Source organism: Thermobia domestica, chromosome 17, assembly GCF_964235325.1.
Source record: "Thermobia domestica chromosome 17, izTheDome1.hap1.1, whole genome shotgun sequence".
Classification (NCBI taxonomy): Eukaryota; Metazoa; Arthropoda; class Insecta; order Zygentoma; family Lepismatidae; genus Thermobia; species Thermobia domestica.
This window is the reverse complement of record NC_137470.1, coordinates 19,351,296-19,423,384: the sequence shown is the minus strand read 5'-3', so window position 1 is coordinate 19,423,384 and position 72,089 is coordinate 19,351,296. Positions and strand designations below refer to the sequence as shown.

Sequence of the window (72,089 nt, the reverse complement as noted above, 5' to 3'; positions counted from 1 at the left end):
GCGTTAGCAGAACGTTTTATAGTACATTAAAAGAAAGATTGTATCGTTATTTTACTGCAAAGAATACTTATCGTTATATTAATGTATTAGATCAAATTGTAAAAAATTATAATCATTCATACCATTCAAGTATTAAAATAGCACCTACACAAGTAAATGATTCCAATGTGAATCAAGTGTGGGAAACATTATACGGGAATAAAAAGAATAAAAAGAATATAACATGTAAATTTAATCCGGGTGATTATGTACGTGTTAGTAAGTATAAACATATATTAGAAAAAGGATATTTACCTAAATGGTCATAAGAAATATTTATTGTTGACAAATGTATTAAGTCAGATCCTGTCACTTACAAATTAAAAGATTGGAACGGTGAAGAAATTAAAGGAATATTTTATGCACAAGAATTACAAAAAGTAATTATAAATTCAAAGAAAACATATCTCATTGAAAAAGTATTAAAACGTAAAAAAGGGTGGATGTATGTAAAATGGTTAGGATATCCATCAAGTATGAATTCGTGGATTAGATCAGATTGTATTCAGTCTGCAAAATGAATTCGAACTTTATACACGACTTTTACGTTACTCTTCCTTCAAATGCAAGTAGCAATCTTTTTGATAATAATACAACATCATCATTTCGAGTTAAATTGGCACAACCTATTGATTTAAGTGATGGGGAATGGGCTGTTGCATTAACACAAATTAATATTCCGTGGAGTTTTTACAATGTTGGTGAAAATGAAGAAATTATAATTACCAGTGTTATCGATGATAAAGTTGAACGCCACCATGTTCCAATAACACCTGGATATTATTCATCAATTGAATCGATTCTACAATTAAATCCTGAAAATGTTCGTATGTTACACTATTTACAAAATAAAAATCAAGTTGTTATTAAACATTCTTTAAAATTAGAAGATCAATGTATGATTGGTGTTACACCAGGATTACAACAGATTTTTGGATTTATTAATGAAAATACACTTGATGTTAAAAATGTTATATACACAAAAGTTAAAAATGTTGATTTAATATTAGCACGTGGAAAATTTCCATGTGATTTAGATTAAAATATTCCCAATACAATTAATGTTTGCATTGATATTGTAAAACAACAACAAAATATAGGTCCCTTAGTTCGAAAACTTAGTGTATATAATGTACAACACGGTCATGTAAAATCTTTTGTGTTTCACACACCACATTATGTTAAAGTTGAAAAGAAATATTTTGATACAATAAAAGTAAACTTAAAAGATGAACACGGATTAAAATTACCATTTCGTTTTGGAACTTCAAACCTAACACTTCACTTTAAACGAAAATGATTTCTGAAAGTATTGATGATAGTTTTTACATTACATTAGTTTCAAATGCTAGTGCAGATGTATATCCTACAAATAGTCCAACACATTTTATTAATCAATTAAAAAATAATATTCGTTTATCAGACTCCGATTGGCATGTAGGATTAAGTGAAGTACATATTCCATTAACATGTTATAATGTTACCGCGGGTAAAAACGTTATATGGTACAAATTTAAAAATGCAGAACCTATGAAAAGTAAAATTCTTGTTGGATATTATCCATCCATTCATCATTTACTAGAAGAATTAAACGCAATATCGAGTTTTATAAGATTTAGTTTTTCAAATGTCGTACATGTTGAATGTGATGAACATGTAGAATCAGTTACATTGTCGCATACATTAGCTTTACAATTAGGATTTTCTGAAAAGTCAGATCTTGTAAAAGAATCTCACGGATTCAAACAACCATACATAGATATCGGATATCCACATCAAATTTTTATTTATACAGATATTATACAATATCAATTTTTAGGTGATCCAAAAGCACCATTATTACGTATAGCAACAATCTCTGATATTAAATACGGAAAAGTTCAAACAATTACATTTGAAGATATTCATTATATGCCACTTGCAAAATTTTGTTTTAACACTATTGAAATACTATTAAAAGATCATGCAGGGCGAAATTTGCCATTTCGTTCTGGGACACTGACCGTAACACTACATTTTAAACGCTCTCCGGCATCTTCTAAATAATAATAATAATAATAATAATAAATGAGACCAAGACGTGTTACTTATCATCGTGGGCGCGGAATACCATATTTTTCAGGACCTGTATATCAAAGGGGACATGGTATAGGTAGTTTCTTTAAAGGATTATTTCGTTTTGCTTTACCATTTCTTAAACAAGGTGCAAAAACTGTAGGACGTCAAGCATTACAAACCGGTATGCAAGTTGCGGGTGATGTATTAGAAAATCGACCATTTAAAGAATCGGTTCGTGCACGTGTAAAAGAAGCTGGTAATAGTTTAAAGACAAAAGCAATTAATAAAGTTGGACAGTTGCTAACTGGTAACGGCAAGAGGCGGTCATGCAAGAGGAAAGCTCCTGCAATTATAAAGTTCGGACCACCAACAAAACGTAAACATATACAGGACATCTTTTCATAATGGCGTTCCTAAATTCAAACAGTTTTGAATGTACCAATGAATTTGATTTCTTTTCTATACCAACGACACAAACAGCTATTGAAGCAACTACAAATGCTGAATATCGTCCTATTTCCACATTAACCTCAGAAGGACCTATTGAATTTGTTATTCCGGGAGAAACAGGTGAATTTATTCATCCTGCATATCTATATCTTTATGTACGTTGTAAAATTACTAAAGCTGATGGTACAACTTTAGCTAATGATGATGTTGTCGCACCCGTAAACAATTTCTTACATTCTTTATTTAGTGAAATTGATATTTCGTTAAATGATAAATTAATTAGTTCTTCATCAGGATCTTATCGTGCATACATTGAAACATTATTAAATTATCCTTATGATGCTTCTCAAACACATTTAGCATGTGCCATGTGGCATAAAGATACTGCAAAAAATTTTAATAAATTAGATAATACAAATGCTGGTTTTCAAAAACGTGCTAATATGGTGAAAAATAGTAAATATTTTGAAATGTATGGACGTATTCATGCTGATATTGTAAGTTTAGATCGTATGCTTCCTAACAAAGTAAGTTTGCGTGTAAAACTACATCGTAGTAAAGATAATTTTTGCTTAATGTCTGCTGAAAATACAAGTTATAAAGTTGCACTTGAGGAAATTATTCTTCATGTACGACGTATTGATGTAGCTGCAGATTTAACTATGCAATTAAATACACGAATGGGTTCGGAAACAGCCAAGTTACCTCTGACGAGAGTGGAAACAAGATCTTATACTATACCTGCACAAGCAAAGTCTTACAACATTGTTAATCTTTTCCTGGGTAATGTTCCTAAAGGCCTGATTATTGGTTTCATCTCCAACAGAGCCTTCAATGGGAAATCACATCTTAATCCCTTTGAATTTCGAAACTTTAACGTTAACAACCTGCAATTACAAGTCGGTTCAAAATCATTTCCTCCCAACCCCCTCACTCCTGATTTTAATAATAATTTATACCTTCTAAGTTACTATACTTTGATTTCAGGTACTGGTATATATTATCAAAATTATTCACATACTGTTACTCTTGATGAGTATCCAAACGGATATGCTCTGTATGCTTTTATTCTATCTCCAACAGGAATTTTAGATGATAACACGTGGGATGTAGTACGCGATTCCCCTGTAAATTTAAAAGTATCATTTTCAGAAACTTTAACTGAGCCTGTTACATGCATTGTGTACGCGCAATTCGATTTTTTAGCACAAGTAGACAAAGACAGAAATATTTATACTGATAACACCTTCTAATTTATTTAGTGTAGTACAATGCGGGTTGTTGTTCACTTCTCGGCGTATCATGATAACGAAGATGACTTTATTATAAAAGAGCTAGCCATTGTAAATCCTGATGTTCCCTTTTTTCAAAATTGGGTTTTTAAACCACCATTTCCTTTAAATAAGTTATCTGAGCCAATCGTAAGTACAAACAAATATCTAGGTGAGAATATGTATGGCATTACCTGGCACGAAGAGGATGTAGAATATTCACATCTTAAGGAAATACTTCAAACATATTGTTCAAATACTACAACCATATACACATACGGAATAAATAGAAAGTGTTTTCTTCAAGAAATTCTTCAAAGAGAAGTTACAAATTTGGAAGAAATAAACTGTCCAAAGTATACTTCATTAAGTTTTCACGTTCATCGGTGTGCACATAAGCATCGTTTCGGACAATATAGATGTACTGTTCATGAAGCATTACTGTATAGTGAATATGTGAAAGTGTATGATTATGTGTTACATGTGAATAACAGTGATAATTACATACCTACTACAATTAAAAATAATAATAATAATCTTCATCATGTATAGTGACGAATTATTAAAAGTGTTACTAAGTGATAAAGTGACTGGTGCAAGTGTCACTGGAATTTACCCTATTGACAAACTTCCTGTAACGGTAAAACCTCCTGCAGCACTTGTGATTAATCTTGATACATCTGATTCTGCTGGTTCTCACTGGTTTGCAGTGTACATCAATAAGAAAAAACATGAGTACTACTTTGATAGTCTTGCTATGGACATTCCCAAGGAAATAAAAAACTTTTTGTTGAAAAATACTAAAATGTACTTTACAAATATTCCACAATATCAACATGATAATTCTGTGTTATGTGGCTATTTTGTCTTATATTTTCTGCATCATATTATTCGCACTCAATCATTTGAAAAGTGTTTAAAATTGTTTAACAAGAAAAATTTGAAAAAGAATGATGATATCGTTTATAAACATGTAAACAAATTTTTAAAAAGAAAACACAAATATTTTTTTTATTTTTTTATTTTTATTATATTTTTTAATTTATATTTTTAATTTACAATAATTTTTTTAGAACTTACACCCATGCATTTTATTTACAATTCCTCATTACAATCTTGATAATGCATTAGTTAATGCTGTTGATCTTTCATATTTCCACCAATAATTCAACTGTTGTGCATTACGATATGCGCATCCTGATTTCTTTACAATAGTTGTGTGAAAAGAACAATATTCATTAAATTTATTTCCACATAATTCATTTAATGAAGGACAATGTTTTGTTTCTAAATCAATGACATTATCTAATGCAAATATTCTTTTAATCCAAGGAGATTTCTCTAAACCTTTACAATAAAAGTTTGAATTCTTTGCGTATAATTGATATACAATGGTTCGTATGCATGATACAGTATATCCAGTTTTGCTATTCCATTTCAATCCATGCAAATTTAATGTTAACCAGTCAATTTGTTTTTGACATCCTAGTGATAATAAATTATATTCTACTGGTGATTTTACCAAGCAATGGAAATTTACTGTATCATCGCATGCAGTTAAACAAAACTCACGAATAATAAATTGTTATCAGACATTTTAAAACCTTGAATATCGATAATATACTGATTTACACATGGTGAAATTTCATTTGTATGAGAAATAAAAAACGAAATTATCTGTCCAAGAAATTCTGTATTTTGTAAAAGATCACAAGATTTATGCTTAAAGCATAGAAATGAGATTTCACTATGTTCTTGTTTAAACACTTCAAAGAGTTCACTAAGAGTTTTATCAAGAGATAAATACTTCACTGCAAATGATCCAGTATTATGAAAATGTTTACATTCATGAGGAAGATGTAACTTGCATTCCACGCATTCCATTGGATTATTATTTTGTAAGTATACTTTTATAGTTTTTAATACACAGTTCACATTAATGTTTTCACCAGTACATAGCACACATGAAACAATAGTACTATTCGAATACATTTTTTCAATCTGAAATATTCGCTTTCCGTTTGTCTTTTCTTATGAAAATCTCTAGTAATTCCGGTAAATAGTCTGTATCACTTAATAATTCCACGTAGGCATCATAATTTTTTTCTCTTGTTAATAGTCCAATAATATGCGTGTTTGGGTACAAATAAAACACATCATCTTCAACACTAGGACTTGCTTTAATACTCCAAGCGCGGATTTCCAATAATTCTGGACGCATAGTCTTACAATCATGAGCAAAATCATGATTAGATCCTGTCGTACATCGCTCACATATTAGTGTTTCATTAAAATTCAATTTTTCACTAGCCTTCTTTATACATTCACGATCCACTTTTTCACTATTACAACAACAATCTAAAGCCCAAAATCGTGATGTTCTTGATAATACAACTGGAGATGGTGGTGTTGGTGAAACTGTTAGCGCTGGTGAATCTATTGCATCAAAGTCAAATTCTTCATCTGACGATGATTCGTATATTTCTGTTTCAGCATTAGATATTGCTTCAATATTGCTATTGCAAAGATCCTTTTTCTCATACGACTGCATGATGTATCTTTATATATTTTGTCTCTTATAACCTGTATTTAAAGTAATTTTCATAACCGCAAGGTAATCACGTGTTCAGCATTCCCAACATTAAAGTTCTTTTCTATTCTTAAATACCATATGGACATGTTTCAACATGCTCACCTACCACGTCCCCAATCTTTCTTTTGTTCACCTACCGCGGCGCCAAAGTTATTTCTATTAGTCTGGCGGAATTCTGTGATGTTTACCAAACGTGTCAACGGTCTTCCTTTGTATTTCAATTCAAGTTTTAGCAACCCCCAGCAAGCACACATCATCACTTCTACCCAACCGGTTTTCCAAAAGCGCGCGAAAAGTTCAGTTCATGTCTTGAGTTCAACAGCAAAAGACGTACGGAAACCACGCTCTGTATATGTACCAGCATAGTGTATCGTACCGTAGTATACGTATTCCGTACACGAGCTTTTTACCACGCTCACCGAGTATGCTATGCACACGATCCATCAAATTAAAAAGTCCCGCATGAATAAATATTTCCCTTCCATCATACAGCGTTCACCTCCGGAGCTTGGGGTCCTGGGTTCATTCTCAGTACGTATCACATAAACTTTTACACACTGTAAGTGTTCTGAGCTTGCTTAGCAAGCGATTAAATTAAAGTTAACAACGAGTTTGCACAGCAAACGATTTATTTTGCAAGTTCGCAATTTTTAAAATATTTTCGAAACAAGTTTCTCTTTATGAGATTTCATAGAAATCGATCCGTAAAATAAGTTGCTCCAACTAATTTATTAGGAGAATATCTTTTATTCTCTCACATATTGTTCTTTACACACTGTAAGTATTCTCAGCTTGCTTAGCAAGCGATCAAATTAAAGTTAACAACGAGTTTGCACAGCAAACAAAATTTATTAGGAGAATATCTTTTATTCTCTCACATATTGTTCGAACATCTTACTTTTAAAATATTTTCGAAACATTTTTACAACTAGTATGCTCTGGCATACGAACCAATAAAAAATAGAAATCGATCCGTAAAATAAGTTGATCCGACTAATTTATTAGGAGAATATCTTTTATTCTCTCACATATTGTTCGAACATCTTATTTTTAACAACGAGTTTGTAAAACAAACGAACAAATAAAATAATCACCATCTCCTTTAGCCTAACAGGCATAATGGAGGGACTCAAATATTTCATTTTTCCAAATTATATATGTATATATATATTTCTCAATGTGAGTTTCTATTAGTCAAACCCATTTGTATAATACAAGATTCAAACACCAGTATTCATCTCATTGTCAATAATGTAAATATATTCAATATTATTATTATTAATTTAATCACTGATACGCAAGTAAGTGATACAGAATAACGTTTCATCATATCAACAGATTTAATTCAAATTCAAATTCAAATTTCCATTATTATTTTAAAAAATATTCAGTATAGAGTCTGTACAGACACGTATACAGACTCGAAAAAGAGGACACGACCTTTCCAACAATACACACATATCATCACAGCTAAAAAAAGAAACATAGGAACTTTCCAAACCCACGTAATCATGTTATCAACCCCTTAATGACCTACACGACCGTCTGCCAACACACCCATTAAAGGATACCGAGTTTCTAAATTAATTATAGTACATAACGGTACTGGGGGAAAAGTAGCGGCGGTTCTACTCTAGACAATCGTGTTTTACGATTGTAGAAAACGACCGTGAATTATGTTCAAACACAATTATTATTATATTTATTTCTCTGACTATTGGATCTTTACATTACAGTGTTAAACAAAAGAGAATAATTGTTTGTATAATAGTATTCAAGAGTTTTCTCATCATGATTAGTTTTGTAAACAATTCAATTACACTTATTTGGTGTTTATTTCTAAATAATAAGTCCTTATACAATTTCATAAAGTTGTAATTCTTCTTTAGTTTGTATCACTTTACACAATGACAAATCCAAAAAGTGTGTTGTATCGGTGCAGTACCAGTTTTTCACGTTTTTCAAAATTTTCCAAAACCCAAAGAATAATCTTCAATTTCAGATATTTTAGTCGTCACAAATTACAATTTTATAATGTACTCAATGTTTATAATTACTGAGCAGTTGGGCGTTTAAACTAATGACATCATAATAAAGTCAAAACCATAATTTTGAGTTGAATTGATTCTGAGTTTAACGTCCCGTTCAGCAGCGAGGCTATGTGAGACGTGGACCTACTGATTAACGTGGAATCCGAACCACATGAACTCCCACCGGGAATCAAGCCCAGGTTTCCCACGCCAAAGGTAAGTATGCTAACCGTTAGGCACGAAGGAGCTCCACCATAATTTTAGATAAGAAATATCTCGTCAGTGCTTTTACAATAAATAAAATTTTATAAGTATTAAAGAATAGTAGTAAGGGATTTTATAATAGCTCTTTTATTTATGAGATATGAGTATTTTGAAAAAAAAAAGAAACCAAAGAATAGGTTGGCGGAACCACAAAAGACTCGTAAAATAAACTTTCTTATAAATACATACGCAACTTACTCACCTTTTATAATTGCTATGCTTACGTTCTCCATAAAAACAGGAATTCTCTTTTAGTGATACTTTATACAAGATCACGAAGTGGATTCCAATTTAATTAAAGGCAAAATACAATACAATAATCCACAAATATTGCCTCAAGTGAGTTTAAAGATTTCTAAACATTAGTGCGAAACCGGGCTCTGCCGTTTCGATCGATTTGCCGGTCTTGAGACGAAAGTAAGAAGGGACCTACGCACATAGTAAGTAAAAACAATAATATGCCTGTAACTTTCCCCCAAATGGGTGTATCTTAAAACTAACCTCATCATTGTTTTCCTAATTAAATTCTAGCCCGAAATTATGTATCATATTACCCTATTCCCATTTTGAAAACTTGACCTTAATTCAAAATGGCGGATTTCAAGATGGCTGCCGTCAAGGTCATACCTACCATACGACTTCCCCCCAGGACTTCTATGTATCCACAAGGTTGTTCTTCACTTTTCTTCATTAACGCTCCGTTTACAAAGGGTAGTAAGGGACTTCTGTAGTAATCTCTAATAGCCACATCACAACTCTTAAAAGTTATTAAAAAAAAGAAATAGAAAACATGCACCATGGCAAAAAAATTGTCATCACAAGTAATGCATACATGCCTTCTATCAGCAAAAAAAAGTTTCATTGAAATTGGAGCCGGACATTTGAGTGATGTCCCTTGTGGGATGTGATTGAACGTAACGTCAGAACGCATCGTCCCCCTTCCCGGAATTTACGGGAATTAGGTGACCTGAGTGTGCACATGTGGTGTCAGCTCTCTCCAGCGACCTATCAAGGATCATTGCGTGTATGCGAAGACGTGTCGCCGTTTTTATCCATGCCAAAAGTCGACATCCTGACAATTAGGTAGGTAGTCATAATGGTCTGGCTGATATGTGCGTATATTTTAACTCGTACATTTTGTCTCGACTCGAATTTCGAGACGTCTCGACTCGAATTCGAGTCGAGTCGAGACAGAGACTGTCGAGTCGAGACACGAGTCGAGACCGAAATATATTCTCGAGTCGAGTCGAGACAGGCTTAAATCTCGACTCGACTCGACTCGTGCGCATCCCTAGTTTTTAGTCGACATTTAATTTCTTCGTGAATAGAATTTTTGTCTGTTAATATTGGTCCTAGATAATTAAAAGTATCCACTCTATCAAAAGTATTATTTAATATTTTAACGCATTCATAATTTGCCGTATTACGTTCCCGACGCACTTCCATGTATATAGTTTTCTCTGCATTTACTTCTAAACCCTTATCCCTACAAGCGTTTAATAGGACATCTGCATTTCTTTCTATTGTTCTCCTATCTTCTATTAAATATACATCATCTGCGTACGCATAACCTGGTGAACACCGTTCAGCTCTAGGCCCTGGTTGCTATCTTTGATTATCCTTAGAGCGTATTCCAGGACAAAGTTGAATAATAATGGCGACAACGCATCTCCTTGTTTCAGGCCATTCTCGAAGTGAAAGCTGGTGGCCACAAATTTTCCTACCCGGACTTTACTTTGGGATTCATTTAAACATACCTTAATTCATCTAGTTAACTTTTTCGGTATTCCAAATTCTGTAAGAACGCTGTACAGTGTTTCTCTCCTAACCGAGTCGTACGGCTTTCTAAAATCAATAAATAGTTGATGTACCGGGGTATTGTATTCCCATTTCTTTTCGAGTATTTGGCGAATGGTAAATATTTGGTCGGTAGTTGATCGATTTCGTCTAAATCCACACTGATAATCTCCAATAATTTCATCTGCGTATGGGGTCAATCTTCCTAATAGAATGTTTGAAAGGATTTTATAGGATGTTGACAGAAGAGAAATGCCTCGATATTACAGTCAGTTTTGTCGCCTTTCTTGTGAATTAGAACAATGATTGATTCTTTCCACTCTTGTGGCAATTCTGCCTTGTTGTAGATAAGGAGAATGAGTTTATGTATTATGTTCCACAATTTTTCGCTTCCAGCTAAAATTAACTCAGGCTGAATTTCGTTTACACTCGGAGATTTGTTTTTCTTTAATTTCTTTATAGCGATTTCTACTTTTATTCGGTTGGGTTCTGGAATATACGGTTCTGCGATGTGTATCTTCCTTTCTCCACGCACATTAGTTTTTCACTGCGTGTTAAGCAAATCGTCAAAGAAATTTTTCCATCTATTTAAAATGCTATCTGTATCAGTGAAAACTGTTCCATCAGCTTTCTTTAATATAAGCACGAGGTTGATAGCCTTCCTTAAATTCGTTGATCCCTTTATATATGTCCCGAATGTTTTTATTTTTACTATTATCTTCAAGTTCCTAAATTTTAGCTTTATCTCGTTTGTTTGTTCTAAAAGTTTGGAAGTTTCCCGCCTGATGTCTACGAAATTGTGTGTAGTTATTTCATTTGGATTTTGTAGCCAACGTAATTCTGCCTGTTTTCTCTTCTCTGCTAGTTCGAACCATGGTTTCCTCTGACTTATTTCTGCGTGTCCCTTTTTTTTTTTTCTTGAGGGGATGCTTCGTAAGCAAAGAAAAGAATTCAATTGCTGGAATATTTTTCTCCATAATCTTAAGATTACATCTGTTATCTAAAGAGTATGTGACATGCGTCAGATTCTGTAACGATTCCTGTAATGTTATCGAGACTATCATCATTTTGCTCAAAAAGTATTGTTACGTCATACATAATTGATATTCTTTCTTCATAGTTTTGGGGAAGTCATTATTTATATTATTATATTATTATAAAACAATTTTAACGTGGATGTTTGTGGATGTCTAATTAGAAACGTACCAATTATAAATATGCATGTATTCAGATTTCAGAATGTGTTCACAGCAGTGATTTGTAATACTGATATGTACTACTACTTCATCTACATCGCCTAATATATAATATACCCTACAACAGTTGATCAGATTCATCTACCGTAATATGAGTTTCATCTCCCTTGTCTAGAATAAGGCGTATTTAGGATTTTGTTTCGAGGGGCTATGCCCAACACAAGGAAGAAAGTGGGCAATTGTCCATCTGTGTTTGAGAATTAAAATATTTTAATTTATGCATGAATTGAAGTTATAATGGCAAGAATTGTAGATCGATAAATCCTATATGATATGATACAAAAATTTAGGAGTGAATCTAACCCTTTATTCTATTCATACAAGAAAAAGGAAGCATCCTCTTGGCCTTCCTAATTTCCTGGGCTAATTATTCCCCCGTTTTGATTTTCTTTAATTCAAATATTTCCTTCTTTCAAAAATAACGAAACAATATAATTTTTCCTTTGTTATAATAACTAAAGTCCTGTCATGTTGATATCCGCAAGTTGGTGTGGAACACCGGTTTCTCTTATCAACTCCTCTTAGTTTTGGTGTTACTGATAACGGCCGACTTGAATCACAACTGACAACGGTTGATCAAGTATGATAGGCGAAATGAAAGAAAGTAACGTCAAGAAAAAGAAACAGAAAAGTAGAAAGGACGAAAGAAAGAAAAAGGACGCAGTTCTTACATGGGATGAAATTTGACAAATACAGTATTATTTCTGAACAAAAAGCATAAAAAAATGGAAAGTCAGTGACACTCTTAGAAATGGTAGGAAGGATTATTGTTGTACGTGGAATGCGAAAAACTAACAATTTTTTTTTCGAGGAAGGGGGGCTTGAGCCCGATAATCTCCTAAATACGCCACTGAAGACAATTCTGCTCCCCTGATCCTTCACAGCATTGCTTTTGAACATCGCTTATATATATATATATATATATATATATATATATATATATATATATATATATATATATATATATATATATATATATTCACTTTCATTATATAGACCTATATATATATATACAGGGTGGTTCAGTAATGTTGGACAGCCCTGAATAAATCGGAAACAAAAAGAGATATTAGCAAGAATGTGGTGGATCCAGATACTTGTGGAAGAGTGACGTCTTTTGAGGTACAACACAATGTTACCAGGTCAACAGTGTTGCCAGCACAGTATAAAGTTGTATTTTTTAAAATGAAACATATAGGAGTTTATGCCATCAAAAGAATTAGTACAGAATGTGAATACCAACAAGCGAAACCGCACCTGTCAGTGTTGCTAAATAAGGAAGTTATAAAGCTTCAAAGATCAAGAAATTAAAGTGTCCGTAGAGCAAAACTAGCAAAAAGGCAAGAAAAATAATACTACGGAATGAAAAGAAGTAACCGAAAGAGTAAACCAGAGAACGCACAGCATCCAGTGAGTAACAGGGTTGCCACAGCAAAGGGGAAAAAAATTGAAAATTTTGCAGTTGCCATAGGAGGAAAAGTGTCTATATGACGTAATGTTGGAAACACCATAGAAAGTCTATGTATGGTTCAAGAATCCTAATAGCGTTTGTTCGAAAGCGATATCTCTAACCGTTCCCGAGATACACCAAAGGTGTGCGGGGTTGGCAACACTGCATAATATTTCCCTCGCCGTCCAAACTACAGGAACAAGTAAGAAAATGACACGCCCAACAAAATGCAAGAACTACACGGGTCTAATCGTCAAATAGAAGGCAATGATACCTTTATGTTTACAAGAACATATGATGAATGTGGGATTTTCCCCGTAACTCGTATGGGACACGGAGACATCATTGTCACGCAACGTCCATGACAATATACACATTATGGTACACTAATACTGTACTCTCTCCTTTAGATCCCCTAAAAATTAAAAATATTCAGTTTTGGCAGTTTTTCTGTCGGTTAGTCCCGAAAAGCTACAATCATGTAAAACTTAATCATTGTAACCCTACAGGAAGTGCCCAATAATTTGGGGGTATAAAAGGTGTTCCGTATAAATAATATTGGAAAGATTTTTCAGTTCCCTATAAAACGATTCTAAAGTTGGATTTTTTTTATTTTTATTAAAAATATTCACTTTTGGCAAAAATAAAAAATCCAACTTTAGAATGGTTTTATAGGGAACTGAAAAATCTTTCCAATGTTATTTATATGGAAGACCTTTTATACCCCATAATTATTGGGCACTTCCTGTAGGGTTACAATGATTAAATTTTACATGATTGTAGCTTTTCGGGACTAACTGACAGAAAAATTGCCAAAAGTGAATATTTTTAATTTTTAGGGGATCTAAAGGAGGGATGAAGAAATTCCCCATGTTATTTAAATGGACCTTTTTGGACCTATAACACTGGGTAACAAATTTTGACCAACTTTATGTTTATCTGATTTCTTTTCTTTTTTAAATATCGTTGGGTGGTACTAATAACGTGCATAACATTAGTTTTCTCGAAATGTCAAAAGTTGCCTTAAAATTCGTCTTTAACCCTTAGAAATCGGGTAATTTGTCGAATTTTTCCTCCATTTTTCGTTAAAGCGTAATAACTAAGAAACCATTTGCCCTAACACAGCCGGTTATGCCTTGCTTTTTAAGCAAAGGAACAGGCTTTTAAATTGTATAAGTTTATTTGCAATATTGCATCGAAAGAAAATTTATTCAACAAATTTTGAGAAAATTCTTAATTTTTCCTCAAAATTAAGTACTTTTTATTTCTGGAGTTGGCAACATTGTACAGTTAGTCAAATAAAATCAGATATTTTTTGATCAGAAAACGATTCTGTAAGTTTTAAATTGGTATTCACGACAGGACACAAAATGTTGGGGACAAAATTAGAAATTTGGATATGAAATCAACTGGAACTTGACAAAGAAAAATAAAAAAAGTCAAGTTTTTATTTGCGTGTAATAGTTCCTAACCTCTAATTTCAACTAAAATATATTACATTTCTAACACTTTTTGTACGCAGAAGAAGTGAATATTAAATGGCTAGTCTATATAAGCCGAAGTTTTGGCCCGGTTTTGATTTTTATCGAGAAATTTAGAGCTAATTGCTATCTTACAATATGCTTCACTGAAGAAATTATACAGAATTAACTTAGTCACTATGGAGTTCGAACACAACGTAGAAAATAAAAGAAACTTAGCAAAAATATATCCACTTTCACTACAATCACATAATGCAGAACATTTTTAAAATGAATACGCTTGCTTTTTTTGCTTGTGCGAAGCTGATTTGTCATCAGAAATCAATGTCCAAATGTAATCTCCCATCATCGCGGTGTCGCAGCGCCCTTGGTATCTTCTTTCCATTTGTTCAATGTCTTGATGAAAGCGTTCACCATGTTCTTCACTCACATCTGCTAAATTTGGACGGAAAAAATCAGATGGGGAAACAAACAAAAAAAAATTGCAATTTTAACGACATTCTACAACCCAAATTGCAATATAGGTCAATCAAAGAATATATTAACTCCCTATAATTTTCACTCCTATTTTTACCAAGAAAACCTTGCACTACCGCCCTAAAAGCTTCCCAAGCACTTCTTTCCTCTCGAATCATTCTATTCTGAAGTTCTTCAGACTGAAGCATCACACGTATCTGTGGCCCAGGAAATACGCCAGCTATGATTTTAGCGTCAGTTAACTGTGGAAACATTTGTCTTATGTAAGAAAGAGTTGCATAATGTGGATCTAATGCTCTAACAAACTGTTTTACAAGTCCTAATTTTATGTGGAGTGGTGGCAGTAAGAGTTTTTCTCTTTCAACAAAAGGTTCATGTGTGACATTGTGAGTACCAGGAAGTAAATGTTCCCTTTCTGGCCACACCGTGAGTGTATAATGACGGTAAGTAGCTCTGCTATCCCAAAGGCAAAGAAAACATAATATTTAGTATTGCCACTCTGCAAACCTAGAAAAAAAATACCATCTTAAAATCTCCACAAATATCCCATTTATATTTTTGGTACTCAATCTTTTCCAACAATAATTTCACGTTTTGGTAGTCTTCCTTCATGTGGACTAAGTGTGCAACTGGTACAGAGGGATTCACACTTCCATTGTGCAGAAGAATTGCCTTCAAACTTATAGATGAACTTGGGGCCGCGGTGGCTCAGTGGTAGAGCGTTCACCTCTGGTGCTAGGGGTATCGGGTTCAAACCCTGCTCCCGCCAAGTGAACTTTGTGGTGGACAAACACCGTGTGTGTGGGTTTTCTCGGGGTTCTCCCGTTTCCTCCCACTTTCTTCATTCCACCATTTCATTCATTGCTCATTATCACCGTCTCCTTTAGCCTAACCGGCATAACCGTGGGACGTAAAACTCAAAATTTCATTTTTTTATAGATGAACTGTCTATGAAAAGACGCCACTCCTCTGGTTGATGTGGGAAACCGATAGCTTCAAATAGACCACTAACGCCATGACAACATATACTTCCTTCTATTTTGAAGAATTGTGAAAAGTATTATGCCTTTTCCTATATTTTGATAGTTTACATGTTGGAAGGAGAAAATTCCACTCATTTAAACGTGAAGCAAGAAGTTCTGCCTTTGATTTGGGAAGATTTAAATCTCTTATCAAATCTTCAAGTTCTTGCTGATTAAGCGAATGTGGTCCCTTTTTCCTGGTTTCATGCGAAAAAGTAATATCAAGATCGAAAGATTCCTCTGGCCCTCCTTCCGATGACAATATCTCTGGTGGTTTGGGTACAGGAAGTTCTTCACTGTGTGGAACTGGAGCAATGGATGAAGGTAAACTGGGGTATTCTATTTTTCTCCTATTATTTCTGTTTTTATAGTGTGTCACGTCAACTGAACAGAAGTGGCAGTCATTATGGTGATTAGTAGGCTCTCTCCAAATTCGAGGAGTAGCAAATGGCATACACTTTCTGGTTCCCCGTAACAAACCTTCTAATGTAGAGCGGCAACTATCGCAACACACATGCGGAGCCCAACGTTTGTTTTGATCATCTACGGGTACTCGAAAGTAAGCTTCATATGCAACACAGAACTTTGTTCCAAGCACAATATTATGTTTAAGTTGTTTAGGGCTTATGTAATATCCACAAACATAACAAAATGAGTCTACTGACATTTTACAACGCCTACTTGTAGACATTTTATCTTCTACACAACACCTAGTGAAATTAAATCAAATGCCACTGATATAGTTACCACTATAGTTACTCAATACTGTATGCAGCTGGCTATCCAAGTAGAGTCATATAGATATTTACTGACTTTACTTAAGTAAAAGTTAATATTTTTGTGAAAGTAAGAAATTAAAAAGAAATAAGAAAGTAAAAAAATAAGAAATTATATTTTTCTAGATAGTTATTTTCATTCAAAATAAATGCTGTATTCAAAATTTGTTATCATAAAACGCATATGTTACGAAACGAAACTAATTAACCCATAAGAGTTTGTTCTGTGTTGCCATCTATGGACAGCCAAAGTAAAGGTTGAAATTCTTCCTATATCTTAAACAAATACGATTTTGTAAAATTCCTTCCAAACAATCGACATTTGAGGAAAACTAATACCAGATTCGTAATTAGCACGTCAAAATCATTTGGTAAATGTAAAAACATTAAGATAAACAATTTCTTGTTGAGCAGTGTAATCTCATATTTTAGGTACTTGGAATTGAAATAAAAACTTGAAATTCGGTATGCTTATACAGTTTCGTTAGCGTTAACTAAGTAATTAGCTAAAAATAAAAATTTCCAAATGGGTGGTTTTATGGGGAAGTAAAAAAAAAATCCCCATGTTATTTATATGGGAGATCTTCTACAACCCAAAATGTTTAGAGACTTCCGGCAGGACTAGAATGATGAAATTTCGTAAGAGTTTAGCCTTCCGGGACTAACGTACAGGAAAATTGCCAAAAGTGAATATTTTTAGTTTTTAAGGGGTCTAAAGGGGGATGAAGAAACCCCAATGTTATTTAAAAGAGCGTTTTCTTAGGATACAAAATCTTATCTTTTAGATAGTTGAAATAGAAAAAAAACTTGAAATTTGGTAGAATTGTGGATTTAAGAGGTGCGAGGCCGTAGGCCGAGTAAACGTGAGGATCAGGGGGCGAAGCCCTCAGCTGTGCCAAATTCAGGAAATGTGATTAAAGAGCAAATGCACAAAATTCACTCTTGATGCAAAGGCTGATACCTAAGAGATGCGAGGCAGTAGGCCGAGCAAACGCGGGGTCCTGGGGGCGTATACTAATACAAAATCATTACATAAATTCCATCTTTTGGACAAAACAGACTCTAAGTACGCTAAAAAATGGTTTTATAAGCGTAGTTGCAATCCTTAGTGTAAAACTTATCTCTACTTTAGAAATTTCATCGTTTTCTGGTCAAAGTGCAACTCAATTTGCATTTAGAGGAAAATTATATCATTTCTATGGTAATAGTTTCTCAAAAACGGCAGTTAAACGTTATACATTTATTTATAACTAGATGCCCCTACGGTGCAAATTAAGGATACGTGTACAAATACAAAATCATTACCTAGGTAGATAGGACAAAACACATTCTTAGTACGTTCAAAAATGTAATTTTATAAGCGAAGTTGCAATTCTTGGAGCAGCTTTACTTTAGGGGCTTAAATATCATGGCTAACATTCCAACGTTTTCTGGGCAAAATTCAATTCAAACTGCAATTAGGGGTAATTAAAACTACTTTTATGGTAAAATTTTCTCAGTAAATGACGGATATTATACATTTATCTATAACTAGATGTCTCAAAGGTGCAAATTAAGAATAAGAATACAAATAGAAAATCATTACACAAATCCGATCTTTTCAACAAAACAGACTTAGTTCCTTCAAGCGTGGTATTTTGTCAAGTTGTATTATCGTGCAGGTATTTTGTAAGTTGTGTTCCCCAATACATGTATTTTGTAAGTTCAATATCTTAGTGCAACTTTACTTTAGATGGCATAATCATTATGAGTAAAATTGTGGACCAAACACGGCTACGTTAAATGAAAACTATCATCAACTTTTACTAGGTTGCTTACTTACACAGCTGATTTGTTCCACAATCCAGGTGGAATGAGGAATCTGAGATAGGGCTTTATACAGGGTCGTTTTGACGTATGATTAGCGTCATACTAAAGGCCTGACTACTGCAGGAAACATGTTAGTCGAACTCTTTAGTAATCACGCGTCAGAATGATTCTGCATAAGTTCCCGCAGCGAGTAAACCTACGCGATTAGCACGGGTGCTAGGGTGCCGAAGGCGCTATTTGAATTATTCTAGTTTAATATTCCACGGTTATAGTCCGAATCTAAAAGAAGCAGTGATGATGATTATCAAAATGGTGGACTGAAGGAAGTGGGAAAACACCGAGAAAATCCAAGCACACTATGGGTCCTACATAAACTCTTCCTGGCGAAAAGTGGGATCGAAACAGTGATCTCGTGCGCCAGAAGTGATCTATCTACCGAGCTATTTACAGTTAATTTTATTAAAATCTACTAGTATATTTAACCTACTTCATTTCCCCAAGTGTTTTGCAAGTACTTGCTTTTGCACCATGATTGCTGTACTTCATATATTATTATACATGATCTTCAACAATAACAAGCTCAAGTATGGCATACATTCAAAACAAATTCACGCTATCTTTCAGTACTGGTTCATACTTGATACTATGCACACCTAAAGATAATAACAATTCCGAATAAGAACACTTTTATCCAGAAACAATCGCAGAATTTTTCCAAGGGCGGGGAAGGGGCAAAAGACCGACATACATTGATGCACATAACGCATAGTGCAAAACAATTATTATTGAGGCTTATTGCATAACTTTGTGGACTACATTAAATAGGTCTATGTTAAATATTCTAGTAGGTGTAACCAAATATAATGTGCCTTCACGTGTGTTTCTGGATGAAAACGTTTTGAAACAACCAGACACCTTTCGAAAATGCAACGTAAAGCGTTTGTCCCCTTGCCTCCGCTGCGGACGCTCATGGCCTTATCGTTGACAGAGCATATTGCTTTGTTCAATGGTGTCATTCACCTAGTTCGCCCGAACCGCTTATTAAAATTTCTCAGGTTCTTGGAACCGGTTATTAAAATTATATCTCCACTTCCATATCCGGTAGTTACGGAAACAACAATTTTCTAATGTTACGAGGTGTCAAAAAACCTTTAAAACTTAAAAAAATGAGAGTATGGAAGCAGGCCGGTAGCCAGCCCAAAAACATTGTCTTCCACAATGAATACCATCATGTCCATGGGTTTTCTCGAGGTACTCATGTTTCCTCCCTTCTTCTCCTTCCATCAATTCTCCCATCACCATTCACTTGCCTTTATCATAGTCTTCCTTAGCCTAAAGGGTATAATCATCGGATGTTAAACTGAAATATTTCATTTCTTCCACAATGCATAGAGGCCGGCTGGGTTGGGAGTCCCGTTGAAGTTAATTCCAGCTAAGCGTTTCGGAGACAAATGTCATTGTTTAATGTTTAGGTGGTCACACGGGAAAGTGACACTTGAATGGCAATACAGTTGCTTTTAAATAAATTTTATTAGCCTATTTACCCGGTGTGCCAGATAGGATGCAATTTGCAAGTTAAAAGACGCCATTACCCTTCAACCCTTCCCCAATAAGTATCCTTATCTTGCAAAATGCGTACGTGTTGACCTTACCATTCTGTCGAGCGCCCAAGAAAACACCCCAGTACTAAAAATGAAGCGTGTATCTCAAAAAATGTTTTTTTTTTCAAACTTTTTTCAAAATCTGTTCAATTTTGAACTTTTAACGCTCATAATTCGAACAAGCCTGCGATCGAGGATTTCTCCGGTTGCCTAATTGTTTCCTATGTAAAAAGAAGTCGACTGAGCATAGTATCAATATGAAGTCAGAGTAACACCCCACAACCTTCCCTAATAAGTGAAATTAATTAGTATTTTCCACTAACGGATTCAGGCAACTATTCGTGATTATATGAAAGCTCAAAAACATAAATAGATTATTTTCAAGAAGATATAATATTTTACCTAAGCAAATTAAGTTTCAGCAAAAGTAAAGAAAGAAAGGAAAGAAAAGAAGAAAAAAGAAATAACACATATTAGGCTAAATATTTAACGTTTAAAATGATCATCAAAATAAACTATCTTTGTATTTCACGTGTGTATAATATTTACGTGGAAACAAACAGTTAAAAATTAAAAAGCGCTCAACTGTTTCTTCAGATTATTCTTCCTTTCTCTTTACTTCTTTTGGCTCTTCGAGCTTTTACTTTGAGTTGGATTCTTCTTTCCTTATATGATTCCTTCCGTTTCCCCATTTTCCACTTTTATTAACTATAATAGTTTTGTCAAAATTCACAGGTTCGCCTCTGGATTTCAAACGCTAACAAGAAATTGCCCTACCACTGTGACTGCAACAATGCACATGCAAGTTTGGCAACGAAGCACTATGGCGTCCTGCGCAAGCATGAGATTCAACCGCTAAAACTATTTCCGTAAACATAGAATAATATTTGGATAAAATGTAAAAACATAACACGAAAAACGGTAATATAATATTCATATTCCGTAATGAGACAACTACTTGTAAAATAGTTTATGCTTGTAAGTAAAAATTTCATAAAACTGAGCACACGAGTAGCAAAATCTAACACCAGGCGCCATCTTGCGTACTCATCTTAAAACTGATTAAGTTTTCCTCTTATATGTTACAAGGTAGGCTTTACGACATTTCTCTTGCCTTTATCTAACACTGATTCACACATTTATTGTTATTATTAGTATGGTCAATACACTGTATTCAGACAGTATGACAGCTTGGCAAGGTTGGCAGTCACTTGCTTTCAGCTTGTCAGACTTCATGTTGTGAGAAACATCAACAAGCATGATACAAGCTTGTTGAAACTTTATTGATGATTGTTATAACTGGCCTATTCCAGCGTTCAGTAAAACGTATTATTATTATTATTATTATTATTATTATTATTATTATTATTATTATTATTATTATTATTATTATTCAAAACCATGGTTCACTGCTATAACCATGTAATTATTATTCTTTGTAGATTTTGGAATTCTTCTGTGTGCAACAGTCAAGGCAAGGAACGCTAGTAAAACGTTTCATAGTAAATCGCCTCTATCTAACGTAATTATAGTGCTTGTTGAAAGAACCCTGAATGGGATCGAACCAACGACCTACGTCGTAGCCCGAATCGTTAACCACTACATCACAAGAACAGCTGATCTGGTTTGTGTACCATAATGTGTATATTGTCACGGACGTTGCGTGACAATGATGTTTCCGTGTCCCATAAGAGTTACGGGGAAAATCATGTTCTTGTAAACATAAAGGTATCACTGCCTTCTATTTGACGATTAGACCCGTGTAGTTCTTACATTTTTTTGGGCGTGTCATTTTCATTACTCGTTCCTGTAGTTTGAAGGGCGAGGGAAATATTATGCAGTGTTGCCAGCCCCGCACACCTTTGGTGTATCTCGGGAACGGTTAGAGATATCGCTTTCGAACAAACGCTATTAGGATTCTTGAACCATACATAGACTTTCTATGGTGTTTCCAACATTACGTCATATAGACACTTTTCCTCCTATGGCAACTGCAAAATTTTCAATTTTTTTCCCCTTTGCTGTGGCAACCCTGTTACTCACTGGATGCTGTGCGTTCTCTGGTTTACTCTTTCGGTTACTTCTTTTCATTCCGTAGTATTATTTTTCTTGCCTTTTTGCTAGTTTTGCTCTACGGACACTTTAATTTCTTGATCTTTGAAGCTTTATAACTTCCTTATTTAGCAACACTGACAGATGCGGTTTCGCTTGTTGGTATTCACATTCTGTACTAATTCTTTTGATGGCATAAACTCCTATATGTTTCATTAAAAAAAATACAACTTTATACTGTGCTGGCAACACTGTTGACCTGGTAACATTGTGTTGTACCTCAAAAGACGTCCCCCTTCCACAAGTATCTGGATCCACCATATTCTTGCTAATATCTATTTTTGTTTCCGATTTATTCAGGGCTGTCCAACATTACTGAACCACCCTGTATATACAGGGTGGGCCATTTTAATTAATCCACGGAAATATCTGAAAAATGATAAAACATAGAAGAAATGTTTCAACTACACGTTATATATTGCTAAGGGGGAAAACCGATTCCGCCAAAAGTACCCCTCCACGTCCCCTCTAAATGGGGGTAACGGGGGGTAACTTTGAAATGTCAAATGGGAACATGGGTCGAGTAATATCTCGTTCGAAAGGTCTTGGAAAACTAAGTAACGCTGTACCAAAAGATGTTCCATATTGTGCACCGGTTTCAAAATGGACGCCATAATATGGTTCGGAAACTCCAGTACCCGTAGTGTGAAAACCATGGAAGGTAAATGAATGGAACAAAATTGAAATACGTAAATATCATAGGGCATATCGAACGGTGTGGTCCCTGTGATCCCATTGGCCTCCCTAAAAAGGTCTTTGGGCTAACTTCAAAATTTCAAATAGTAAAATGAGTCGAGTGGTACCTCGTTCGATAAATCTTGCAAAATCTAACATATTGCAGGAGAAAACGATTGATGTGAAATGGCAGTGTTCTCAAAAGGCCGCCGAAACATAGTATCCATGTCAGAGAAAAGGTTTAGTACCCGTAGTATGAAAGCGATTGGAGATAAATCAACAAAAGAAAAACTGGAGTAGCTAACTGACGTAAGGCACATCGAGAGGTGTTGTCGGGGTGACTCCAAGGGCCAACTGAAAGGTATCCGGGGCCAACTTGAAAATTTCAAATAGCAGCTTGAAGCGAGTAACATCACGTTACATAGACAAATTAATATCAAACAGCTTCTGTAAGAAAATTTTCGACACGAGACACCGTTTTCAAAATGATCGCAAAGACATGGTGACTGTGTCTAAGAAAACGTCTAGTGCCTATAGTATGAATACGGTTAGACATAAATGAAAATAACGAAAATTAAATAGGTAAACCACGGAGGCGTTCCAAGGCTCGAGAATAATACAACAGAGATAAAAATATTAGAGTAAAATTGCCATAATGTATAGAGAGAAATCCAAGTCCTGCAAAATAATCTCTCCCTGCGCTCTGTATGTGAGTGGGATGGAAAGTAAAGTGAAAGTTCAAACGAGAACTCTACTTTAATTCGTAAATTAAGGCTAACCTTACAAATAGGTATGGTGTGGTTGAAACATTTGTTTGTAGGGATGACGCTGTAGTGACTAAAAAAAGAGAAACTTTTATGCAATGCGTGCTGGTTATTCAGAAAGCATTTCGAGGATATACGTACACACCGTTTCGTCCCTCAAGCTCACAATATGACATGAATGCTAATAGTTAATCAAAATGTAACTGTGGCCATCCGCATTAACTTAGTGCACCAATTCTCTATGCATGAAGTCTGCCTCCCAAACAGCATTGGGTAGGTCAAGCGTACGCCCGAACCGTTGTCCGGTCGGACATTGAAATTTTGAAGTTAGCCCACTCCCCTTCAGGGAGGCCACTGGGATCACAGGGATTAAATCATTCGATATGCCCTATGATATTTACGTATTTCAATTTTGTTCCATTCATTTACCTTCCATGGTTTTCATACTACGGGTACTGGAGTTTCCGAACCATATCATGGCGGCCATTTTGAAACTGGTGCACAATATGAAACATCTTTTGGTACAGCGTTACTTAGTTTTCCAAGACCTTTCGAACGAGGTATTACTCGACCCATGTTCCCATTTGACATTTCAAAGTTACCCCCCGTTACCCCCATTTACGGGGGGCGGGGAGGGGTACTTTTGGCGGAATTGGTTTTCCCCCTTAGCAATATATAACGTGTACTTCAAAAATTACTTTCATGTTTTATCATTTTTCAGATATTTCCGTGGATTAATTAAAATGGCGCACCCTGTATATATATATATATATATATATATATATATATATATATATATATATATATATATATATATTTGACTATTTTTTTATTATCTTTGTAATTATGGTTATTTCTTCATATACAACTTCTTTCATCCAAATACATTATATATGAGAACGGTCTTACCCCCCCAATGTTGAAGACAGATTTTCGCCGATGATCATTAGTACTTAAAGAGTATCCCTATACTTCAACTTCCTTTTTACAGTTCCTTTCACCGATAACGGAAGATGATAAAACATGAATATTTAGATAGAAAACATACTAATTCCTGTGTAATTCCTTAAACCGCTTGGGATAGGTCCTATAGTTTCTAAGTTAGGGAGTTTTGAAAAATGATTTTTCGAATATTCAATGGGTCATAACTCTGAAAAGGAGGCATTTTTCGGCCCATGTTTATTAGAAGTTTTTTCTTTCATTTCGTATAAGGAATCGCCTCCCAAAGTTTGTCGGTAGAGTTACCTACCACCCTGTATATATATTGGATATTCTTTTTTATATGTATACTCATTTACAGAAATATCAAGTGTATTTTCAGTTATTGGAATATTATTGAAAGTTATATGAAAATTAATATCTTTCAAGTTTTCCTCATACTAAGATAATATAAAATGATAGGTTGAAGGTCTTTGAGCATCTTTTTCTGCATGGTGTAATTCTGAAAATATTGTGTATAAAAAACAGAACATGTGGACACACATAGGTAAAAATATATATTGTAATTATAGTAATCTATATATATAAAATTGAAAATCACTATGTTTGTGACTCTAAATCTCCTGAACAGTCCGACCAATCTCGATCAAATTGTAACATAGATGAGGATCGAGGCTAGGCTGGTTTTAGGCTATTCGCTTTTATGGTAGAACTGAGGGGTGAGAGGATATTAAAAATAAATAAAACTTAATAGCTCCTTAACCACTTGGCTGATCTTGATACAATTTTCAACATAGATGAGGTTCAGACTTGGAATTGGTTTTGTGATTTAAATTTGACGGAGAAACGAAGGGGAGGAGAAGGAGGGGGAGATATGTAAAATTCATTTATGTAAGACTGAAAGTGACTACATTTGTAATTTAATAACTCTCGAACTATTCGACCGGACTCAATCAAATTTTCAAGATACATGAGGTTTGGATCTGGAAACATTTTTGTAATTTCACTTTAACGGTAGATCCTAGGGGAGGAGAAGGAAGAGGGATGTATAAATAAAAACTAATAAAACCTAATAACTTTTGAACCAACCAACCAATCTCGATCAAATTTTCAGCATATATGAGGGTCGAGCCTCGGGTGTTTTTTTTATCGTTTCCCTTTGACGAGTCAACGTAGAGGAAGGGAGGGGGAGATATATGTAAAAAATAAAAATAAAAATTACTGCTTTTGTGACTTCATCACTCTTGAACCTCCCGACCGATCTCAATCAAATTTTCAACATACATGAATTTAAAGGCGGAGATTACTTTAGACTATTTACCTTAACGATGCAATATCCTAACAGCACAAGATGTGCTAGGCATGTGCCATTTAGGTGTCCCAGCTACTTTTGAGGTACTCGACACTTGGCACATCACTTGAAGTGCTAAAGTATGTACTTCAGCTACCTACAGTTTTAGATACTTGTTACACCTAATTGATATTTGCAACTATGTATCACAAATATAGCATTTATATACCTGGCTTAGTTTCGCACTCTAACAGTCATTTGTTTTCATGTCGTCACTTAGGATATATATCTGTCATGTTCTAGCTACGTAATTTAGGTGCATACTGTTTCAGATACCGTAACAGCACAAGATGTGCTAGAAATGCGCCATTTAGGTGTTCTAAATTCATCTCCCACATTTGATGCATTTATTACTTCTTTTTCTTCTAGAAGCAACAACCGTATCAACTTTATTAGATGGCAACCGTCACCGATCATTTGAAAGTGAATATGGAAGAACCATGAAATAAAGTAAATAGACACTCGGCATTTTGTTATAAAATTACATGGCGAGCAGATTTTATCTGATCCCAAACGTTATCGTCGAATATACGCGGTTAAAGGAGCACTCTGATTAGCCAAATTCAAAAGACCCTCTACAAGCGACCTTGTCTTCATCGCGTTCGTGGCCAAGTCGGAAGAGCACGTGAATAGTAATCCAAAGCTTGTTGGTTCGCGCCCACCCCGGGGTACGTACTTTTATTTGTTTAAAGTGCTTTTAGACTCACCTTAATGTAAATACATTACGCATATAGGCGATTTAAGATATTTTGGCGGGTAATGTTGTGGTTCATTAACGCTTGCGGCGTGGGCAACATACCTAGAACATACTTGACACGTTCCCCAGGTTCATGTCAGGCATGTTCCTAGGGGCGGACATATACTGTGACTATCACTTGCCATCCATGTGATTTCTCTCTTAGAGGTACATAAGGCACATACTGGACACATTCCCATGTACCAGAGTGAACATGATAGGCAATGGCTGCTATGTAATTGTGGTGTTAGGGATAAGGGAGGGGAAGGGGGAGAGAAATTTAAAAATGATCTAAAATGACCGATATTAATGTTGAATCAATAGTTTTCGTGGTCGATTAGAGAAACCGTGACACTTCTTATGCTGTTTCAATCCAAGTTCAGCCTTGATAGTTTTGGAAGGGGAGGATACAACGTAAGGGAGGGTGAAAAACATTTAAAAATGATCGGAAATGACTAATATTAGTGTCGAATTCATACTTTTTAGGAGTAGCTGAGATTAACAGTGACAATTCTGATGTCGTGTGCCGCAGCACGGAGGAGCGCCCTAACAGCACAAGATGTGCTAGCTATGTGCCATTTAGGTTTCCCAGCTACTTTTTAGGCACCCGACACTTGGCACATATGATATGCATGTGCTACAGTTTTAGGTACTTGTTACACCTAATTGACATTTGCAACTATGTACCACAAATATAGGATTTATATACCTGGCTCAGTTTCGCACTCTAACAGTCATTTGTTTTTATGTCGTCACTTTGGACATCTATCTGACATTTTGTAGGTACGTCCTTTAGGTAATACTGTTTCAGACACCCTAACAGCACAAAATATGCTAGGCATGCGCCATTTAGGTGTTCTAAATTCATCTCCCACATTTGATGCATTTGTTACTTCTTTTTGTAGGCGATTGTGTACTAGAAGCAACAAACGCATCAACTTTACTAGATGGCGACTATCGCCGATCATTTGGAACTGGGGACCATTAAAGTTCCTTTTCTCACGTTTTCGGCATCCTATATCTACGAAACTATACACTTCCGACCACAGGTCTATATGAACTTTTTTCTTATTAAGATATGAGGAATCGATTCCCAAAATATTTTTGTAACACACTGTATATATTTTCCAAAATACGAGTGAATAATTTTTACACAAATTCTGGAAATTAAGCATTATATACTACACATTGTATTTGAATCCGATATAGTTATTATTTTGATTCATACTGCTGACAATAGTTTTTTTTTTTACCGTTGCGAGAAGAAATGTTTTTTTTTTTTTTTTTTTTTAATTTCATATGAGCTGATTGATTTGAATAACCGTAGGTTGGTTGGCTTTGAGTTTACCGTAACATTCAGCAACGACACTATGCGAGACGTACACCTATAGCTTTACCGTGAAACAGAGGCGGCGTAAGCCTAACTGGGACCCAGGGGCGGATCCAGGACGGACTTCTGGGGGGGGGATGGCGGTAGGTTGTAATACTGCTTCTTACAGCTACTTTCAACTCTGGAATGGGTTTTATTTATATATAAAGTAAGAAAGTTTCCTCTTAGCCAAAATTTACTTGAAATTGTAGAAAAGAAAAAGTTTTTGTGTAAAATGTTACGACTCCATTTGCGCTGTTCGAAGTACAGCTTCATTTACTGAAATCTTCTTATGTCTTTATTTTGACATTCTTCAAATCAGAAGAACATTTAAAATAATTTCCTTACTCGTGAGGTATTTCTTCTGTACTGAGGTTGTTTAGCTGAAATTATTACATCACAGATCACTACCCCAAAAACAGCTAAAATTATTACTTCTTTATTAACAGAATGTTTCAGAGAACTCGGAGATAGAAAAAGAAATCCGTGGTCATATTTGCAGATAACATGAACTGTAGCTTGTGTATATTTTATCTTGAAAACGCTGCAACACAAAATGCAATATGGGAATCAGATTTACATCTCATCACCCCACCCCGATTCATATGCATCCCGTTTTTGCAAGTTAAAATTCTATGGTCACTTTAGTTCTGCAATATTTCCCGTATTCATGCATATTTTGGAAGTCTGGAACTATATCATTCTAACTGTAAATGCTAATTATTCACTTGAAACTTCTCGCTTTTGGTATTGTAATTCCTACAGGGACGTTTAAACACTTTGTTGCACTGTAGAAACTTCACAGCATCAAGTGGGTGAAGAAACAGCTTGAATTGTCAGTAAGAACGAATTCTGTGGACTTTGCCTCTGCTGAGAAATTAAGAATGTAGCACTCCATATTCGTTGTCGTGTGATTTACATGATGAGAAAAAGAAAGAAAGAAAGAAAGAAAAACAAACACGTTAGTCCGCTATCCAGTCGATCCGCATATGCAACCATGCCTCTCCCTACTGCATCGGTGAGTGATGCAAAGTCGCCCGCCGCGTCTACTCCTGAAGCTTTCACGAGCCCCATCGCGGTATCGTTGCTAGCTGCTCACGCACGGAACATGGGCTTGGCTGCCTGGCGACCGTGTTTTGACGGAAAGAAAGCATTGCGGCAGCTGCGCTCGTTCATCCACGAACCTTGCGTCGAGGGATCAAGCAGATACGCTCACCGTAGAACACGAAACGAACGAACGAAAAAGCGAATCATTTAGGGCTGCACCATGGAGGACGACATTAGGCTTGTGCACGAAGTGGAAAAGTATCCCTTTTTGTATGATACAAAAAGGAGTGACTACAAAGACCAAAAGAAGAAGGACGAAACATGGATACAGATTGGAGACGAACTCAACATATCAGGTATCGTAAACATTTTTCATCTCTCAAATACTATGATGATCATGCATTATCTTTCTCATTTGCAGTAAAACAACTACATTTCAGCAATAACACTCGCATCTCACTTTCATGTAATGCTGTTTCGTCCCCGAAATGTTAACTCACTCGTATTATAAAGTGCTGTTGACTCGTAATATGAATGAAGTAAACGAGTTCACATTCTTACATCAACCTTCAAATCATAAGCGTTACGCGATGCGCATTCTTACTTTTCCTTCACAACCGGCGCCTTGTAACACCATCCACGTCGAATGTCACGGATCAATCGCGTTGTATTTAGACCAAATGATCTCTATATCGTCAGAAAGTGGTTGAGAAGGGAGAAATGATGCTGGTACAGAGTAACTTGGCCTAGCAGTTTTCCGCGCATGAAAGAAAGCTCATTTCTTACAATTATGGATATAACTGTTTTCTGCGCCGGGAAAGCCAACACCTTACCACTAGGCTACGTTAAATTTGTTTCATGATTATCTTGTTTATATTTATTCTTTGCAAGTCAATGGCGTACGCTAGGAGGATTCAGAGTTTTAACCCCTCCTGAACAATATATTATACAAAAATAAACTGACTATATTAAAATATGCATACAAACACGTGAAATTATATGAATTTTGGAGATTGAGCTTCCCCTCCATTGACGAACTATTGTGTACGCCACTGTTGCAAGTTATATGATAAACAATGAAGAAATATTTACACAATCATTTCATGCTAAACGAGCTTCTAAGTTCATAAAGGGATAAGACATAGAAACGCTAGTATTTTTTTTTTCTTGTATGCCCATATATTCATCTTAAGTTATTAGTTTACAATGCCATCCAGAGTTCGATTAATTTTCCTAAATGTTTCAATAGGCGAACGAAGTAGAGTGTGCATGTGGTTCCCAAACTGTTTTCACCGACGACACACTTTGCTGTACGTTTACAACATCGCGACACACCAGTTTCATTTGTTTAAAATAATATAAAAATCAGTGGCGTACGAAAAATTTCACCATAAATGGACTAGATTTAGATTTCTGGGCTTTCGGGGTTTATGGTCATGTTAACCTGTGACGTATGAGGAATGACGTCCCTCGGCGATCACACTATCCGAGGAAAGGGAAGGATCTGTATGGGACCTGGGGCCTGTATGTTATATACCATCCCGGCATTTGCCTGGTGTGAATGAGGAAAACCCAGGGAAACCTCACTCAGTATGGGTGACCAGAAAAATTTGTTACACTTTTTCGACCGAGTGTTCCCACCGGGAATCAAACCCGGGGCCGCTCGCACCAAAGGCAAGAGCGTATAGTCTGTCTGATAATTGACTATAATTCATTCATTAAATTCTAAAATTTCGGGACACATCATGTGGGACTGCGCTACAACCAGTGTGTCGCGAGACACCGGTTCGGAACTACTGAAGTACACTTTCAAAATTAAAAAGTGAGTTAAAAAGAGAAAACATTATCTTTATTATTCTGTACATTTACATCACGGAAAAGATTAGAGCGTGCCTCAGTGAAAGAGTACTCACCTCTGGCGCGTGGGGTCCCTGGTTCGATCCCAGTTACCGCTAAATTAGATTTCGGGTGGACAGGCACTGTACATACATGGGTTTTCGCGTTCTTTCGTTTCATCCCACATTATTCATTCCACTGTTTCGCACATTAATCATTATCATTTTCAGTAGAATCGGAATATAATCCTGGGACATAGAACTAAGAAAAAAACTACTGCAAAACACATCTCCATTGGAAATTATTTTCGAACGACACTGTACAATGCAAGCGAAAAGAATTTTAAACCGTTTATACAGGAATGAATTTGAAGTATTTTTGTGTTATTCTTTAACAATATCTTACAATGAACACACAAATTGTTAACTGAATACATTGTTCATAGAAAAAATGTTTTATTAATTGTTATTCTGTTGGAAGTTTAAAATAACAGTATTTCTTGTAATTTACTAATATCATTTTGATAATTTAAGTGATGTCGATAATTTCATTATTTGCTGCTGATTGCAATTTACGTAAATGCATGCCTGTAAACCATGCTAACAGATATTAAAAGTAATCTTTATTACTCTAGAGTAATTATTTCAGTGGCGCATTCAGAGGGGATTCATGGTTTTAAACCTCTTTGAGTAGGATAATATAAAATATAAATATTTACTGTATCCATATAAAGAAAAATGAATGTAGCTATTTAGTCGCTAACTCCTAGACCAGTGGTTCCCAACCGATGTGTCGAGACACACTGGTGTGTCACGCAGTCCCCTAAGGTGTGTCGCGAAATTTTAGAATTTAGAAGTCATGAAGAATTTAATAATAATTAGTTAAAATCGAGACAGACTATACCAGTCAACACCTCCAGCCGTTGCAATAATGCTCAGTGCTATATAGAGTCATTATAAAAACTAGGGATGCGCACGAGACCAGTCGAGACAGGATTTTCCTGACAAAATTCGACTCGAGACACGGCTCTTCCAATAGAAAAATATACAATTTTCGAGTCGAAACATCACTTTTACAGCACATTTTCAAGACGAGACAGCCGCAAATCTTGTCTCGTGCGCATCCCTAATAAAAACTAACTGGTTTCACTATTATAATAGATATTATTATTATTATTATTATTATTATTATTATTATTATAAAAATATCAAACAAATATGTCCTGGACTTGAAGTAAAGTGTGTCGTAAATCAAAAAAGGTTGAGAACCACTGTCCTAGACCACCGCACTAATTTGGATGATTTTTGGTACATAAATGCACTCTGGCCTATCTAAGGATTTTAGCACATTTTCGGCAAGGAGGTGAAGGAGAAAGCACGGTGGCTCAGTGGTAAGGCGCTTAAATTTGGTGCATGGGGACCCTGGTTCGATCTCCGGCTAAGTAATTGTGTGGCGGACAACATCGTGTCCGTGGGTACTTCCGTTTCCTCTCGCATTATCATTCCACGAATTCTTTTATCATCGTTCACGTGCCTAAATCGTTGTCCTCCTTAACCTAAAGAGCATAACGTAGGGCATTGAACTGAATAAAAATTAATTTTATTTAAAGTGTGCGAAGAGGTGACGTAAAAATAATCGAAAACGACCTATATTAGGGTCGAATCCATGGGCTTCGGGGTCTCTGAGATGAATAGTGACAAACCCTCCCGACGCCGTCTAAGCTCAGTTTTATTCCCCAAAAAGCAAGGTCAAATACTTTTCATAAAAATATCTCTCAATGCAAATATCTATAATCTAATTTCAGCTAGTTAAGATACATACACAAAAACAACGACTGATCTGAAAAGTTGTGAAATTAATGGTTGAGAGCTGCCTCATTGCTAAGCGGTTAGCGTACACGCTTTTGACGTGTGATCCCTTCTTAAGTTTAGATCCACCTTTCATATAGCCTCACTGCTGAAAGAGTGCTAAACTCAAAATCAAATCAAATTAATTGCTTGTAACTTGCTTAATAAAACTTTAGAGCTTTATACTATCTTTATATACCTTTTACTAACTACAATCTGGCTAGCTGGGGGCTCCGCCCCCAGATCCCAACATTTGCCCGGCCTGCGGCTTCGCATATCTTATCTATCAGCCTTTGCATCAAGAATGAATTTCGTGCATTTGCTCTTTAATTACTTGTCCTGAATTTGGCCCAGCTGGGGACTTCGCCCCCTGACCCCCGTGTTTACTCGGCCTACAACCTCGCACGCATAAGCCCACAGTTCTACCAATTTCAGATGTCTTTTCCTATTTCAACTATCCAAAAATAAGATTTTGTATCCCAAGAAAGCGTCCATTTAATTAACAAGGAAATTTTTTCATTCCCCCTTTAGACCCTTTAGAAACTAAAAGTATTCACTTTTGGCAATTTTGCTATAAGTTAGTCCCGGAAGGCTACAATGATGCAAAATTTCGTCATTCTAATCTTGCCGCAAGTGCCTAAACATTTTGGTGTGTAGATGTTCCATACACATGACATGGAAAAGATTTTTTAGTTCCCCATAAAAACACTCTAAAGTTGCAAATTTTTACTTTTGGCGATTTACTTAGCTAACGCTAACAAAAACGCTAACGAATGAATTTCAACTTAGTATTCCAATACCAAGTACCTAAAAAATGAGATTATAGGTCCAAAGAAAGGTCCATTTAAATAACGTGGGGAATTTCTTTATCCCCCTTTAGACCCCTTGAAAATTAAAAATATTCATTTTTGACAAATTCCCTGTTGGTTAATCTTGAGAAGATACAATCATGCCAAATTTCAAGTTTCCTTGTCAACTGGAAGTACCCGTTTATTTTATGTCAGTTCATGTAGTTTTATATATAGTTAGGATAGGATTTTTGTACTAAGAGTTGTACGTAAGTACTGTATGTTGTGAGTCAATGGCACTGCTACCTGTATGCAGGGGTGGACTGGCTATGTAAAAAGGGCGCAGTCACATACTCTGGGAGAGCGCCGTCCATCCGAGGTTTTCGCTTGTATGGAATACCCCCTCCTAATAAAAGAAAGTACCGGGGGGTTCCCCCGGGAAATTAGTACACAAAAAACAACAAAAGATTAAGTAGCTATTGCAGTTAATCACGATTGAATTATACAAATTCAATATTTTCATAAACAAACAAGGTGACTTTGAGTACTAAATATATTAGGCCTATATAAATCTGCACACTTTTAACTGAGACTACAAAAATCACACCAGTTGTTTAAATTCTTCGGCTACATTTGTTAACAGCCTAATTATAACTGAAGATTTGAGTCAAGTTTGGGGCTTATGCTATTTTTCATACTTCTGTCCTTTTAAAGCTATGTTCATCATAACATTAACTTATTTTTCATCTATTTTTAAAACCGTTAATAAAAAGTATACATGAAACATTTACTACAAATTAACAAAAGTAAATTTAGAATTATATACCTACCTAGCGAAAAAAGAAATTCAAAAACAAAACTGGAAAATGAAAGTTAAGTCACTGCTTTATGCTTGAAGAAGCCTTCGCATCTCCTTGCTTTTCTCACACATTTTGTCAATAATAAGATTGTTGTCTATTTTAGTCAGAATGTCTCTTTCTGAGTTCATCAAGAACAATGATTCCAGATGTTCATCTGTAACTCTTGAACGGAGTCTTGTTTTTACGTAACGCCACTAGCGCCCCTAACGGCGGGAGTGGGAGGGAGAGACAAGTAAAACTGATCCAAAATGACCGAGATTAGAGTCAAATCAATATATTTCGAGGTCGCTGAGATCATTAATGGTACCACCAAAACCTAAAACAGAAAGGGCAAGGCCGTAGGCCGAGTAAGGACGGGATCTGGGGGCGGAGCAGTGGGGGTGGGAGGGTTGATATATAAAAATCATCCAAAATGACCGATATTAGTGTCAAATCTATAAATTTCAAGGTCCCTAAGATCATTATAATGACATTCCCAAAGCCAAAAACAGAAAGAGCGAGGCCGCAGGCTGAGCGAATACCGGGGTCTGGGGTGGAGCCCTAGCTGGCCAAAGGCTAGCGAATTTATAAGATAATTATGTAGCTTTGTTTTTTTTTTCTTTTTTTAAAATTGTGTTCAGAGAGGAAACTGTGCACCTTCCCGAGGCTAAGACGGGTCTTAGCCCCTCCCGAGGAGGGCGCAAAGGCACTGATGTGAGGAGGGCGCAGCGGCCATCGGACCGGTACTTGATTATGGCCAGTCCACCCCTGCCTGTGTGAGGGTTACTTCTTGGGGTCAATTTTATTGATAATAGTGATGTTGGGCCTGTTTGCAGGTATTATTATTATTATTATTATTATTATTATTATTATTATTATTATTATTATTATTATTATTATTATTATTATTATTATTATTATTCAGTACTGGCTTTAAATGAAGCGGCACCCCGTCCTGAGAGACAATTTTCCAGTTTTCCTTAGTCTTACCAGGCAAATACCAGGATACGTTTCTGGTCGACTTCCCTTCACATCCTTCCCGATGTTCGTTTTTCATTATGCATGCTTCAAGCGTAACTTGGTCCCGTAGGCTGTCTCAAAGCAAAGTATAAATATAATTTTAAAAGATCTTAATAATATTGTTGCATACTTATGTGTCTTATTAGATTTATCGAAATAATGGAATGGTACCTTAATATGAAGTTCGGTTTTCCTTCTACATACATATCATTATGGGATCGTGTCGAATACGTGATAGAAGCGGCATGCGTTTTGTCTTCAACCTTGCCGTACACTCGCTCAAGATTAATCGTAGCCAAGCTGTTTATGGTTCGCATCTGTTGCTCTTGAGTTTGTGTCCACATAGCCAGTGATTTGGTTCGTACATATTCTACACCAGACAAAATGACCGCGAACTCGAAAGTTTACCAAGGACACCACGCTCACGCGGTGAGTGCCCAACGCTTCGTTTTCACGTGTTCACTGGAAAATCGATCAGAGCTAGCGTTTTCAATACGTGGGTTGGGTAGATAAGCCCAAGTGGCGAGTGGCGTACGCAGAAATTTCATCGAAGGAAGGGTCAAGTGCTCAATCTCGTATTCTTTAGAACAAGTGTGATTTTTGAATATGAAGGTATCTTAAAAACCAAAACTCTCCTCGCATCCACTTAGTACATCAACGTAAATTAATACCAATATTATTAGTGTATATTTGTGTCAGAGTATATTATTATTATTATTATTATTATTATTATTATTGTAGAAATAAGTTTCGCAAATTGATGCCTATTCTCAATCGTTATGGAAAGATCACTGTTCATAAACGGAGGCACCGGTTATCAGTGGTAGAGCACATACCTCTGGTGCGTGGGGTCCCTGGTTCGATCCCAGCTCGCGTAAAGTAAACTTTGTGGTGGACAAACACCGTGTGCGTAGATTTTCTCGGGGTCCTCCCGTTTCCTCCCACTCTCTTCATTCCAGCATTTGATTCATTTCACATGATCACCGTTTCCTTTAACCTCGAAGGCATATTCGTGGGATGTAAAACTTAAAAGATTCGGTATTGTAATTTCGAAACACCAGATTCCCCGCCCGAATCCATGCAATTTCCCGTAGGAATGCATAATTTTCCGCCAACTAAAATAAATATTTCTTTTGGCCGGTGAAACATACAGCGACACCTGTGTGGTTTTCAAAAAAACAAAAACATCAGGGAGGTTGATTTCGTATCTATTTACGTTTCTGACAGAAAACTAAACATACGTGACAGAAACGGGATGAGTCTGTACATCGGCAGATTTATATTTCCATGGATGAAATTCTGTTGAACATTAACATGACATGTCCTAATTGACGCATTCAATGCCCAAGGGAATCAGTTCCCTTTTGGTTATCGGTCCCTTTCAGCAGTTAGGCTTTATGAGACGTGAAGCTACAGCTTAACGTGGGATCTGAACCACATGAGCTCAGGCCGGGAATTGAACCCGATCTTCCACCTTGAAGACGCGTACAAGCATATAGCAACAACGAAACTCCACTTTAGGTCATTTTGGACATATTTCACCGTAAGGATTTCTATCTGGATTTCCTTTAAGGGCTTAGAACATCCATGTGCAGATATTGTAGCCTAAAAACAGTGCAAACGTTACCATGTACTGTACTTAAGCGTACCGTCTAAACTTTGTATCGTTTTACTTTTGAGCACGAAAACAGAATGTTGTGATAAAATCGAATTTGAAATTTTAACTGATTTACACGTTTCATGGCCCATCGATACCGAAAAAGTGACTTTTCGGCTTCTGTCCGTCTATTCGTTCTGATGTACACTTGTCTAGAGGCCATAATGTTCAACGTATCTCAACCAAATTTTAAATTTAAGGTCTTTATACGATTCTCCAGGGAATGTTTCAAATTTTCTTCGTACTCCTAAAAATAAGGGTAGTTTATTTAAGAGTAAAAATTAAAAAGAAAACTACTCAAGAACGACTAGCGATGTTGTATATTTTAAAAATCATTTTTTAAAAAAAACTATCACGTGGTATGTCAATTTTATGGAGAAAATCGAAAAGGAATAATTTATTCTTGTTTTTTTTATGATATTCTCAAAAGCGACTCGTGAAATTCGTTGATAATTATATCATAAATAAATATTTAATTAATAACTTGACAATAAAACAGATAGAAACAAATAGGAGAGAAGAGGACACTTCTATCCAGCCCGGGTTCAGTTCTCGACAGGAGCTCATGTAGTTCGGATTCCACGTAAATCAGTAGGTCTACGTCTCATATAGCCTCGCTGCTGAACGGGATCAATGATTTGAAAGATAGGAGAAAATATTGGGAGTTAAAAGAGGAAGCTGAAGATCGAAAAACGTGGAAGAAACATTTCCAGGCCTAAATCTAAAATTGAAAAAAAAAATTCCTCGTTAGTCCCAGGACCTGCCGAAACGCACAATACTTAATAATAATAATAATAATAATAATAATAATAATAATAATAATAATAATAATAATAATAATAATAATAATGACATAACTTATTTGTCTTAAGAAAATATACGAGGGGTAGTTTATTCTTGGGGGTCAGTTTCTTTTGGGCGATTTTCTCAAAAACTACTTAGTTTTGTTCATATTGCATAAAAAATGATTCGTAATTACCTCTATAATGCCGTGTTAATTATTCCTAACGAAAAAATGACAAAGGATAGTTTACTCTTCAGGATGAGTTTCTTTTCAGACTACCTTCTTAAAAACGACTCAAACGATTTTGTTCATATTTCGTAAATGAATATTTCATTATAATTCCTATAACATTGCATAAATCCGGTAGGGTACGCAGGAATTGATTTCGGGGGGGGGGGGCGAAACTCAATATGAGGGTATTTGATATTAAAATTCCTAAAATTGCTCCTAAAATTGGGCTAAATTTACACAAAAGTCGAAATTTCGGGGGGTCCGGAGCCCCAGGACCTACACCCTGCGTACGTTCATGCATAACCACTTCCATGAAATCATCCGCAAGGAGTAGTTTACTCTTGGATTTTTTTTTTATTTTTTTATTTTTTTTTTTTACACAATTTTGTAAAGTGCCACTCATACGATTTTGTTGTTGCTTTATACACAGATATTTCATTAATAACCCTAACATATGACATAAGTTACTTTTATGCCAAAATCTAAGAGGGATAGTTTATTTTTGGGGATGAATTTTGAGTGATGTTTCCCAAAAACGCCTTATAACTTTGTTCGTATTTTAAGGAATTGGAGCGAGAAAATTTAGTGCAGTGACCCATATCTTTTATTTATATAACTTCGGTGATGGAACTTGAAGCTCTTGTGCTCTGAAAGCTCAAGTTGTCTCTATGTTTCTAAAAGCTGCAAAGAAAAAAAATCTCAAAATAGTTTTGTTTTTGTTTTTATTTTTGCAACTGCTGAATCTAATTTTAACAATTCATTCCCGGAGAACAAGACATTTTAACAGCCGGTTCGGGCAAACCGGCCGAATGACATAACTTGGTGTATATAAAGTAATCCTTGCTGATCAACCCCTACGCTGCCAGAAACTTGAAATTTGGATAGTGCGTGGGATTTGTGACTTAAGCTACCACTAAGCAAGAGTTTTTGGAAATTCTACATAGAAGAGTGGAATAATGCGGGTTGTATTCGTGTTTTCCTTCAGAAAATTTTGACCAGAAACTAAAATGAAGATGTAAAAGATTACACTGGGATACTATTTGATAAAGGATCTGCTCCGCTCATGTAATTACAGTTACCTCGGGAGAGGTTCGTTAATTTCAGGGTCATTTGCTAACCCCCCCCCCCCGAAAGTATGCCTGGAAGAAAGACTGGTTGTAATGTTTATGTTAAGATGTACGTATCTCCGGATCCCTTAAAGCTAAAGACGTGGTACTTCGAGTTTTTATTTATTTATTTATTTATTTATTTTTATTTTTGAATGTCTCGTGATTATGCATTGAGACGAGGGAAGACTATGATTATGAGATAAATAATAGTGGTGTAATGAACAAAAAGGAAGAAAACAACAAAATCACAAGAAAATTCACACATACGTTATTTGTGCTCCACAAAACCTACTTGGCAGCAGTTAGAATTGAACTACCGACCCCATGCTCCAGAATTGAACGCTCTTCCACTGAATTATTTCCAGACTCTACGTTTGACCATGATAGAAGAAAAAGGGGAAAAGGTAGTTCACTAAGATACGAGGCATGTTAATTTCGTGTGATACTTCTTTACTTTTTCGGACCCGGGTTCGATTCCCGGTGGGGGCACTCCGTCAAAAATGTAAAAGCTTTTGAGGCCAGCTATCCTGAGTAAAGTCTTCCAGATCTTTTCTCATTCACATCAGGCAAATGCTGGGATAGTACCTAACATACAGATCTCAGGTCGCTTCATTCCTTTTCCAATCCTTATTTTCCTTCCCTTTCCTCGGATAGTTTTATCACCGAGGGACGTCGTCCCTCTTACGTGACGGGCTAACATGGTCATAGTTGCCAAAAGCCCAGAAATCTAAGGATGCAGTATGTCGCCCTAATTATGCAACATTTACAGTGAATGTTTAATGAAGGAGGGATTAATGGGAATTGGAGATTTCAACATTGAAGGGTAGATGATTAATAAGATCAGGTATGCAGATGATACGGTTTTTATAGCCTAGATGATACGGTTTGTTATAGATAGAACCGAATAGGGACTACAAGAGATGGCTGGCAAAATAGTTAACACTGGGAAACTATATGGAGTGAAAATCAACATCGAAAAGTCATGAGAATATCCCGTACCCCTTAAGGGTCAGAGCAGAACAAAGAATCCTTGAAGAGCTAGATCATTTCAAATGTGTGGGAAGTATTTTGAGGGGAGACGCTTATTACACCAAAGAGATCAAGAATTGCCATAGCCAAAGAAGCATTCAACAAATAAAGATATCGCTTTACTAGCTGCTTCAATATTGGACTATGGAAGAAGTTGGTCAAGTGCTATATCTGGAGCATTGGACTGTATGGTTCAGAGACTTGGACATTATGGAAAGTTAGAGAACAAATATTTAGAAAACTTCGAAACGTGGTGTTGGAGGAAAATGGAGAAGATAAAATGGACAGAGACAGTAACAAGCGGAGATGTTTTAAAGCGGGTAGGGGATAAGTGGTACGCTTTTAGGAGGAAGACCAATTGGATTGGAAACATCTTGCGAAAAACTTGTCTTTTTCATACCGCCATAGAAGAGAAGATGGAAGGAAATCGAGGAATAGAAAGAAGAACAAAAGTGATGGATGATTTGAAAAAGAAGAAAATACTGGGAGTAAAAAAAAAATAGTGGAAGCTGAAAATCGAGAAACATGGAAGAAACATTTCCAGGCAGAAATCTAAAATTTAAAGAAGAAACTCATTAGTTCCAGATCCGGCCGAAAGGCAGAGTATTTATAATAATAATAATAATAATAATAATAATAATAATAATAATAATGATAATAATAATAATAATTTATATATTAATAGCGGTGTCTGTGAACAGAAAACTTCAGATCCAAATTGAAAGTGACTATGTTTGTGACTCTTAATCTCTTGAACCACCCGACCGATCTCGATCAAGATTTTGACGAAGATGCAGTTGTGGCCAGGGAGTGTTTTTACCTATTCACTTTGACGGTAGAACTTAGGGGAGGGGAGGAGGGGGAATTATAAAAATAAATAAAACTTCATAACTCTTGAGCTAAACGACCAATATCGATCAAAAATTCAACACAGATGACGTTCGTGCCTGGAATGGATTTTACCATTTCACTTTGACGGATTAACGTGGGGGTTGGAGAGGAGGGGGAGATGTACAAAAATCAATAAATATAAAAATAAAAGTGGCTATGTTCGTGAGTTAACAACTCTTGAACCACCCAATCGATCTCAATCTCATTTTCAACGTAGGTGAAGTTCGAACCTGGGAAGTTCTTTATTATTTCATTTCGATGGTAGAACTTAGGGGAGGGAAGATGAGGAGGGTAAATATATGAAAGGAAGAAAACTTAATAACTCTTGAACCACCTGACCGATCTCGATCAAACTTTCAACATAGATAAGATTCGGACCCGGGATGTTTTCACCATTTTACTTTCACGGCACAATGTAGGGAAGGAGAAGGGGGACACATATGTAAATAATAATAATAATAATAATAATAATAATAATAATAATAATAATAATAATAATAATAAAGGTGACTGTCTTTGTGACTTCATCACGCTTTAACCACTGAACCGATCTTAATCAAATTATCAACATAGATTAGGTTCGGACCTGGGGTGGTATTTATCATATCCCTTTGACGGTAGAAGTTAGGGAGGAGGAGAGGAGGGGAGAGATATATAAAAATAAATAAAAACTTTATAACTTTTGAACCACCTGACCGATCTCGAGCAAATTTTCAACATAGATGACGCTCGAGACTGAAAAGTTTTTTTTTTTTTTAATATTTTCACTTTGACGGTAGAACCGAAAGGAGGGGGAGGGGAAGGGGAGATTAATATATAAAAATAAATAGAACTTAACTCTTGAACCACCCAACCCGATCTCGATAAATATTCAACATATATGATATTCGGGCCTTGGATAATTTTAATCATGCCATCCCCCGCAACATGGGGAGGGGAGAGGGATATATAAAAATCACCGACAGTGACCAATATCAAGGAGCGCTTTAGTAATAGTAAAAACGGAACATATTACTATTTTTCCTTAATTTAAATCAGCGAAATCGGGTTGCGTTTTAGATTCGAGGACGTCTTAAATTCGAGTAATTATCGAGAAATTCTTAATTAAAGATATTAATAACGTGTTATTAAAACTACTTTGCTCGCCATAAATATTTTAAATTTTGTATCATATTCAATCGTTCAGACAACAATAGTGTCCTGCGCTTGCGCAGGACGTGCGAGTTTGATAATAATAATAATAATAATAATAATAATAATAATAATAATAATAATAATAATAATAATAATAATAATAATAATCGTCTTTTATCACACAAATGTAAATAAAAGAAAAAAGAAAGGTAAAATGTATCGCCTTGTTCTGTCCGGGTCAAAAAGAAAAAAGAAGAAAAAAGTTGTGGGGCAAGGGCACTCAGTCCTGAAAAAGGAAACAAGATAGAAGTTATGTAAAAGAAGATGACAGATACACGGAAAGAAGGGTGTCTTCCCACTTGCAACAGTCCTATTAGCGACAGGAACTATTAACTGTCCTACGAGCGACCGATTGGATCTATTAACTGCCGTATGAGTCACCGATTCGTTCATACTAAGATAATGGAAGAAGATAAAGTTCTCTCTTCTTTAACTTGTTTTATGCTAGTGTGATTTAGAACCTAACAAAATGTACTATGAAAAATTTCGCTCTACCTGAATTTAATACGTGAGAATGCTCTCATTATATTAACAATCTTTTATACGATTTTCTTAATATTATATTTTTGAATTAATTTATATGAATACATTGACTCTATCAAGGGGAAAACTAAGTAAATATTTAGAGTAGCTCCGCCTTTGTCTATGATTCTAATATAATTAAAAATTTCACGTTAAAATGATACGGAGCATAAGTTTAGATTGAATATGTTAATGGCATAAGAAAGAAATCAGAAAGATGTATTTTCTAGGGAGGGGCATCTCCATGGTTGCTGTACCATGTCTGGTATATCTGGTATTTAATATACGTGGGTTGCTATATTACGTATACATTTTTGTGAGACAGGGGGGCGACCCCTACCTTCCCATCGGTGCCCATGGCAAAAAGGTGTTCACCATTTGAGGATATCAAAGAAATCTAAAAACACGGTGTATTCGAAGAAATTACTACACAAGTTACAAATCGCTCGCAGGACTTAACAAGTCGTCTAGTTATAAGGGATTATTTCAGATTGCTTCACGGCAAGCTTTTATGTATAAGTCAAAACAAGGGAGGAAGGCAAATTAAGCAATTAGTTTGTTTTAGTAGCTTACAATAGGGGGGACGGTAGTTTAAAGAGTTTGTTTACCTTTTGGATTGTTTTACCTTTAGGAATATACTTTTCATGGAAATATCCCTGTTGTCTCGTTAAGTTATTTGATATGTTTTATGTCAAATATAACTCAAAATTAAAATAAGTTTTATTTGCACTCACAGTAGAGGAAAAATATATTTGACGAACAGTATCACTGGCACGTACATATTTCATACCAAGGTGGTTCGGGCGCTAATAACGCCAGAGGCAAACATATTTAACGAGATGAAATCATATCGTCTTCCATCATCTCAGTGTAAATGAATCGGTCGCTCATAGGACAGATAACAGTTCCTGTCGCTAATAGGACTGTCGCTTCTGGGACTAATTCGAAAGAAGTAAAAGTATTCTTTCTTCCCTACAGAGAAAGGAAAGAAGTAGCTAGAAAAGAGAAATAATTGAAAAGAATGAAAAATATCTTCTTTCGCTTCTTTAACCCTTGTAGGATTGCCACTTTTTGAGGTAAATTTTAGAATTTGTCAAACAGCTAATGTTCCCTTAGGCCTACTATTTATCGTAGGATCATGGTTCATACCTAATTTTTTCAGAATAAAGCATCCTTTCCAACGGTAGCACTCGATTTTCCGTATTATAAACCAGAAACGGAAAAATCGGGAAAAATTTGGAGATTTTCGAAAAAATCGAAATTTTTGCGCTTTTCTGACCCGGGCCTGGATTGACATAAGGATCTGAATTTATATTTGGTCTAGGAATTAATTCGTGCGGGTGGACAAGAGATGGCGCAACGAACGGAGTGTTCCACAGTTCCGTGTATCCACACATGTGTTGCAAACCCCTGTCATCGCGTATCGTTCGTAGTATAGGGCAGTGGATTAAAGCGTCAACAACACCAGTTTGTAGTTAAGTGAACATGGCGCAATTTGTGCCTGATAAAGTGTTTTTGCGGGGTGTCCTGCTGCATTACTTTAACATGCAGAAAAGTGCGACTGAAAGTCATCGTATTTTGGTGGAAGTGTATGGTGACCATGCTCTAGCTGAGCGAACGTGTCAGAAGTGGTTTGCACGGTTTAGAAGTGGTGATTTCGGCTTGGCAGACCAAGAGCGAGCTGGACAGCCAAAAAAAATTCAAGACGAAGAATTGACAGCATTGCTCGAGCAGGATTCGTGTCAAACGCAGGAACAACTTGCAGCAGCATTAGGCGTTGATCAAACAACAGTCTCCAAACGCTTGAAAGCCATGGGAATGATTCAAAAGATGTCACATTGGGTTCCACATGAATTGAAAGACAGAGACGTTGAAAGACGAAAAACCATTTGCGAATTGCTGCTTCAACGACAGAGCAGAAAGGGGTTTCTGCATCGAATTATTACGGGTGATGAGAAGTGGATCCATTACGAGAACCCTAAACGAAAAAAGGCCTGGGTGAAACCAGGTGAACCAGGTCCATCACAACCAAAACGAGATATTCACTGTGCAAAGGTTATGCTGTGCATATGGTGGGATATGAAAGGTGTGGTGTACTATGAGCTGCTGCCACCGGGTGAAACTATGAATGGAGAACGTTATCGACGACAATTAATGCGTTTGCAGTAAGCTTTGGCCAGAACACGACCAGAATGGGAGAACAGACATGATAAACTTATTGTTCAACATGATAACGCTCGCCCACATGTCGCAAAACCGGTCAAAACCTATTTAGAAAATGTCGGATGGGAAGTTTTACCCCACCCGCCGTATTCACCAGACGTTGCTCCTTCGGACTACTACTTGTTCGATTGCATGAACAACGATTTGATTGGACAGCGGTTTACTTCTTCAGAAGATATCGAAACATGGGTCTCTGACTGGATCGCTTCCAAGGATGAGGACTTCTTTCGCCACGGAATCCGTACATTGCCTGACAGATGGGCGAAAGTGGTGGCTAGCGATGGACAATATTTTTCTTAAGGTATTTATGTATTTTGTGTTTGTACTACAGCTTCAATGTGTGCGTACCAACCGCACGAATTAATTCCTAGACCAAATAATAAATAAATTATGTACATAATACGAGTGCAAAATTTCAATCTTGTATCTAAGGTCGGAAGAAATTTTTGAAAGTCTGAAGGTGACCCGTATTTTTTTTTTAAATTACTACATCATTACTGTTCAGCCTAGAGTCATGCTTCAAACGTCATTTTCTTCAGTATAACGAGTTATTTCCAGCGGTACTACTCACATGTCCTATCGTACACCTGAATCGGAAAATTCTGAAAAAAAGAAACGGATTTTTCCCCCTGAGAACACATCCTCGGAACACTTGCGCCCCTCGGGTCCGTCCTGGGGTTCACATAGGGAACTCTGAAAAAATTGAGAAATACCCAAAGTTGCACACAATCGGTATGCAGAGTTTCCATCTGATGTCTTGAAAACCAAAGGCGTGATTTTTTTTTGTTTTGAAATTTGCCTTAAGAAAAAACTTACGTCCCTCTGGCCCCAGTTGGCGCCGGCAAGTTAACTATCTGGTTCCAAAACGCATCTGGGGTGTTCTTTGGTCCATCCTTGACTTGAACTATAAAAAACAGATTAAATACTTGTTATAGAACCTAAATAAGCGGCTAAAGAGGATACTACGCCATGGTAACAAAAGTTACCATAAATCCTAAAAGGGTTAAAGGTTATTTGTTCTTACAGTCTTTTATCTTTTCTTTGGAGTTCAGACGCATTCTATGTGTGAGAGCTGCTGAAAGAAAAACGCGAAATATTACTCGCAGTAATATACTGGGTTCATTTACTAGTGCGATTTGCTTTACGAATTTAACAAACGTAACGGATGCCAGGTTACATCTAACTTTTATGTTTCCGTCGTACTCCATTCTAAAAGGGAAGGGGGATCATGCTAGATTAGAAATGATTGGTTTGTTTTTTAACAGGTCTGTTGGTGGTGGTAATTTTTTCGCTTAGAAAAGAAAAACTCAATCTACACTATAAAAATTGTAGTGTTGAAGCGACACAAAATGACTACCATTTTAGCGGGTTGCTTGTGTGTTAATTCAGCACGAAGCACATCATCTTCCGAGCATATCAGAAATAACTCGTTATTACCTGAGAGAATTTGCATTGGTATTTATCGTTTAATATGGGCAAAGTTTTGCGAAATATATTTGGCACTTATGCCAAGTAACGAATAATATTCTATGTTTTCTGTAATAGGTCACAATAATAATGTTGTAAACCTGTGAATCGTCTGACAACAATTACATAGGCATCAGTCCTGCCATCTCCTGTTCATACATGGTATGATACAAGAGTAACAGATAAAGAAAATAGATGGAAGCACTGCTATATGTTTGTTGTCAGATGATTCACAGATTTACAATAATATTATTGTGACCGATTACAGAAAACATAGAATGTTATTAGTTACTTGCCATAAATACGAAATATATTTGTAAAGCTTTTCTTATACCAAATAATAAAAAACAATGCAAATATTCGCATCCAGTAAGAAGGTATTTCTGATATGCTCGAAAGGCGATGTGCTTGGTGTTGAATTGACACACTAGTAACACGCTAAAGTGGTAGTCATATTGTGTTGTTTCAACACCTTATGTTTTGCTGTGTAGGGCCTATGGAACCCGGAGCGGTGGTTCAATGCCTCGTTCACGAAAGCTCTCCACTGACTTCTGTCCTTAGCCAACTGGATCCTGTTTCTACTTTGTATTCCTATTTCTGCGAGATCCATTTTAATATTGTTCTCCGATCTGCGCCTAGGTCTTCCTAATTTTTGTTTTCCGATTGGAATTCCAGTTAAAACTTTGGAAGTGTTCGTATTATCTTTCATTCTGGATACATGACCCCCACACCTGAGCCTCTTAGACTTCATGACCTTAACAATGTTTGGTAAACGGTATAAATTATGCAGTTCTTCATTATGAACTTTCCGCCATTTCCCGTTCCCGTTCCTCTTGCGTCCGAATATTTGTCTCAGGATCTTGTCCTCAAATACACTCAGTTTACGCTCTTCCTTCAGAGTAAGCAATCATGTTTCACAACCATACAGCATAACAAAAATGATTATCGTTTCATATATTTTAAGCTTCAAATTCCTCGACAGGATTCGCGACGACAATAGATTTTCAACTGAATAGTCTAATAACAAGAATTCTGTGCTTTTAGTTGACATTTAATTTCTTCGTGAATATGTTTGGTTTTGGTCTGTTAATATTGATCCTAGATATTTCAAAATATGCACTCTATCGAAAGTATTATGTCATGTTTTAACGCATCCACAATTTGCACTATTATGATCCTGACGAACTTCCATGTATTTTCTCGCACGTAAAAAAGCAGTGGTTTGTTGAATTTTAATGTCCCTTTCAGCACCGAAGCTATACGAGACGTGGACCTACAGCTTAACATGAGATCCAAACCATATGAGTTTGGTGCAAATTTGGGTTATGCTAGTAGTTCATATTTTCACCACGCAGTAAAACTTCTCTTCTTTCAGAAAGGATTCTGGATTCGGAACGAAATACTTAGGCTGGAATAAAGGGGGAATTATGACTTAGTTCTCTCCCTCCGCCCACAACCACCGAGAATATGCAAATGTTATCTCTTAACGTAAGTCGATAAAATTACTATAGAGCATGTTCTTAGTTAAAAAATGGGGTCTGACTTAGCTATGCAATAGTACGAATTCCCAAATACGATACAACTACGCCCTATCTAATATCACTTGCATGGAGCAATAACACTTAACGACCTTGTATCAACTACCGGATTGAGTTCAAAATCCGCGTTCCGCTTTACCAAATTTAAGTTATCCAAAGCTTTTCTTCCCTTTAATGAAGTGGGTTCATTGTCATTGTCTCCAGTGTAAAACGATTTTTATGGCAGTTTTATTTGAAACTTTGTAAATCGAATTGTGTGTTTCATGTCTTTTTAATTATGCTTTTCTTTTAGTTCCAGATTGCAAAGCCAGATGGAGATCTCTACGCGACCGATTCGTGCGAGAAAAGAAAAATTTGATAGCGAAGGCTGGCAAAGGTGGAGTCACCAGTAGTAAGGAACAATGGGCTATGCTGGAACCTATGGCTTTCCTTTGGGATCTCATTACGCACAGAAAGTAAGTTCATGAATTTATTGCAAATGCTCTTCTGTCTAAGAAAAATCACACTTAGCAAAATGGCTTTGAAAGTGACTGATTTTCTTATAAGGTTGGAAAGAAGTATAACGCGGAGAGTTGAACATGGTCGAATGAATGGTTTGAATTGCAGATCACAAGGGCTTTTCGACGTGCGCTTGAAACTCACTCAGTACACGGAATTCAATATCGAGCTCTACTCTCAATACATCAGTTTGTAATTCCAGTACAACTAGCTCTTTTGTCTTGATTTCTTGATTTTCCTTCCACATCTGTTAAAAAAATAAACTATTTCTACCTTCAATGATAAGGACAAGAATGGTTTGTGACAAAGACAAGACCGGTTTTCATATCAAAACTGTGACCACTAACTAAACGGAACAGGTGTTCGCTACTGTTCAAGAATTGAGTTCTTGTATTTCAGAAAAATCAAGCAATTCATTCTGCCATTTTTTTGCTCATTTACTTTAGCACTGTCCATGTGACATTAAGCTCATGCGATCTAATCATGATTTTTGAATGTAGTATTCAAATAGAGGGTAATCTTTCTAAATTTAACTACCATCATCATGAAGTGTGCTTCCAACAAGAAATATTTAATTTAAATAATATAGTTATGACAGATTTTGCCGTCCCGTTCAAATGCACGTGTTGCACGTATGGTAGAGGTGGCCCTACTAATATCCAAATATTGTACTCAGTGCTCGAATAACTGGACGAATGAAGGAGAAATTTTGCTGAACAGAAACAAAATTTTGCTGGGGATATGTTTATATGAGCATGAACTACAGAACTAAATGACTGTGTGATTTTTTGTCCTCAAGTATAAGTTATACTTCTACAGAACTCCCGTAATTCACTTACCAACTGCATAAAAAGTAAAATTAACCCGATAAAAACATAATTATAATTATAATTATAATTATTATTATTCAATGCTGAAAATGTAGACAAATTTAACTAATCATTACACTTATGAATGGGCAAAAGTCCGCAATAGTCATCTGCCATGTAATGCTGCGGACACTAGTTTCTGATTGAAATTTACTTATAACTGCTAAATCAGTTGAACAGATTAATTGAAGGTTTAGCTCACGTTAGAACTGCATAAAGTATTTTTTTTATGATACGTAAATATGAGCTGAGAGTAATTCCAATTGTGAAGAGACTTCTAAAACGTTTAAGGTAAAAGAAAACTCTCCGGTTCCCAGTGGCTGCTCTAGAGTTCTGTCCGGGAAATCATATCGGCAATGACGGCGAAACATGATTTGCACCACCTCCCTTACGTCGCCAAATCATCCCTTTGCTTTTTGGCTTTCAGTTGTGTTTTGCTTTGAACGTATTTTTTAAATTCTGATACTAGGTACAAACATTGTAGGAAAAACTTGCTGTTTTAGAATCATATATTCGATATACAAAGTGTTTCAAAACAACAGCGACGATGTTTGGGAGGTGATTCCTGACACCAAAATAAGACAAAAAGTATAGACCAACCTGGTCCACAAATGCTTCCTTTCAGAGTCGGCTGCCAAAAACATGAAAAAATGAAATTTAAAGGTCCATGTCTTCAAAACTATGGGAAATACCGTAGTCGGATCCACTTCACTTAGGAACTAGTATAGTAGAGAATATCCAATATATTGACTCTGGCCTCCTGATTGGCGGATCCATTTCGCCTTTCTTCTAGACGATTTCTGATTGGCTGATGCCCACGTGTACGTGGTGAAGACGTGGGAATACTGTGCGTGAATACTATGTGGGGATAATGGAAGGGGTGACAATGACATGTAAGATATAGGAGGACAATATGATTGTCACTGCTATTTATGAGTATGTGAGAAAAAAGGATTTTTTCACTAATTGGGTAGAATGTGTGATCCTGTCCCTTGGGAAAGTGAACGAACAGTGGGAATCCAAATATTTGAAAATATTTGCCACACAATTGATGGAACTGAGATCATTGCTGTGTTTGGATTACACACCGATTTTTTTTTGTGTGGACTCCTGAGGGTGAGGAAAAAGGTATTATTTTACTAATTGGGTAGAATATTTGGCTGAGATCCGTGGGAAAGTGAACGAACAGGGGGAATCTAATTTTTTGGATCACCCACGATTTTTGTGGATGTGTATTGCCTCTTCCGTAATAGTGTGGCGAGTGCATCTTAATGTTTTATGTAGTATAATAGATGACATGCTGGAAGTCTGGAAAGAGTTGCGTAAGGTTTTATTTATTGTTGACATTATGTCAGAGAGAAAAGTATTTGTGATTTTTTTCCTAATGTGAGAACATTTGGACATTGGGTATTTTAGAAATGTTAGCGTCTTGCAGAGAGCCTTTTAGTAAAAATTGTGGAGATTTTTTTTGAGAGAGCATCGTAGAGAAAGAAAGAAAGTGAAAAACAGTATAGTGAACATGCTGATTTTTTGTTAGTCAAATTTGAAAGGGTGAATATCCTTGGTTATTTGTGACGCATGAAAGTGGATATAATTGATACATTTACTTCCTTTTCCCCTTTTACGAAATAGTTACTTTTGTTTACTTAAAAAATGTCGAGATAATTTTTTGGCGCTTGAATACAAACTTTCAACGAATGTGCATGCGTCTTAAGTTTCCTACAAAAGTTAACATTATTTACCTGCATTCATATTCTTTTCGTGTAAAAATCTTTATGTAAAAATATTTGTCTTGGAAAATCGGAATCAGGCAGTACGAAATGAAGTATAACGCTTTCATAAAGTTTATTAAAATTATATTGTATAAGAATATGTTCCTTCTTACTATGAATATTATGTGATTCCATATATATGTTCATAGTTTGCTTGCACATATTGTCTTCTGATAAAATGCTAAAAGCTTCCAGGTCCAACACATGTTTACTTTTCAAGATACAACTATGTATATTGTTATTTCTCAAACTGAAATAACATGCATGGAAAAGTAAAATTTTGTTTGGTATCCACTTAATTAAAGCTGATTTAATACAATTAATGTAAATACGTGATTTCTGACACGAACAATTCGTACCTTTACTAATGTACAAACGCGTCTTGTAACAAGAAAATATTTTGAACAACTAACACAAAGTATTAAAACATTTTTGTTTTCTGTACATGTGTTGCACAATAGCGGGCAATCTTTTATTTCGTGTTCTAAAACAGTGTCGTACTCTAGCGCACAAAACACATACTTCAAGTTGTAATACTTTGGTAGTTAGTTACCTAGTTTTGCATTTCACGTTCCTTCTCTGCAAGAATGATTTTCACGTTAGCTTTTTGTTCTTGTTTATGTATAGATAATTTCTTAAAATGTAAAAGGTATAACGAAAAATTCAATAATGCACACATGTAAAACAAAACTAATGATCAAGTAATATATGCAAATGCAAAAGAAAATAATTATAAAACATGTGTTATTTTCCAACATTTTACTTCTTAATAGATTTTTCTATTTATTTATTTCAATGTTAAAAATTTTCAAAAAGATTAATCATTCAAAATGCATTACTTAATGTTATTGAACATTCCGTCAAAACATAATTATTGTGCATTGTTTGCATGCAATGTGTTTTATAGTGGACACTGTTTACCTTGCAAATCAATAACATTAGTTATACAAAAATAATTTTAATCCAAAGTGTTGTTTTCTGCACCTTTGCAATAAAAGGTTGTATCTTGTTTACAAAGTTTAATGTTAACCATTCAATATATTTCTGACAAGGTGACGGAAGTAAATTGTACTCTATTGGTGATTTTATTAAATAATACAAATTTACTGTGTCATCACATGCAGTTAAACAAAATTCGAGAATAACAAATTCATGATTTGAAATCTTGAAATTTTATCATGTGTTAATGAATACATTATTGACATACATGATTTTATGTTTACGTTCCAAAAAACGAACTAACAAATTCCGTGTTATTTAAACATTCACGCACATTTCGCATAAAGTTTATAGTTGAGAGTTCACTATGTTAGTCTTCAAACACTTCAAGCAGATCAATAAGTGTCACTTCTTTAAACAAGTGTAATGACTCAGCGTTACAACAAATATTGTTTAAACGTAAGTATACAGTTATACTTTCTAAAACACAAACTTCACTAATATGTTGTTCAGTACATCATAATATATTCACCATCTTCAAGTCCACTAATATGCGAAAATATATTTTTTTTAAACCCAACAACACAAGATTAAACATATACAGTTTGTTTCACTGTGTTTTTCTTCATGTCTTTAAAACTATTTACACAATCACATTCACTTTCGTAATGTCTTTGAAAAGTATTTACACGGTCACATCTCAGTTTCTTCATGTCTTTAAAAAGTATTCCATAAACTATTTATAGGAACGCAATCACATGTGAGTTTCTAATATATTCACTTCAGCTTACTTCACTAATGGAAAAGTATTTTCACATAGACACTTACTTTGAATGCGATTTCTTTCTGTCTTTATTTTTAAAAATCTGAATCACTTCATTGAGAAAATTAATGTCCCTTTCTTGAATGAGATCATAGTAGGTTTCATAAAATATTTCTTGAGTATATATTGCAATGATATGTGATTTAACATAAGTATAAAAAAATCATCAATTTCTGCATCTATTAAGAGTCCTTACCGCTCTTTCCTCCAATTCTTCTGGTGACATGAAAATGCAGTCGTCTCCCATCTGGTTCTGAACAGCTTCAGAACATCCAGGGCAGATTAAAATATTGTCTGTTTCCCAGTTTTTAATGGATTTCAAAATGCATTTGGGGTCCACTTTAAAATTGCTACAGGTGCAATCCAAACTCCAAAACGTTGTTCTTGAATTTGACAATAACGAAGGAGATGACGCTGGCGAAGATGGAGCCGTGGGTGAGGTGTTTGACGACCTTCCTCGAAATTCTTTTCTTCATCTGAAGACGAAGATGGAATATCATCATCCGAAGATGATAATAAGTATACTACATCACCGCAGTCCGGGGAATCCGGCCTGTCATTTCACTTTTTCCCCAGTAAATCCATATTCTCCGTCTTCAACTTCTGTTTCACCGGAAATAGTGAACAGTGTAGTGCCTTCGTCCTCCTCAAAAACTAACTTTTGTACAGGAGCCATAGCAGAAAATACATGCATTTTCCTAAACCCAGTTTTTAACCGTTTACGTCAAAAAAAATGGCGTCCTAACAACAACATGTTCATACAAGCCTCCTATCCCTTTCAAGGACAACATTCTTTTTCCCACGCCACCCACTTTCTTCCAACATATTCAAAAACAAAGCATCCCCTATACAAGCAAGCAATTCTTGAAAAAACAATTAAAAAATCCCAGAATTCTTCTCATGTTGTCATTGAAGGTCATGAATTCGACACTGATATTGGTCATTTTGATTATATATAAACACACACACACACACACACACACACATATATATATATATATATATATATATATATATATATATATATATATATATATATATATATATCCCACAATTTTTGCAGGGCTGAATTTGGATTCAAATGGTATGAGAAGTGTTACTGTTCATCTCAGCAACCTCAAAAACTATAGATTCGACACTAGTATTGGTCATTTTCGATCATTTGTAAATGTCTTTCCCCTCCTTTAAGATACATCGTCAACGTGATATGACAAAAATTATCTCATGTTCGAACTTAATCTAGGTTGAAAATTTGATCGAGATCGGTCCAGTGGTTCAAGAGTTATTAAGTATTATTTATTTTTATATATCTCCTCCTCCTACCTCCTTCTCTAATTTTTATCGTCAAACTGAATAGATAAATACCATTCCAGGCCCGAACCTCATGTATGTTGAAAATTTGATTTAGATCGGTCGGGTGGTTCAAGAGTGAAATCACATAAACAGTTACTTTAATTTTAATGTTTTAGATATCTCCGCCTTCACCTCCCCCACTCCCACGTTGGACCGTCAAAATTAAATGATAAAAATTATCCCAAGCCCGAATGTCATCTATGTTGAAAATTTTATCGAGATCGTTGGGTGGTTCAACAGTTATTAAGTTTTATTTTTGTTATATGTCTGTCCCCTCCCCTAAGTTCTACCATCAAAGTGATATGATAAAAACCACCCCAGGTCCAAACTTTATCCATATTGAAAATTTGATGAAGATCGGTCGTGTGGTTAAAGCGTGATGAAGTCACAAAGACTTTTTACATATATATCTCCTCCCACCCTCCCCTAGGTTGCACCGTAAAAGTGAAATAACGAACACACCTCATGCCCAAATCTTATCTATGTTGAAAGCTTTATCCAGATAAGTGTGGTGGCTCAAGAGTTTTTAAGTTCCATCTATTTTTATACATTTCTCTCCCCTCCTCCTCCCCTAAGTTCTACAGTTAAAGTGATATGACAAAAAACATCTCGTATCTGAACCTCATCTATGTTGGAAATTAGGTTAAGATCGGTCGGGTGGTTTAAACGTGATGGTCATAAAGACAGTCACTTTTATTTTTACTTTTTTTGACATATACCTCTCCCCTCCCCCTCCTCTTTGTTGCACTGTAAAAGTTAAATGAACAAAGCATTCCAGGCCCAAACCTTATTTATTTTGAAAGTTTGATCGAGATCGGTCGAGTGGTTCAAGAGTTAAGTTCTATTCATTTTCATATATTTCCCTTCCTCCCCTCCCCCAATCCATAAGATCTACTGTCAAAATGAAATGATTAAAGAACTTCCCAGGTTTGAACATCATATATGTTGGAAATTTGATTGAGATCGATCGGCTGGTTAAGAAGTAATTAATTCACGAACATGGTCACTTTTATTTTTATATTTATTGATTGTTGTATATCTCCCCCTACACCCCCTCTCCTACATTGCTCCGTCAAAGTGAAATAACAGAAGTCACCTCAGTTCTGAACGTCATCTACATTGAAAATTTGATGAAGATCGGTCGGGTGGTTCAAGAGTTATTAAGTTTTATTTATTTTTTTCTATGTCCTCCTCCCCCTCTGGTAAGTTGTACCGTCAAAGTAAATTGCTAAAACCACTCTCAGGCCAGAGCCACATCTACGTTGAAAATTTGATCGAGATCGATCGGGCGGTTCAAGAGATTAAGTGTCACAAACATAGTCACTTTCAATTTTATAATATAGATGGATTTATTTATTTACTTCTAAAATAGAGGCACTGTAATATTTTAATGATGTATTTAAAGAAAAAATGCATTTAACTTCGATCGTTTCTAAAGCAAATGAGAAATGTATTTTACCATTCGCATTCAGCACCAAGACGTAGAGCGTTTGTTTGACGTAGACTCTGAATCGCAGGTATTCTTATCGAGAATCGAACTCTGGTATCTCATGCTGTAGACGCATTTGCAAACCATAGGCAGGAGAAAGCTTCAAATATTCATGAAGTTCCACAGGTCTACCGGAGACATAGGTGACAAAACCAGCACATGCTCAACGTATGCATAGTTTCGAAATACTGTATTACTACTTATTTCAATAGATGTTACTGTTTCCTACATTCCATAAGAATTCGACATGTCTTACTGCATTTAAAAGAAGAAAAAACACATCGGAACAACTTTTTCTTAATTCCAAAGGGTGGCTTGTGGGATCGTCCCTGACATCTTTGATTTACTGTTTCCGAAGATACTTAGGGAACTTCCAGCTAAAAGCAACCATAACATAGCCACACACATACAAACACCCAAATAAAAGTTGTGTGTACCAGAGTCCAGAGTATGTATTCCATGTATTTTATTTCGCCGAATCCAAATTCCGAAACTCCAGGACGATCGACCGTGTCATTTTTTTATGGGCGAAAAACGTGTGTCCTCCTCATGCGGAATCACTAAAGCTTTTCGCCCATAAAATAAAATTGACACGGTCAATCATCCTTGGGTTTCAAAATTTGGATTCGGCGTAAGAAAATACGATAAGTACATCGAATCCATGCCCTAGAGTACACTCTACGTAACTTTTATGGTGTGTGTGTGTGTGTGTGTGTGTGTGTATTTGAAACCCAAGGACGTTTGACCGTGTCAATTTTATTTTATTCTACGTAACAAAATGCATTGAATCCATACCCTAGAGTACACTGCACATAACTTTTGAGTGTATGACTGTCTTATGTGCATTTTCCTTTCGAAAATCGCCAAAGTTTTTCGCCCATAAAAAAATGACACGGTCGATCGTCGTGGAGTTTCGGAATTTGGATTCGGCGAAATAAAATACGTAGAATACATACTCTGGAGTCTGGTACACACAACTTTTATTTGGGTGTTTGTATGTGTGTGTGCCTGGCTGTGTAATCAATGCGGTCACTTTTTTTGGAGTATGGTGTACATAGAGTGGAAGATTTTTAATATGGACTCAAGTTCCTAAGAATATATTATATCTCAACTTTTATTTGGTATGGAAAGTGAAAGTAGTAAATATATGGGCAGTCAGATTCTTTGTCATATTTTCGGAGACAATACACTGAACTCACTGATTGGTATCAACTTGGCTTGCTGTTATAAGATGATCCACTCTGAAAGGATGTGAAATATTATGTTGTACAGACTTTCGATTTCCGAATTATGGGTTGCCAAGTTTTGAATCATACAGGATGTTTTTTTAAAAAAAAAAAACTCATGGATTTCATTTAGGTCTAGAATTTCTAACTGAAATCCTATTTTCATGCAGTTTGTGTCAAATGATAGAATTTAGGATGGAAAATTTATGGGACTATGTTTACTTGTTTAAATTCGTCCCGAATATTATCAGCCACCCCTCACAGTGGTCGAAAACTGGAAAAAAGCGGTCAAAAGTCAATTTTGTTAACTTCGCCACCTGTGAAATCGGTATTGATATTTGATTATAAGTATCTCTCCTGCTTCCAAACCCGGAGTTTCGGTATATAGGAATATTTTCGCTATCCATAAAATGCATGTAAACATGAACAAATAAAAGAGCCGAAAAGTCAGTATAGAATGAACCAATCAATATGATATGTTTTAACCATTTATATCGTTTATAAGATCGATGAAAGCGGTTGAATAGTACATTGGACTCAAATACTGTGTGCTTAGTGAAGAGTTTTATTTGTTATCCATTGTCATATCATTTATATGATAGCTCTATTAGTGTTACCAAAGAGTTACATAAATGCTGATATTAGTAGCTCTGTAGTCTAAGCTTATCCTTGCTTATATGCAAAATAAGGTTTATTGAGTTGACCATGAGTAGTACAAAGGTTGAGCATTGGAAGTAGCTGCAGCCAAGTGCAGCTGAAGGGCTCAGCCCCATTAACTGGAAATGCGTAATGAATAATGTTGTTGTGATCACAATCGAGAGCCACTATCTGAGCCTTACAAAGGAAAAGTATATAGGGACTTTTGCAGAGTCGTTCTGACGCATGATTTGTGCCATACTAAAGAGTTCGACTAACATATGTTTCCTGTAGTAGTCAGGCCTTTAGTATGACGAAAATCATACGCCAAAACGACTCTGCATAAGGCCTATATTGTCTTGTACGTGATTTGGATTGCCCTCCGTCCCTGAATCAAAGTTGTAGTGAAAACCTCATACATATTGCAGCGATAAATTATCAGTCATGTGGAGCTGCTGTATATTACACGTCAGTGCAGTAGTATATTAGAAGATTCTATATTGAATCTTTTAATCTTACCGAAACAACATAATCCTGAACTAAATTACATTCCAGTAACTAATAGTGTTTCTTCGAAGATCATGCGAGTGCAAAACCGCGAACTTTAATTTTGTATCCTAAAGCCAAATACTCATTTGTTTTACACCGTGTTTTTATTAGCTGCACATGCAATTAGAGGGAGAGCACATTGAACCTGTAACCGCTTCTTGGATGTATATTAACGCCTGTCATAACTTCGTACTGGCTAGCGATGTCCAATTCACATAAAGCGTCAATCAACGTGTTATATTTTCAGTTTATAAACCGTATGTATGATTCACGATAGTGGATTTCAAGATAGCTGTATCATTGTTCTTTGTCCTCCTCTATTCTCCTCACCTTTATTACTCCTCTACATTGTTCCTTTGGTTATATTTTGCAGTATTTAATGTTTATACGAGGGGTTTCCATACTTTTGGACCAACCTGTATATATAACTGAACGTATTGCAGCAGGGATTCTTCGAATCACTTTCGCAATAATTGTAATCCACTTAGAAAGGGCAATTAGGTAGAGAACGATAGAGAGACGTCCGCCAGCTTTCAATATTTCGGAATAAACTATTTTTGTCCACTTTTTACAAGTTTTCGAACACTGTGCGCCTCAAGAAAAACCGCAAATATTCCCCAGTGTACCTTACAATTGGAACGAGGTACGGTGCGGTGCGGAGGTTTTGTTTTCTTCGTTAGATAGCAACCTCGTCAAGGTCAACAAAAACAGAAAAATTGGCCGTTATATTGAGAATTGTTGTGGTATACAGTTGTGTGCTATTGTATAATTGTAATCAGGACAGTTAGAATGGTGTACTCTTTGGAGAAAAGTGTATTTGTCGTTAAAAGATTTTGAAGAACGGAATCAGTTGTTGCTACGCAAAGGGGATTTAGAAGCAAATTTGCCTCACATTCTGCTCCCCAAAACAGGGTCACAATATTGTCGCTAATGAATAAATTGGAAGAAACAGGATCGTTCCTGAGTGAGACAGGAAAGCATGGGAGTCCGCAGGCGGGTGTTGTGGGAGATGTCAGTTAAAGATTTCCTTGGTCTCCCAAGAAATACTTTTTATGTTTATGGTGTTACCACTAATACTTAATTTGTTTTCTGCAATTTCGCTTCAAAAAATCAAAAACATCATTCCAGTTGTAAGGTGCACTGGCGAATATTTGTTGTTTTTCTTGAGGCGTGACCGATATTACCCTGGATGAATTTAAACCAGTAAACATAGTTCCATAAATCTCCGATCCTTCCTTGATCATTTTCCACAAACCGCAATAATATCGGACTTCAGTTAGAAAAATCCAAATGAAATCCGTGAGTTTTTTTAATCACTTTGTATATTCGAAAATAAACAATGCATACACCAAAGTCATCTGATCGGGATCAAACTTGGCATAGTGGTTGACCTTTATCTGTTTATTGCCGTGTGAAATATTACACTGTGTAAGCTTTGTGTTCCCAAAGTTGTGCACAATCGAATTTTGAAATCATTGGAAATAGCAAAGTAAAAATAAGCACCGTTTAAACAGCAATTAAAGGTCAATCTTGAACAGAAAAAATAGAAGTCTAATGAAGGACTATTTTGTACAATTAAGTGGATTTTACTTGTAATAAAAATATAATTTATTGACAATAATATTTACTAAAGATGTTTCAATTTTGAATGTGATTATGCAAGGAAAATGTAAATTTAGAACTGACTGTTGTATATTTGACTGTTTAAATTATATTTATTTGAAGTTCGACAAAAATATAGCAGAGTGCGAACAAAGGTCGGAAAATAGCTAAGAGATGAATTTACATATACAAGACAGAGATACTACAAACAGTATACTGCCAACCAATCGTATCATAGCTGGTTTGTCCTCGGCCGCTTTGACAAAAATAATACATTGGAATTGTCTAAAGTTGTTCGTCCTCGAAGAAGGTACATTTCGAAGGGAAGTAGGTATCAAGCGAAACACTAACCAACATTTTCAAATGAATGTCATCTTTGCTCACAACTAATAATCTTTCCTTTAACTACAGTGATCTCATTTGAATGAACGTTTTTTCCTTCCAACTTCGAACAGATTTTTAAACTTAAGGCATTAGTGACCTATTGAGGTACTTATTCAACTTATATGTATAAAACAAATATGTGTTGACATATTTGCTTTCTTTCTTGTCCGGTAAATTGAATTCTCGTAATAATATTGTCATCCTTATTAGTGCGGCCTATAAATGAAAATAATCCCAAAATATATAGATGTCTCTGTTTGTTTTGAAAGCCTCTTGGATTACTATGCATTATGTTTTAAAGTGTTGTCTTCATTAGTATTCATTAGATGTATATATAGTAAATTTTATGTACTTAAACATTCTTATATTTTCGGTTTTATCCAGAGACATTCGTCCTAAAAAGAAGCCACACACTCAGCAGCCAGAATGGGTAGAAGTGGCAGGTGAACCCTACTATGATTATGAAGGTGGAACCCCCGATGGTGCAGTATCACCTCCTGGGCCAGGGGATAGTATGTATGGCACAGACATTCCGTGTGTTGTGTTAGAAGATGGTGAGGCACAAGATTATGAAGAACAGCCAGCGCCGAAGAAAAGACGGTACCCATCTCCTGAACAGGAAAAGAACCGCAAAGATGACCCGCATTTTGTGATTGAACAGCCAAACAGACAAAACGACCAAGCGTTTGGAATTGAACAATCAGGTGACCGAGTTCGAACTCAAGACAATTCGCGAACAGTGTACGACGAAGACGAACTGTTTTGTCTGAGTGTTGCAGCTTCACTTAAAAGATTTTCAACTCAGAAGAAAGCTTTAGCTAAGTTAAAAATTCAGCAAGCGTTATATGAGATAGAGTTCACCCAAAGCAACAGTGAACCAGCATCTAATTCTCGTCCTGTCGTAGTCGGCGAAGCTTATAGTTACAATGGACAAAAAACAATGCCTAGACTGTCACGTCACCCATCACCACCGATTCTACACGCTGCGTCATCCACAGGATCTCATTTAGATTTTGCAACAATTGAAGACGCTAGCAATTAGGAACTAGAAAGAGTGCGTACAGATGCATATATATATATATATATATATATATATATATATATATATGTGTGTGTGTGTGTGTGTAAAAATACATTTGTGTGGTTCTATTTTATAATGCTCAATGCAGTTATACGTGTGTTTTGTCAATTTAGAAAAAAAATATATTGTTTTAAGGAGGTTTCACCAAGATCCAAATGCGAAGTACAAAGCCAAAAAATTCCAAAACTCTTTATGTCGGATTTAATTGAACTTATTTACTAGTAGTATATGTGTAAGTAGTACGAGTATGAGTGTCACCGTTAGGAGAGCATAGACAAGAGTCGATACAATGCTAGTTGAGTATACTTATCATATACGGGATGTTAGAAAAATTTGTCAATATTTTGCGAATAGATTCCTCACATTAAAATAACAAAAAAAGTTAGTATAGACCTGTGGTCGGAAGAGCAGAGTTTCCTAGTTATAGGGTGCCGAAAACGTGAAAAAACTGAACTTTAAAGGTCCGTAATTCCACTACTATAGGACCGATCGTAGTCAGGTCAAGACATCACTTATGAACTAGCACGTGAACTATGCAAATATTCATGTTGCTGAAGCTCCGGTACTTGGATAATCATTCTTAGAGAGGCTGTTTGGGAGTACTTGATCATTCTCCACCTAACTCTAAAAATTAGTGTGCAAGTACTGGAGCATTATTGACTTTTATATTTGGATAGTTCAATACCAATTCCTCAGTAATGTCTTGATCCGACTACGATAGATCCCATAGCAGTGGAGCTATAAACTTTTAAAGTTCACTTGTTTCACGTTTGGCACCCTATAACTCCGAAACTATCCACTTTTAAGCACAGGTCCATGTGAACTATTTTCTTACTTTGATGTGTGAGATGTGTTCCCAAAATATTGGTACTTTTTCGTAACACCCTGTATAGTGCATATTTTAATAAACAATACTTTTTGAGTTGAGTTAATTTTGTGCTTATCGTCCCTTTCAGCAGCGATGCTATATGAGACGAGACCTACTGATTAACATGGAATCCGAACCATATGAGCTCCCGACGGGAATTGAACCCAGGTCTCCCGTACGGTAACTGTTTCGCCACGAAGGAGCTCTAAACAATACTTTTTAGTAGATTAAATGGTCCTAATTAAGGTTGACAATAGAAGGATAAGAACGACTTATTTTTATTGGCATAAAAAAGTTTTACTCGAGTTTCTAAAAAAAACTACACATGGGAATAAATCTCAGACATGTCACAGCCGAGTGAACCAACGAAGTTTAAACGAGCGTTCACTCAAACGCTTTCAACATTAAACTTTCAAGTTTAAACGTGGTTCCAGGACTTTTGTTGCACCATTGAAAGTCAATGTTAGTACATCTTGTTTAAGTAAATTTCGGTCAATTTGTAAAATCGACTCCGATTGGTTGTCGTCTTTTGTCTCTAGTGTTCGTTTAACAAAGTAGCAAATGAAGAAAGCATGCCGCGTGCCGGTGTTTTCGACTTTCGAAATTGTGTGCATAGAGTTGAATAGTCTAATTTCAGTGATCGTAATAGCGATGGCAAAGACAATGAAACCACAGCAGGAAATGTTTCCGAACACGAGAAATGTATTGTGACTTCATTAGTGGAAAAATACAAAGATATTATTGAATGGAAACAGACTGACTTCGATTAACGAAGTTTAAACCCCCAAATTCGGCCGTTCAAGCTAAAACCAAGTTTATCCACCACTTGACCGAGACTTAACCTTCAACGTTGTTGGTGCGACAGACATTTTCACCGGGCTTGGTTATGACCCTTGTTCAACAATTGGACTTCGTTGGTGCACACGGCCATTAGTTCAGTTTGTCACTTAGCGACTGGTACATTGTATTTGGTAATTTAGGACTATATCTCATGAACCATACCATGTGTTGGTATCTTGCAAGTATCATAATAAAGAGCTCGATAATAGTGTAGTTCAGCATCAGTGGAATCACAATATGTAGCATGTTTTATTGTTCAGGGTCGATTATTGAGTGTACAGACAAATTTGTTTTTCTTGCTTTTCTCGGAAACGATGCATTAGTTTCTTACACTCATCCATATATTTTCCCCCAGCCCAATGAGACTTGTCGTGACTGGTACGAGGTGAGATCAAATAATGCGGTGAACAATTTTATTAGAAAGAAAGTAATAAGCTGCTTACATGTAATTTGATTTCATCTTCTTCAAATCACTGTCCTTAGCTAACAATGCGCTTATCCCAATGTTTAATCCATGAGTAGAAACATTTCTAGAAGGCTTCTTTTGGAAGGGCTTTCAGCTGCTCTGCCGTGACATTTTCAATGTCAGGAATGCTGTCAAAACGTTTTCCTTTAGGCATGGTTTTAATTTTGGGGAAGAGGCTGAAGTTGCATGGTGCTGTATCCGGAGAATACTGTAGAGGCGGACAAACACCAATATTTTTATCCAGTGTGCGAATTAGATCATTTATATTGGGGGATAAAATTAGGGGAACAGGACGTAGAATCTAAAGGTGCAATAATTGAAAATGAGATAATAATGCCTACCCCTACGCCCACACAAACACACAAATATGACACCGTCCAACATGGATGGACACACTGCACCTAACCTTTCTGAACATGTTTAAATGTTGTACTCACTCTCGTGCTCGTAGCTCTCTGAGGTTTATTTACCTAATAATTCGGCCTATTCACTTCCCTAGCCGTTTTGGTCGACACAACCCAAAATTTGCGGTTTAATTTACGGTAATCGCATAGAAATTATAATGGCTTTTTGATTTTTTTGCGTTGCTTTGTCGTACGCAAAGTTTGTGGAGATATGGGTCGGAATGTCTCTCTAGAAATAGCTATTCACTGAATTCTTTAAACAAACAAAAAGAATTGCCACAGACATATCTCTCCGAATTGCCTGAACGAGATGATTGTGATATACGGGCACATTCCATATAGTAAGATTTGTGTACCGCAACGCTACGCAAGAAATGCAGATAGACATTATAATTACTACGCCAATTACCACAAGTTAAATGCAGATTTTGAGTTGTGTAGACGCAAAGCACTAGGGAATAAGGCCCATGTTCTCGCAAAGAATACACTAGAAAATGAAATATAACAAAAATTAAAACAAGATGATAATCGATACAAATGTAGAGGATGAATGACATGTCCGACCTTCGCCAAGGATGGGAAGCCATTTCGTTACTTCTTGGCCAGCCGCTAAGAGCATTTCTAAATTCATATGTCACTGTTATACATAATTAATACAGTCAAATGCACAAACGACGACGAACTGAAGGGTACGAGGATACAACTGTAGTCATAGTAATATAGTTTAACTAAATTGAACAGTGAAAATAGTGGTGAAATTAGAAATGACCAAAAGAGAATACTTTACATCGCTCATTTCCAAAATTAAACTTAAAAGAAAATACAAAAATCACAAAATCAGTGAAATTCGGCATTATACTAAGCACAGTTTGGTGGAAACCGAATATCCTCGGTGGCGATACTTCAATTGAGTTCTTTCGGAGGGGGGGGGGGCAAAGTAAGATTGAAGGAGAAAATCCTCCCGGTAATTCGCACCCTGTTTTTATCGACCAAAGTATCATGTGTTTGTCAGTCAAAAGTCGAAGAACGAATTTCACACCCACTCTTCTCATTTGCAAATCAGCGGTTAAAATGCTTTGCGCGGACCTTTACGAAATGCTTAGTTCTTGGATAAGCTCTCAAATGGTTATTTGCATATTTAAACAAATAATTTTTGACATTTTTTGAACATTTTTTTCTGTTTTTGAGCTTAAAGGACGTCCCGAACGTTGCTCGAGTTCTACCGACTCATCCCGCTTTTAAATCGCTCATACCACTTGTAAGCAGTCTTCAGAGTTACAGGATTATCGCCGTATACCAGTTTAATCAGTTTAATCATTTCATGAGTTTTTTTTTGGCACTTTGCAACTTGGAACAAAACTAACGTTAATGCGTTGTTGATGCGCGACAGACACGGTAAACACAATCTCACTCTTGCGTCTCTGGACGCTGACTGACAAGTCAGAACGTCTTCCAGCTTGACATTGCCTGTTTCAACAGATCAGGCTATCGGAAAAATTACACCAAATGGTTGTAGCGTCAGTAGTTGCTGCTAAAAGAAATGTCATTAACCGTATTTTTGATCATCGCTTGTATATCACTCATTTTGGACATGTGTTTCACAGTTAAACTCAAATGGTATTGTAGAATTATAATAACTTTTGTGTGTGGTTGGACTGATAAGCAGAATTGATTGTAATTTACTTTACCATTGTTATTCAAGTGATTGAAAAATAAATTTATTAAAAAAATAAATAAATAGAATAAAAGTCGTAAGATGTTTTAGTCTTTATTCTTTCTTGACTTTCCTTTTAATGCAAACCAGTTGGTCTACCTGAACCTTCAACCCGCTGTACACTAAAGGTTAAAATGCTGCTTAATTAAAAGATTTTTTTTTACATTCAAGTGTTTTTCCCCCTGGGCTTATATAGAAACTAACATTTGCCTAGATGGGGGCTCCGGCCCCATAAACCCGCATTTGCTCGGCCTACGACCTCACACCTCTTAAACCCACAATTCTACCGAATTTCATGTTTCTTTTCGTATCTTACCTAAGTAGGTATATTGGATTATCTGCTCAAAACGGGGGGAGATAAACACAATGGGAAAGGTTAGAATTCGAAAGAGAAGCTTTTTTGTAACTGTCACATAAATTGGAGCTTTCTAGGATTATTACAAAAGAAGATAGTGTCACTTGAAAGTGACATATAGGTTTTGGTGAATACTTTAACTGTAGGAAGCCAGAAAAGAGTATTTTGAACATGTCAAATAATTTAGTTTTATGTATTTAGAAACAGCACAAATGTAAATAAAGAACAGATGTTAAAAGACATTGAATGTTAGCTAAGAGATTGAAAAGAGCGAGAGAATTCTTTGAGGGCATGTAAAGAAAGGAACATAGATAGCAGTATTGTAATTTTGGGTGGTCTAAAAGGATTGTAGGGCGAACTCTAATGTCGTTTTTTGAGTAAAAGACCTTGTTTAATTGGGGCTGTGACTTGAACCCTATGGAGAAATAGCACTCTTTATTGTGAAGAACAGAGATTTTTAGAAATACCTTGGAAATGTTACATGTCACTTTGTAAAAATTATTGCAATGGAAAGCGAAACCCACATATTGTTGGATTAGATATAGGATTGGAGGGGCGAACTGCAAGGTTATGTTAGTTTTGTTCACCTGTATTTGTTACCCCTTTTTAGAAAAGAAAGAATGGAAATAGTTGAAAAAAGATCTTTTGACTTGTTAGATAAATGGGACATTTAGCATACAGATCTGAGTTTGTGAAAGTTATTTGAGAAAACGTATGTGACATTTATTGTTGACGGTTGAGACAACGTCATGTTACATGCGACCCCCTGTATGTGTAACCCTTTTTTAGAAAAAAAGATCTTTTGACTTGTTAGACAGATAAATGTTCCATTTACCATGCTACCTACCCTGATACTATGAAAAAGAAAGAAAAATCTTTTTTCTGGAAAAGATCCTTGTTAACTTTTAAGAATAGTCAATGTACTGCTTTAAAAAAAAGAGAGGTTGAGAATAACAAGGCTATTATGTCACTGGTTCAAGAGAGGGAGAAAAGAATGAAAAAAAGAAAAAAGTATTGTTGATGTTAGGGTTAGTGTCGTGAATGGGTTTTGTAGTTTTGAAAAGGAGTGTGAGAAACTTACGTGGAAAATAAGATAATATTTGTAGTAAAAAATGTAGATATTTCGGGGTTATGGATTTGTTTGGAGTTTTAATTTATTTGATTTTTATGCCATATAGTCGAAAAGATAAAGATGAGAAGAGATAAGACTGGTTGGATAATATATTATAGTTGAGAAAAAATAGATTAAAATGTGAGAAAATATATATGGTACGAGCTGAGGATTGAACCATGGATGTGTGAAACATTAAAGATAAATATTTCACTAGTGATGTCATAAATTGAATAATATTGTTGGGAAGAAACATAAGTACTTTGAGAATTGGAACAAACACGATATGAATTGAATGGATTTTGAGTTGACTTGATGTTAGTTTAACATTGTTTTGAGCAGCGAAGCTATATGAGACGTGGACTTGGTGATTAATATGGGTATAATACTGATGATTACAAACTTATATTTTTGTAGTTAGAATATTGAAAATGAAATTTTTGAGTTTACGTTCCACGGTTATACCGGCTAGGCTAAAGGAGATGGTGATGATGAGTAATGAATGAAATGATGGAATGAAGAAAGTGGGAGAAAACGGAAGAACCCCGAGAAAACCCATGTACACGGTGTTTTGGTATAGTGTAAAGGAGATAAGAAAATGCAAGATGAGAGTATTTAGATGCGTTTTTACACTGACCTAGTAGCTAGGGCGTACACCTTTACTGCGTATGCCATTTAGGCTAAAGGAGATGGTGATAATGAGAGATGAGTGAAATGGTGGAATGAAGTGGGAAGAAACGGGAGAACCCCGAAAAAATACATGACTACGGTATTTGTTTACCATAAAGTTGAATTGTCGGGGTGGGGGATTGAACCCCTGCCCCCCTTAGATGGAATATTGTATAGCGTAAATTATAGATAAGTAATGTATTAGTGAAACAATTTGATTATAATGGGTGTGTATTAGGATATGTATATGATGTAAGCTGTGATTGAAGCTGAGACTTCAAGCACCAGAGCTAAACGCGTTAGTAATAAAGGAGTATGTTGTAATTTATAGCTGAAAGAAGAAAATTTGGAGGAAACATATGTTTATGGACACCAATGAAACTGGTTAAATTAAAGTGAAAATACTAATGTACTGAAGGTAGGTGTGATATTTTGATGCACTTTGTTAACAGGAAGTAATACAAAATGAATAAATAAAGTGAGAGAAAATGGGAAACTCATGTAAAAATTGATAAAAAATTTGTTGTGTATAATTGCGATTGAATATGAACTTTGAGACATAAAAAAATGAACGTTTTGTTATTATTATTATAGCAATAGGAATGAAAGTTAGTTTTAGTTGAAAAAAAATGTCAATGTATGGTGGAATAGAGACACGGAAAAGAGCTGGTGCACAGGCTGAATAAAATAATAAACTGAAAAGGAGAAACCTTTGGTTTCGTTTTCGTTTTGCAGAACCTACAAAAAGTGTATTGTATTTTTGGCTATTGTGAAATATCTAGACCCTACAAGCTGTATTTAAGGGCTAGAGTTTCTTTTATGTGAGAATTTATTGTTTGTAGAGAGATAGTTGCGTAAATTTTGTGTTGTATGCAAGAGGGTTTGTAGGGGGCAACCTTTTAAAAGAAATTTGCCTTTTACAGAGAAAAATTGCTTTAAGAATACAGTAATTGAACGTAAGTGTTTGCAGGGGACGCTAAGATTTGAAAAAGAGAATGTTTGAAGAAATAAAAAAGAAAGCGTAAAATGCATGGCGTTACGTTACTTTCACCCCTTTATTTGTGAAAAAATATAAATATGTTGTTTTGGAGAACACGCTTATTTCCATTTTAGAGTTTAGTTTGCGTTAGTGTGTTTGTGGGTGCGAGTTGAGGAAACGGCAGATTACTTGATAAACGATACTTATATTTGGAAGGTAAGTTGAATTTTTTTTGTATTTATTCTATAAAGAAATAATGAAAGAACTTAACTTTTATAGATGATTGAAGTGGGAATATAATACCATTTTTAATGTAAATTGTAACATGATTTTATTTTTATTTGTTGACTTTTAAGAGAAAATAAAGGAGAAATATTGAAGAGCTGAGGGTGGGATTAATTTTTAAAATTATATACAAATTTATATAATAGCATACAACTTAATTCTAAACTACCCAAGTAATTTTTATTAAACTTTTAATATATACGTTATATAGAGAATAATATTATGTGTTTGCGCAGGAGGTGTTGAATTTATATTAAAATTATTTTCTTATTTTTGTTTTAGATTTTTCTGGTGTGATTGTGAGGACATCTGTGGAAGGACTTCATAAATTTGAGGGAAGAAATAAATTATTTTATTTATTTTTAAACTTAAGAGATGAAAAGTGCCGACCTTACTGTGTTTAATTGACTTGTTGGAATATATTTATTATTGTATGTTTACAGTAGTTTATCGAGAGGAAAGCAGGAAATGATGCAAAGATAAAAGCTTATAAATGGCATAGAAAATGAATTTTTTTTAAGTTTTACGTACTACGGTTATGTGGATTAGGCTGAAGACGGTGATGATGAGTATGGCTGAAATAATGAATTGAAGAAAGTGGGAGGAAGCGGGAAAAACGCGAGGATACCCAAGCACATGGTGTTTGTACACCATAAAGTTGACTTGGCGGGGATTGGGATTGAATGACGGACCCCAAGCACCGAAGGTGTGCATTATAGCATTGAGGTACCGCAACCTGCCCTTAATAAATATTTGAATTTATTATTAGAAAAAGAATATGAGATATAAACTTTTAGTTAATTGCTGAATTGGAAAGACTTCTGTTACCTTTCTTAGTTGTATTTTAAAATTACTTGATAATTTAAAAGCAAGGCTATGTAAGAAAAGACTTAGAAAATAACGTGGAATTGCAATTAGTTGAGTTAATGTGATGAATTAAACTAAATTGTTTTACGTTAAAGGCACCGCTAGCTTAATTGCAAAAGTGTAGATTGCCATGTATTTTTTGCCTGTACATAGAAGGTTACGTAATAGTGCCATGGCTTTAAACGAACTGTTATTATGTAGCAGTTTCCCGATGACAGTTTTTTAATATTGGAAAGACCCATGAACATTTATGACATGTAAATTGCTATAGGTGGAAGTGTATCATAATTATTTTGCAGTAGAGATAATCGAATTATTAGTAATTTATAGTGTCCTGAATCCAATTATATTTGTTAGTTAAAGAATTAGGCAAAAAAACCCACGTGTGATATTAGTATGGATTGAACTAATAACTTGGAAAGAATTGTTTTAATTCCTAAAATTATTTTAAATTGATACATATAAGAACTTTTATTGACAATAACAGTATTTGAGAGAGACTGAAAAAATTTAGGGGGAGTGTGCTCGCGACTTAAATATTATTATTATTATTTTTGGAATATATGATGCGTTATAAGTCTTGTACAGTTTTATGTAATTGATCTTATTGCAACTGCAATAAAAAATGAAAATGCAGGAAACGTGAAAGCATTGGGGGTTAAAGTATAATCACTTGCTTAATATTTATTAAAATAATGGTTTGAATGTAGAATAGAAGATAAAATATTTAGTTAGACTGAAAGTAAATTCATGTTTTATATTATAAAAATATAAGTATAGAAAAATCAAATGAAATATATTGCATGACCCTATTTAAAATGTAGGTATAAAGATTTGAGTTAAATTGATTATGAGTTTAACGTTCCGTTCAGCAGCAAGGCTATATGAGAGGTGAACGTAGTGATTAACGTGGAATGCTAACGATATGAGCTCCCGCCGAAAATTGAACCGGGTAATTTACGCAAAACGGGCGTACGCTAACCGCTTAGCCACGAAGGAGCTCATGAAAAAGATTTGTTTTTAGGAAAACTGAATTTTGTTTCCCTATATTAATTTATTGAAAATAGTGAATTGTTTTTATGGCACTTAGCACTTTATATTGGACGTTTATGCGAGTTAGGGTAAAGGGAAATGATAATTAAGGATATGGAAGGAAACGGAAGAATTCCGAAAAAATTATGAACATAATATTGTTTATTATAAGATTACTTAGCCAAAGAACGAAACTATGAATGAAGTGTACTAGAGGAAATTAGTTTAGGATTTGTGTAGCAAAAGTAAAATAAAAAACGTTATGATAACTGAATATTGCCTTGCTAGTATTGTAAATAGGAATGTTTCCTAGGAAAAACTGTTGCTTAAGTTTTGTGGTATTTATTATGGAATTTCATATAGATGATGTGAAAAAGTTCGTTGATACGAATATCTCCATACAATCGTAATAAGGACACATGTTATTTGATATTTTGAACATTTAGGGAGTCACATAGAAATTTTTTGTTGGGAGGGTTACAGAGTAATTCTATTAGAATATGTTTGAAACTGGTGATTTTTAAGGCCTTGTCGACAGTTATATGTAGGTTACTTTTAAAACTAAAGTAAAAATTGCAGAATAAATTAGTTTGTTTATGATTGAAGGAATGAAATATTACTTTTGTTGGAAATATAGGTAAATTACGTTATAAACATGATTTAGGGAGCTTAGCTCACCAGAGTTTTTTACTGGTGGAAAATAAATAAATAAATAATAGCAGCTTGTTTAAAAGAGAACAAATAAAAAATAATTAGTCATTATTTGTATTGAAAATTCAAGTTTTAAGAAGTAGTATTTAAATAATGAAATAACTTTGGCAGATGAAATTATAGGCGCTAAGCGAATAACTATAAGACTGATAACTAAGTATTGAATGTACAGTAGCTAATTATTTTGAGAATAAAACCGTAAATTGATACTGATAGTTATACAGC

At 35.5% G+C, this 72,089-nt stretch overlaps 1 protein-coding gene across 1 annotated transcript; it reads left to right on the top strand.

Moving 5' to 3' along the window:
• Positions 1 to 29,425: 29,425 nt before the first annotated feature.
• Positions 29,426 to 65,896, top strand: LOC145674599 (uncharacterized). Its single transcript, XM_081744816.1, has 3 exons — positions 29,426 to 29,723; positions 48,635 to 48,797; positions 60,867 to 65,896. Exons 1-3 carry the CDS (start codon positions 29,588 to 29,590, stop codon positions 61,522 to 61,524), a joined length of 957 nt encoding a protein of 318 aa, XP_081600942.1. The 5' UTR covers positions 29,426 to 29,587; the 3' UTR covers positions 61,525 to 65,896.
• The last annotated feature ends 6,193 nt before the right edge of the window (positions 65,897 to 72,089 follow it).

Bases quoted from the DNA above. Each gene is read 5' to 3' on its own strand.
- LOC145674599 (XM_081744816.1), top strand. From the start codon at position 29,588: ATGGAGGACGACATTAGGCTTGTGCACGAAGTGGAAAAGTATCCCTTT. The intron at 29,724-48,634 runs GTATCGTAAACA...CTTTTCTTTTAG, and splicing joins AGACGAACTCAACATATCAG to TTCCAGATTGCAAAGCCAGA. The intron at 48,798-60,866 runs GTAAGTTCATGA...GGTTTTATCCAG, and splicing joins GATCTCATTACGCACAGAAA to AGACATTCGTCCTAAAAAGA.